Raw genomic sequence first — 51,967 nt, 5'->3', positions numbered from 1 at the left:
TTCATGGTGGAGGGAGCCTCTAAACAGCCCAGTTTGGGCAAATTCATGGTGGAGGGAGCCGCTAACCAGCCCAGTTTGGACCAATTCATGGTGGAGGGAGCCTCTAAAAAACCCAGTTTGGACCAATTCATGGTGGAGGGAGCCTCTAAAAACCCCAGTTTGGACCAATTCATGGTGGAGGGAGCCTCTAAAAAACCCAGTTTGGACCAATTTATGGTGGAGGGAGCCTCTAACCAGCCCAGTTTGGACCAATTCATGGTGGAGGGAGCCTCTAAAAACCCCAGTTTGGACCAATTCATGGTGGAGGGAGCCTCTAAAAACCCCAGTTTGGATCAATTCATGGTGGAGGGAGCCTCTAAACAGCCCAGTTTGGGCAAATTCATGGTGGAGGGAACCTCTAAAAACCCCAGTTTGGACCAATTCATGGTGGAGGGAGCCTCTAAAAACCCCAGTTTGGACCAATTCATGGTGGAGGGAGCCTCTAAAAACCCCAGTTTGGACCAATTCATGGTGGAGGGAGCCTCTAAAAAACCCAGTTTGGACCAATTCATGGTGGAGGGAGCCTCTAACCAGCCCAGTTTGGACCAATTCATGGTGGAGGGAGCCTCTAAAAACCCAGTTTGGACCAATTCATGGTGGAGGGAGCCTCTAACCAGCCCAGTTTGGACCAATTCATGGTGGATGGAGCCATTAAAAACCCCAGGTTGGACCAATTCATGGTGGAGGGAGCCTCTAACCAGCCCAGTTTGGACCAATTCATGGTGGAGGGAGCCTCTAAAAAACCCAGTTTGGACCAATTCATGGTGGAGGGAGCCTCTAAAAACCCCAGTTTGGACCAATTCATGGTGGAGGGAGCCTCTAAAAACCCCAGTTTGGACTAATTCATGGTGGAGGGAGCCTCTAACCAGCCCAGTTTGGACCAATTCATGGTGGAGGGAGCCTCTAAAAAACCCAGTTTGGACCAATTTATGGTGGAGGGAGCCTCTAACCAGCCCAGTTTGGACCAATTCATGGTGGAGGGAGCCTCTAAAAACCCCAGTTTGGACCAATTCATGGTGGAGGGAGCCTCTAAAAACCCCAGTTTGGACCAATTCATGGTGGAGGGAGCCTCTAAACAGCCCAGTTTGGGCAAATTCATGGTGGAGGGAGCCTCTAAAAACACCAGTTTGGGCAAATTCATGGTGGAGGGAGCCTCTAAAAAACCCATTTTGGACCAATTCATGGTGGAGGGAGCCTCTAAAAACCCCAGTTTGGACCAATTCATGGTGGAGGGAGCCTCTAACCAGCAGAGTTGGGGGAAATCAGGGTGGAGGGAGCCTCTAACCAGGAGAGTTGTGGGAAATCAGGGTGGAGGGAGCCTCTAACCAGCAGAGTTGTGGGAAAGCAGGGTGGACGGAGACTCTAACCAGCAGAGTTGGGGGAAATCAGGGTGGAGGGAGCCTCTAACCAGCAGAGTTGGTGGAAATCAGGGTGGAGGGAGCCTCTAACCAGCAGAGTTGGGGGAAATCAGGGTGGAGGGAGCCTCTAACCAGCAGAGTTGTGGGAAAGCAGGGTGGAGGGAGCCTCTAACCAGCAGAGTTGGGGGAAATCATGTTGGAGGGAGCCTAGTATTAGCAGAATTGTGCAACGCTTATGGTGGATGAGTATGAGGATGCGGAGGAATTGGAGAGGTTGAGTACAGACATGGAGTTTCATGTTGGGGTGCTTTACACAGGTGGGCACAAAAATGAAGGCTCTATCCAGTGGTGGTTCATTTTTATCAAAGTGAGCCGGTCGGCACTCTCAGCTGACAGACGGGTGCGCTTGTCAGTGATGATGCCACCGGCTGCACTGAACACCCTCTCAGATAGGACGCTGGCGGCAGGACAGGACAGCACCTCCAAGGCATATAGGGCAAGTTCAAGCCACAGGTCCAACTTCGACACCCAAAACGTGTAGGGCGCAGAGGGGTCGGAGAGGACAGGGCTGTGGTCGGAAAGGTATTCCCGCAACATGCGCCTATACTTCTCACGCCTGGTGACACTAGGACCCTCTGTGGCGGCACTTTGGCGAGGGGGTGCCATCAAGGTGTCCCAGACCTTAGACAGTGTGCCCCTCGTTTGTGTGGACCGGTGAGAACTTGGTCGCCTACTGGAGGAACTGTCCTCCCTGACGCCAACGTCACATGCTGGAAACATCTCCATCATATTCTGCACCAATTGCCTGTGGCAAGCATTGATGCGATTGGCCCTCCCCTCTACCGGAATAAAAGACGAGATGTTGTTTTTATATCGGGGGTCAAGGATAGCAAAGATCCAGTACTGGTTGTCCTCCATGATTTTGACAATACGCTTGTCGGTTGTAAAGCACCCCAACATGAACTCAGCCATGTCTGCCACAGTGTTAGTTGGCATGACTCCTCTGGCCCCACCGGAAAGTTCAATCTCCATTTCCTCCTCATCCTCCATGTCTACCCATCCGCGCTGCAACAATGGGACGATTCGAAGTTGCCCGGAAGCCTCCTGTATCACCATCACATCATCGGACAACTCTTCTTCCTCCTCCTCCTCCTCCTCCTCCATTAAACGCGATGAAGCGGACAGATGTGTGGACCTACTCTCCAGCTGTGACGGATCGGATGCTATCCCTGACTCCTCTGTGTGATCTGAGTTATCCCTGATGTCAATCAGGGATTCTCTCAGAACACACAAGAGCGGGATTGTAAGGCTCACCATCGCATCCTCAGAGCTCACCCTCCTTGTGGACTCCTCAAACACCCGTAGGATGTCACAAAGGTCTCTCATCCATGGCCACTCATGGATGAGAAACTGAGGCAGCTGACTTTGTGGCACCCTAGGGTTTTGTAGCTGGTATTCCATCAAAGGTCTCTGCTGCTCAACCACTCTATTCAACATCTGAAACGTTGAGTTCCAGCGTGTGGGGACGTCGCACAAAAGCCGGTGTTGTGGCACATGCAGGCGTTGCTGGAGAGATTTTAAGCTAGCAGCGGCTACTGTCGACTTGCGAAAGTGGGCGCACATGCGCCGCACTTTCACCAGTAGCTCTGGAACATTGGGGTAGCTCTTTAGGAAACGTTGCACCACTAGGTTGAAGACGTGGGCCAGGCATGGAACATGTTGGAGTCCGGCAAGCTCCAGAGCTGCTACCAGGTTCCGGCCGTTATCACAAACGACCATGCCTGGGCCCAGGTGCAGCGGCTCAAACCATATTGCCGTCTCATCGAGGAGGGCATCCCTCACCTCGGAGGCAGTGTACTGTCTGTCCCCCAAGCTGATCAGCTTCAGCACATCCTGCTGACGTCTACCAACGCCAGTGCTGCAACGTTTCCAACTCGTAGCTGGGGTCAATCTAACAGCGGAGGAGGAGGCGGTGGCGGAGGAGGAGGCGGTGGCGGAGGAGGAGGCGGTAGAGGAGGAGGAGGAGGGGGGTGTTCTTCTCGTGTCCCTGCCAGGAATGTTAGGCGGGGAGACGAGGTACACCGGGCCAGTTTGGGAAGCAGTCCCAGCCTCAACTACATTCACCCAGTGTGCCGTCAGTGAAATGTAGCGTCCCTGTCCGCATGCACTTGTCCACGCGTCGGTGGTCAAGTGGACCTTTGTGCAAAGCGCGGAACTAAGGGCCCGCCTGATGTTGAGTGACACGTGCTGGTGCAAGGCGGGGACGGCACACCGGGAGAAGTAGTGACGGCTAGGGACGGCATAGCGAGGTGCCGCAGTTGCCATCAGGTCCAGGAAGGCGGGAGTTTCAACAAGCCGGAACGCCAACATCTCCTGGGCCAGCAGTTTAGCGATGTTGGCGTTCAAGGCTTGCGCGTGTGGGTGGTTAGCAGTGTATTTCTGCCGCCGCTCCAATGTCTGAGAGATGGTGGGTTGTTGTAAAGAAGCGCCTGATGGTGCCTTTGATGGTGCAGGAGAAGGAGATAAGACAGGAACAGGGGAGGATGAGGGAGAAGTCAACAAAGTGGCGGAGGCAGATGAAGTGGTGTCCTGGCTCGTCCTCTGGAGTGCATCGCCAGCACAGTCAGCAGTGGCAGTGGCAGAGGCAGAGGCAGTGGCAGAGGCAGTGGCAGTGGCGTGAACGGCAGGCGGCCTTTGTCCTGCCGTTGCTGCCTGCCACTGATTCCAGTGCTTGGATTCCAAATGACGGCGCATTGAAGTGGTGGACAGGTTGCTCTTCTCAGAGCCCCTAATCAATTTCGAGAGGCAAATTGTGCAGACAACACTATATCTGTCCTCGGCGCATTCCTTGAAAAAACTCCACACCTTCGAGAAACGTGCCCTCGAGGTGGGAGTTTTTCGGGGCTGGGTACGAACTGGAACATCTTGGGAGATTCCGGGTGTGGCCTGGCTTCGCCTAAGCTGCTGACCTCTGCCTCTGCCTCTAGCTACCCTTTTTGGTGCTGCACTTGCCTCAACATCCACACTACTTTCCCCGCTTGACATCCCCCCTGTCCAGGTCGGGTCAGTGTCCTCATCATCCACCACTTCCTCTTCCAACTCCTGTCTCATCTCCTCCTCCCGCACAATGCGCCGGTCAACTGGATGCCCTGACGGCAACTGCGTCACATCATCGTCGATGAGGGTGGGTTGCTGGTCATCCACCACCAAATCGAACGGAGATGGAGGAGACTCTAGTGTTTGAGCATCTGGACACAGATGCTCCTCTGTTAGGTTCGTGGAATCGTGACGTGGAGAGGCAGGTTGAGGGACAATGAAAGGAGCGGAGAACAGCTCTGGGGAGCAGGGACAGTTGGGGTTATTGTTCTGTGAAGCTTGGGAATTTTGGGAGGAAGGAGGACAAGACTGTTGGGTAATAGGAGGAGAGGAGGCAGAGTCTGACTGGCTGCTGGACAATGTGCTGTAAGCGTTCTCTGACAGCCATTGCAAGACCTGTTCCTGGTTCTCGGGCCTACTAAGGTTTGTACCCTGCAGTTTAGTTAATGTGGCAAGCAACCCTGGCACTGTGGAGTGGCGCAATGCTTGCTGCCCCACAGGAGTAGGCACGGGACGCCCTGTGGCTTCACTGCTACCTTGCTCCCCAGAACCATTCCCCCGACCTCGCCCACGGCCTCGTCCACGTCCCTTTCCGGGAGCCTTGCGCATTTTGAATTCCCAGTTAGAAATTGGCACTATATACCAGTAGCAAAAATTGTGGGTGCACGTAACCCCAATATATTCTTTGAATTCCCAGTCAGACAATGGCACTATATACCAGTAGCAAGAAATGAGGGTATTTGTAACCCCAATATATTCTTTGAATTTCCAGTCAGAAACTGGCACTGTATACCAGTAGTAAAAATTGTGGGTGCACGTAACCCCAATATATTCTTTGAATTCCCAGTCAGACAATGGCACTATATACCAGTAGCAAGAAATGAGGGTATTTATAACCCCAATATATTCTTTGAATTCCCAGTCAGACAATGGCACTGTATACCAGTAGTAAAAATTGTGGGTGCACGTAACCCCAATATATTCTTTGAATTACCAGTCAGAAACTGGCACTATATGGCAGTAGCAAGAAATGAGGGTATTTGTAACCCCAATATATTCTTTGAATTCCCAGTCAGAAACTGGCACTGTATACCAGTAGTAAAAATTGTGGGTGCACGTAACCCCAATATATTCTTTGAATTCCCAGTCAGACAATGGCACTATATACCAGTAGCAAGAAATGAGGGTATTTATAACCCCAATATATTCTTTGAATTCCCAGTCAGACAATGGCACTATATACCAGTAGTAAAAATTGTGGGTGCACGTAACCCCAATATATTCTTTGAATTCCCAGTCAGACAATGGCACTATATACCAGTAGCAAGAAATGAGGGTATTTGTAACCCCAATATATTCTTTGAATTTCCAGTCAGAAACTGGCACTGTATACCAGTAGTAAAAATTGTGGGTGCACGTAACCCCAATATATTCTTTGAATTCCCAGTCAGACAATGGCACTATATACCAGTAGCAAGAAATGAGGGTATTTATAACCCCAATATATTCTTTGAATTCCCAGTCAGACAATGGCACTGTATACCAGTAGTAAAAATTGTGGGTGCACGTAACCCCAATATATTCTTTGAATTACCAGTCAGAAACTGGCACTATATGGCAGTAGCAAGAAATGAGGGTATTTGTAACCCCAATATATTCTTTGAATTCCCAGTCAGAAACTGGCACTGTATACCAGTAGTAAAAATTGTGGGTGCACGTAACCCCAATATATTCTTTGAATTACCAGTCAGAAACTGGCACTATATGACAGTAGCAAGAAATGAGGGTATTTGTAACCCCAATATATTCTTTGAATTCCCAGTCAGAAACTGGCACTGTATACCAGTAGTAAAAATTGTGGGTGCACGTAACCCCAATATATTCTTTGAATTCCCAGTCAGACAATGGCACTATATGGCAGTAGCAAAAATAGTGGGTGTATATAGCCCCAATTCTATTGCTAGGGGACTTGCAGGGTATTTCTGGGGTGAAGGTGGGGGGGCACACCGTTGGAACGGGTATCGGGGGTATATATCGGGTATACGGGAATACACTGACAGTGTATTCCATTCAGGATCCTGGGAAAGCTGGGTTGCGGCGATTGAGCCCGTCAGTGCCACGTTACACTGACAAGCTTCTCCCTGGAATTTAGCTCTTATAAGAACTGTTGGTTGTCTTCTCCTTCCTATCCTAGCCTGTCCCTGCCTACCCAGAATCTAAGCCCTAGCTAGCTGGACGGAAACCTCCGTCCTCGGTGAATTGCAAGCTCAGAATGACGCGAACCTGGGCGGCGCTGTTCTTTTAAATTAGAGGTCACATGTTTTCGGCAGCCAATGGGTTTTGCCTACTTTTCTCAACGTCACCGGTGTCGTAGTTCCTGTCCCACCTACCCTGCGCTGTTATTGGAGCAAAAAAGGCGCCAGGGAAGGTGGGAGGGGAATCGAGTAATGGCGCACTTTACCACGCGGTGTTCGATTCGATTCGAACATGCCGAACAGCCTAATATCCGATCGAACATGAGTTCGATAGAACACTGTTCGCTCATCTCTAAATGGCACTATATACCAGTAGCAAAAATTGTGGGTGCACGTAACCCCAATATATTCTTTGAATTCCCAGTCAGACAATGGCACTATATACCAGTAGCAAAAATTGTGGGTGTATATAGCCCCAATTCTATTGCTAGGGGACTTGCAGGGTATTTCTGAGGTGAAGGTGGGGGGGCACACCGTTGGAACGGGTATCGGGGGTATATATCGGGTATACGGGAATACACTGTCAGTGTATTCCATTCAGGATCCACGGAAAGCTGGGTTGCGGCGATTGAGCCCGTCAGTGCCACGTTACACTGACAAGCTTCTCCCTGGAATTTAGCTCTTATAAGAGCTGTTGGTTGTCTTCTCCTTCCTATCCTAGCCTGTCCCTGCCTACCCAGAATCTAAGCCCTAGCTAACTGGACGGAAATCTCCGTCCCCGGTGAATTGCAAGCTCAGAATGACGCGAACCTGGGCGGCGCTGTTCTTTTAAATTAGAGGTCACATGTTTTCGGCAGCCAATGGGTTTTTCTTACTTTTTTCAACGTCACCGGTGTCGTAGTTCCTGTCCCACCTACCCTGCGCTGTTATTGGAGCAAAAAAGGCGCCAGGGAAGGTGGCTGTTCGATTCGAACATGCCGAACAGCCTAATATCCGATCGAACATGAGTTCGATAGAACACTGTTCGCTCATCTCTATTCGTTATTCGTTACGAATAGCATCTCAATATTTGACTATTCGAACGAATATCGAACCCCATTATAGTCTATGGGAGAAAATGCTTCGTTTCAGGGGATCCCACCATTCGATGCCAACACGTCTGCAATGCAACTGGGACAGCAGGGGAAGCATGTCTGGGGACATCTAACACACCAATGTCCCTCTATTACCCCACTATCATAGCCTAACAACTACACACTTTGCACATTCAAAAAAACCTCTACCAAAGTGGGAAAATATCTGGAAACCTTCTTTACTCCCCAAATGGATGGACACAAACCCAAATTTAAGCTAAAAAAACATTAACAAGCACCCCTTTAAATCACATTGCCCATTACAATCACAGATGGAATAAGCAATGGGAAATCCAACAGTACCCACCCTCAACTGTCATTGTGGATGTGTGTGTGTGCAGTGTCGCACCTCCCATGAGGCGACCTGAAGCGAGCGCTTCAGGCGGCACTATGCCAGGGCCTCAGGGAGGGTGGCATTTTTGCTAACCCAAGCCAGTCCAGGACAAGCTGTCCTGGACTGGCTTAGCACAGAGCGGTGGTTTGGGGAGGCCACTGGAGCAGCGCTGCTTCAGCAGCCTCCCCTCATGCTCAGGCAGAGCGCAGGAAGTCTCCGGGCCTGCTCTCTGCCGGCGAACGGCGCTAAGCCCTGACCCCTTTCGAGACACCACGCCCCCTCCGCTAAGCCACGCCCCCGGTCTGCCCCTCCTCCCGGTGCGGGGGGGGGCGGCTTTCTGTACTTCGCCTCGGGCGGCGAAAGGAGCAGGTTCACCCGTGTGTGTGTGTGTGTGTGTGTGTGAGATGTGGTAAGACCTTTCAAAATTCACTTTTCTAGCCCTTAACATGAGCCCTTCCAAATTAGCTATCAGGTAGGGTTGAGCGATCATGTTCGGAAAGATCTGATTCCGATCGGCGATCGAGAAAATTTCACCATCGGAATTCCGAACACGATCTATTTATGTGGGATCGAGATCGGTGATCTTTTCCGACAATGCTTTGCTTAGCCTTCACACTGAGTATCCGCTGTATACTCAGTGTGAAGGCTCCGCTACAGTTCCATAGGAATGAATGGAAGCAGCCGGCACATAGCCTTAACCCCCTGCGCGCCGGCTGCCTCCATTCATTCGAATGGGAGGCTAAACTAAACATTTCTAGCAGCTTCTTACCTCTAGAGATGGCTGCTCCGGTGCCCTCCTTCTTCTTGCCTCGCTGCCCCGCCTCCCAGGTTAGTGTTTAAAGCGCTAGGTAGGCGGGTCTTGCGGCCTAGGAGAGTGTGGGCGGGTACAGGGCGGGGAGACGTGACGTCTCCCCTCCCAGTACCCGCCCACACTCTCCTAACCCGCCCACACTCTCCTAACCTGGCAGGGAGGGGCAGCGAAGGGAGAAGAGCAGCGTGGAGCGGCAGCGAGGCAAGGAACAAGGAAGGCACCGGACCAGCCATCTCTGGAGGTAAGTGGACACCAGGGGGGAGTAAGTTCACCATCATCATCCTGCTGAGATGGAGCCACTAAACGAACCCTTGCCTTCAAAGGCATGTCCTGGAGCTGCAACTGAGCCAAATCTAAACACAGAGTCCTTTGGAACTGAACAAAACTCAAAGTGTCCAAAGACTTTAGAGACTGTTGAAAGTAATGGGATCCAGAATGAGGAGTATATCACAAGGCTGACAGACACAACTCCACATGCTGCAGCAAAAGCAACCAGCAGTCAGACTAAGATGGTCTCTTCTTCAAGCAAAACACAAGATTCTTTGGCAGCCTGCTTTGTCTCCCCGCCCAATGTTCCTGGCAGGACTGCTGAAACACCACTCTCCTCCTCCTCCGCCGTTGAATCGACCTCAGCTACTGACGTGGGGAGACGTCAGCAGGCCGCGCTGAAGATCATCAGCTTGGGGGACAGACAGCACACTGCCTCCAAGGTCAGGGATGCCATCCTGGCTGAGATGGAAATGTCTTTTTCCCTGCTGCACCTGGGGCCAGGCATGTTTGTCATGTGTGATAACGGCAGGAACCTGGTAGCGGCTATGGAGCTTGCCAGCCTCCAACACGTTCCATGCCTGGCCCACGTCTAACTTAGTGGTGCAACGTTTTTTGAAAACATACCCAAATGTACACGAGCTACTGGTGAAAGTGCAGCGCTGGTGCGTCCACTTTCGCAAGTGTACAGGAGCTTCTGCTAGCCTCCAAAGCCTCCAGCAACGCCTCCATCTGCCAGAATAGAGTGTGTGAGCAGCAGAGACCTTTGATGGAGTACCATGTCCAAAACCCAAAGGTTCCTCAGAGTCAGCTCCCCCAGTTTCTGCACCATGAGTTTCCATGGGTGGCAGACTTATGTGAAATCCTTTCCCATCCTTTCCACTGGACACAAAACATTAGCATGCGCTCATCACAACTCTGGATATGGCAGCTGCGTTAAGCAGGGTGTAGGGTACAACGCAGACCAAGCCCGAGCTGTGGTTATGTGCGGTTTGCAGTAAGGGGACATTGAGCAATTGTAAGAGGAGTTGGTGGACAACGAGGCCACCGACTCGACATGGACAGGGGTGATGTCTAGCGGGTAAAGCAGTGTAGATGTCGAGGCAAGCTAATCAACAAAAAAGTGGCTAGAAGAAGAGGCATAGACTGGGGTGATGTATGTCTAGGGGCGAAAGCAGTGTAGATGTGGAGGCAAGCTAATCAACAAAAAAGGTGGCTAAAAGCAGAGGCATAGACTGGGGTGATGTTTAGGGGCAAAAGCAGTGTAGATGTGGAGGCTAGCTAATCAACAAAAAAAGTGGCTAGAAGAAGAGGCATAGACTGGGGTGATGTATGTCTAGGGGCGAAAGCAGTGTAGATGTGGAGGCAAGCTAATCAACAAAAAAAGGTGGCTAGAAGCAGAGGCATAGACTGGGGTGATGTTTAGGGGCGAAAGCAGTGTAGATGTGGAGGCTAGCTAATCAACAAAAAAGGTGACTAGAAGCAGAGGCATAGACTGGGGTGATGTTTAGGGGAGAAAGCAGTGTAGATGTGGAGGCTAGCTAATCAACAAAACAGGTGGTTAGAAGCAGAGGCATAGACTGGGGTGATATCTAGGGGTGAAAGCAGTGTAGATGTGGAGGCAAGCTAAGCAGCAAAAACGGTGGCTACAGGCAAAGGCATACCCCCTGTTGCAAGACTTATTACTAGGTCTGGGACGCGTTAATGGCCCCCCTGGCCAAATTACTGCTACTGAGGGGCCTAGTGTCACCAGGAGGGACAAGTATAGGCGCATGTTATGGGAATACCTGGCCGGCCCCAGCTCTGTTCTCTCCGATTCCTCTGTGCTCTACAGCCTACACTTACAGTCCTATGAAAACGTTTGGGCACTCAAATTAATCTTAATCATTTTTAGTTCTAAATATTTTAGTGTTTGCAGCAGCCATTTCAGTTTGATATATCTAATAACTGATGGACACAGTAATATTTCAGGAGTGAAATGAGGTTTATTGTACTAACAGAAAATGTGCAATATGCATTAAACCAAAATTTGACCGGTGCAAAAGTATGGGTACCTCAACAGAAAAGTGACATTAATATTTGGTAGCTCCTCCTTTTGCCTCTAGTCGCTTCCTGCAGCTTTTAATCAGTTCCTTGATCCTGGATGAAGGTATTTTAGACCATTTCTCTTTACAAAACAATTCAAGTTCAGTTAAGTTTGATGGTCGCCGAGCATGGACAGCCCGCTTCAAATCATCCCACAGATGTTCAATGATATTCAGGTCTGGGGACTGGGATGGCCATTCCAGAACATTGTAATTGTTCCTCTGCATGAATGCCTGAGTCGATTTGGAGCGGTGTTTTGGATCATTGTCTTGCTGAAATATCCATCCCCGGCGTAACTTCAACTTCGTCACTGATTCTTGAACATTATTCTCAAGAATCTGCTGATACTGAGTGGAATCCGTGCGACTCTCAACTTTAACAAGATTCCCGGTGCCGGCATTGGCCACACAGCCCCAAAGCATGATGGAACCTCTACCAAATTCTACAGTGGGTAGCAAGTGTTTTTCTTGGAATGCTGTTTTTTTGGACGCCATGCATAACGCCTTTTTGTATGACCAAACAACTCAATCTTTGTTTCATCAGTCCACAGGACCTTCTTCCAAAATGAAGCTGGCTTGTCCAAATGTGCTTTTGCATACCTCAGATGACTCTGTTTGTGGCGTGCTTGCAGAAACGGCTTCTCTCTCATTACTCTCCCATACAGCTTCTCCTTGTGCAAAGTGTGCTGTATTGTTGACTGATGCACAGTGACACCATCTGCAGCAAGATGATGCTGCAGCTCTTTGGAGGTGGTCTGTGGATTGTCCTTGACTCTTCTCACCATTCTTCTTCTCTGCCTTTCTGATATTTTTCTTGGCCTGCCACTCCTGGGCTTAACAAGAACTGTCCCTGTGGTCTTCCATTTCCTTACTATGTTCCTCATAGTGGAAACTGACAGGTTAAATCTCTGAGACAACTTTTTGTATCCTTCCCCTGAACAACTATGTTGACCAATCTTTGTTTTCAGATCATTTGAGAGTGGGCTGTCAATGCTCGGCGACCATCAAACTTAACTGAACTTGAATTGTTTTGTAAAGAGGAATGGTCCAAAATCCCTTCATCCAGGATCCAGGAACTGATTAAAAGCTACAGGAAGTGACTAGAGACTGTTATCTTTGCAAAAGGAGGATCTACTAAATATTAATGGCACTTTTCTGTTGAGGTGCCCATACTTTTGCACCAATCAAATTTTGGTTTAATGCATATTGCACATTTTCTGTTATTAAAATAAACCTCATTTCAATCCAGAAATATTACTGTGTCCATCAGTTATTAGATATATCAAACTGAAATGGCTGTTGCAAACACTAAAATATTTAGAACTAAAATGATTAAGATTAATAGGGGTGCCCAAACTTTTTCATAGGACTGTATTTTCTCATCTGTTTTTCTGTACTACACATCTCTTGTCAACTTCCTTTGGGATCTCAGAGGTGGTGGCCTCAGTGCCGAGAAACACATCTGAGTCCCCTTAGCAATATGCATTAAGAGAACCGGGAAGCAACCAAGTGTAGACAGCTAGCATAGCATCCAGCATGGCTAAATGCAGAGAAAGACGTTGTACCACTTCCAGTGATGGTAACTTCAGTGCTGCAGTTGGCAATGGACGGTGTAACGGGATTAGCTGAGGGATCGCTGTCTTGACCACTTTTTGGCACAAAATCAAAGTCCAATCAAGCAAAGTATGGTGCAAGGATATGATGCAAGGACACCTACACATCTGTCTCTGACACATTGGGGAGTTCACGCTGATCCGCCCTTTTGGCCTGCACAATCATGCGCTTCTTCCCAGCCACTCCCCATCTCCCAGGTGTTTCATTGCAGGCAGAAGTACAATGCAAGCCACCCACATGCCCAAGCCTTTAATGGCGTCATTGAAAAACTGCAGGCCCTGGAGATGTTGACGTTTATGCTTCTGGATACCCAGGCCTTCCGTCACCAGATGGCAGCTGGGGCACCTCCCTATGCTGGGCCTAGCCGTTACTACTTCTCTTGGTTTGCTGTCCCTGCCTTGCGCCTGCACGTGTCCCATAACATCAGTCGGGCCCAGAGCTCCGCGCTTTGCTGCAAGGTCCACTTGACCACCGACGCATGGACAAGCGCCTGTGGTAAGGGATGCTGCTTATCTTTAATGACACGCAGGGTGAATGTAGGGGAGTCTGGGCCGGGTGTGCAAACTGGGGTGGCCTATTTCCTCTCCCATCCCAAAATTCATGCCACAGGTTATCTGAAAGCCTACTGCGCTGCAACCTCCACCCCAGCTACAAGATGGAAACGCTGTAACACTGGCGTGGGGAGATGTCAGCAGGACGTGCTGAAGCTCATCAGCTTGGGGGACAGACGGCACACTGCCTCCGAGGTCAGGGATGCCATCCTGGCTGAGATGGCAATGTGTTTTTCCCTGCTGCACCTGGGGCCAGGCATTTTTGCATATGTGATAATGGCCGAAACCTTGTAGCAGATCTGGAGCTTTCAAGACTCAAACACGGTCAACACATGGACCACGTTTTCAATTTGTTGGTGTAAAGGTTCTTTGAAACCTACACTATTGTGCCTGATATACTGGTCAAAGTGTGGCCATTTTCATAAGTGAGAAGTAGCCTCTACTAGGCAGAAAACATTCATAGCGCACTCCTGTCATCTTCGCACCGTTGGCTGGTGGAGGAAGATGAGGGGGATGAAGTGGCATTTCATGTCACTGTCCCACAAGAGGCATGAGGGTGCACCTTAGTGCATCCCATTGCTTCAGCATGGATGGTGTGAAGGGGAGTGAAAAATGGAGGAAATGGAGAGTGACCCTTACAGTTGGGGGTAGCAAAGTCATGCCAAGTAACACACTGGCACACATGGCTGACTTCATGTTGGGTTGCTTTTCAAGAGACAAAGACATAGTTCACATCATGGAGAGCAAACAATACTGGATTGAAAAAAAAACTGGATTGAGCTGATATAGCCTGACTGAATTTCTGTGTATCACACTTAGCTTTTGGGGGTAGACCCTTAAAAATTGGATTGAGCTGATATAGCCTGACTAAATTGCTGTGTATCACACTTAGCTTTTGGGGGTAGACCCTTAAAAATTGGATTGAGCTGATATAGCGTTGTGAAGGTAAACCCATATATTCCTGTTTTTATATATCTCTTATACTGCTTAAGAAATTATATTTTTCTCTATGCAAGCTTATTATACCTTATACACATTAAGATGGCGCCTGTATCCAGTACCGCACCCAAATGCTGACGCACACGATTGTCATGTGGTTTACAAGAAAGACAGTATTATTTTCTGGGAATCGAAACCTAAGAAGATGTTGAAATTTAAGAGCCAATGACTGATCGCCAGTGTATTCGGATACAAGACATATACGCTTACAGACTGCTGTTTTCAGATCATTTGAGAGCGCGCTGTCCATGCTCGGCGACCATCAAACTTAACTGAACTTGAATTGTTTTGTAAAGAGGAATGGTCCAAAATCCCTTCATCCAGTATCCAGGAACTGATTAAAAGCTACAGGAAGCGACTAGAGACTGTTATCTTTGCAAAAGGAGGATCACTAAATATTAATGGCACTTTTCTGTTGAGGTGCCCATACTTTTGCACCAGTCAAATTTTGGTTTGGAACACACTGGCACACATGGCTGACTTCATGTTGGGTTGCTTTTCAAGAGACAAAGGCATAGTTCACATCATGGAGAGCAAACAATACTGGATTGAAAAAAAAATTGGATTGAGCTGATATAGCCTGAGTGAATTGTTGTGTATCACACTTAGCTTTTGGGGGTAGACCCTTAAAAATTGGATTGAGCTGATATAGCGTGACTGAATTTCTGGGTCTCCCACCTAGGTTTTGGGGGTAGACACCCTGAATATCTGGATTGAGCGTACATAGCCTGAACTAATTGCTCTGTATCCTTGTTTTGGGGTTACACAGCCTGAAAAGCTGTTTAGCACGTATGTAGCAAGAAGTAACTGCTGTGGATTGCTGCTGTTTCAGGCCCCCCCAAAATTCAAGGCTTTTTCCAGCTATATGAACTTGTAATTGCTGTGGATTGCTGCTATGTTTCAGGGCCCCCCCAAAAAAAAAAAATAAAATAAAATAAAATTCAGGGCTTTTTTCATCTCTATATGAATTAGTCACTGCTATGGATTCCGGCTATTCTGTGTGCGGACAGCTAAAAATGAAAGCTGTTTCTCCGCTATATATGAAGTTGTATCTGTTGTGTATCCCTGTTTTCCACCGTCCGGGGAAAGCTGGACTGATGTCCCTACAGTGTATAGCTCTGAGAAGAGCTGTTGGCTTTCTTCATTACTTCTTCCCTGCCTATATGAAGCTAATTTCTATCTAGCCCTCAGCAGATATGTTTCTCTCCATATGTCTGACGGCAAAAATGTCGAATAGGGCGGCGGCCGTTCTTATGAATGGGAGGGCACATGTTTTCGGCAGACAATGGGTGTAGTGTTGTAGTGAGGATGCAGGTCTTCTGGAATAAGTCCAATATGAGATGGTTACTCTTGTAGATCAGAACCCTTTATTCCATGCTCCATCATGGCTCCCTGTCTAGCAACTCCTCCCCCTAAGCTCAGCTCCTCCTCCATTACTACCTCACTGTTGCTAGGCAGACAAAGCAGAATAAGTAAGCAGAACAGAACATACAGAACATACTTATAACAACATCACATCTCTCCCCTTCTTATAAAAAAAAATAAAATGCAAACATTATAAATGAACAATAAATAAAAGGTCCGAACTGAAAAGAACATTTTACTGCAGAACATAGTCCCTGAGGTTCGTTGGTGGCCTTCGACTTATCCTTGTCGGGTAGCGTTGAGACATCTCGTTATCAGAAACAGTCTGTGAATTTTCCGTATCTCTTGTTGGTGTTGCTGAACCAGTTGTACCCGGTGAAATGTCCTCATCATCTGTCTCCTCTGCACTGGCTCCTGGGTTGTAGTCACGAAGCTTTTTAAAATGGGAGACATTTTGTGTCACTTGATGACCCTGGCGTTGAGCAGTAACCATGGTACCTTTGACGTGTGTGACTTGAAAGGGTTCTGGATGATAAGGGGATGATAACTTGTCACTGGGTCTCAGCCTTTTAACCAGGACCCAGTCTCCCACATACAGCTGTTTGAAGCAACAACTTCTCTTATCTGCATATCTTTTCATCCTGCCTTTGGCAAGGGAATCATTGAGGACCAATGGAGTCTGGACGTGAACTACTGGGATGTTTGGAAGCTTAATGCGCAAAGGCCTGCCGAAAAGCGCAGTCGCTGGCGGAGTTCCTGTAGTAGAGTGTGGGGTGGCTCTGTACTGTCTAAGGAACCTGTACAATTCTTGCTGCAAATCCTTGTGTTCCATGGTAGCAATCCAAAGAGTTTTGTTGATAGATTGCATGAAGCGCTCCACTTCACCATTGGCTTGAGGCCAGTAAGGAGTTATTTTCCTGTGGTTAAAACCAAGATAAGTTGCAAAAGACTGAAAATCTGCACTATTGAAAGGTGGCCCATTGTCAGTCTTCACTGTTTCAGGCATGCCATATGCAGAAAAGATTTTGTCCAGTTTTGGTATGACAGCTCTTGCAGAGGTGGTGGAAACGGGTTCAATGACTGGAAACCTAGAAAAATCATCTATGACAACCAGTAAATAGGAATGATCTGGCAAAGTGCAGAAATCAACACTCACAGCAGTCCATGGATTGTCTGGCAGAGGTGTCATTTGTACTGGTGCTCGGCTATGGTCCACCGTAGTTGCTTGGCAAGGTATACATGTGGCAATAAGTGCTTCCACTTGTTTATCTAGTCCAGGAAACCATACTTTCTCCCTAAGTAATTGCTTTGTTTTAACTATATCTTGATGGGCCTCATGGGCCAGATCGATCACTCTACTCTGAAGTTTCTGAGGAATGACCAGGCGGTTGTCCCGCAGTAGTATGTTTGAGTCAGATACAGAAAGAGAGTGTCTTGCATTAAAGAAGGCCTGCAAATATGCTGTTTGGCCCTGCGGTTGAAGACGAGTCTCAGCTAGAAAAGAGTTCCAGTTCTTAGACCGAACAGTGTCAATTACCAACTGAAGTTGGGGATCAGAATCCACCGCATGTTTAATTTCTTCGAGGGTCATTGCTCTTGGCACAGAGTGTGTAACAATGAAATTTACATGTTCCTCAGCTAAGACAGTGGCAGGCAAGTCATCTTTGGTAGACTGTGGTGAAGGGTGTCTTGAAAAATAGTCTGCAGGGTTCCCAGCTCCTGCCTCATATCTCAAGTGAAAGCGATAGTTCTGCAGGCGGAGTAGCCAGCGTTCAAGTCGTGGGGGTGGCTTTGATGAATGTTTATTGAAGATTGGAATGAGTGGTTTATGATCACTGATCACTGTGAATGGACGACCAAAGAGGTAAAGATGAAAATGAAGGCATCCCCATACAACTGCGAGAGCTTCCCTCTCAGTTTGAGAATAGCGCTGTTCCGTTTCTGTTAAAGCCTTGCTTGCATAGGAGACTGTGGAGATACTGCCAGTTTTGGACACCTGAGTTAAAATTGCACCAAGGCCTACAGGACTGGCATCCACAATAAGCTCAGTAGACTTTAGTGGGTCAAAATAGGCCATGACTGTGTCACTAGAAAGACTGGACTTAAGTGTATCAAAAGCTGATTGATGTTCAACTGTCCATGACTAAGGAGTATCCTTTTTAGTGAGTTGTCGTAAGGGTTCAGAAACAGTAGCCAGATCAGGTATGAATCGTCCACAGTATGTGACCAGACCAAGAAAACTTCGAACATCTGAGACATTTTGTGGCTGGCTAGCAGAGGTTATGGCAGCTACTTTCTCAGGGTCTGCAGAAACACCATTTTCAGAAAAAATGTAGCCAAAAAAATTCAATGACGTCTTGTTGAATTCGCATTTTGATGGATTAACAGTTAAATTGCAGGTTTGCAGTCTCTGAAAGACTTGTTCTAGGTGATTGTCATGTTCCTCTTGGGTTGTGCCAAAGATAAGGATGTCATCACTAACATTGAGGACTCCAAGTATTCCTGAAAGAACTTGCCTGATAACATTCTGAAAGATTTCTGCAGCCGATGAAATGCCAAAATTCAGCCTCTTGAACCTTCTTGAGTGCTAAAAGTTGTGATATATCTGGAGTCTTGATGCAATTCAAGCTGATGATAACCAGATTTTAGATCAATTTTTGAGAATACTTTTGCACCATTTAGATCTGTGAGAATATCATCAATGGTAGGCGTAATATGCCTTTCTCTTTGAATGGCTCGATTGGCATGTCGCATATCCACACATAACCTGATTTTACCAGGCTGCTTAGGTTTAGGCGCAACAACAATTGGTGAGACCCAGGGAGTTGGGCCCTCGACACGTTCAATAACATCATCTGTCTCAAGGTCTTGTAGCTCTTTCTCCACCAGCTTGCGGACATGGAATGGGATGCGCCTGTGAGGTTGAACTGACGGCTGGACTGACTGGTCAATGTGTAATTTCACTGGAAAGTCTTTCAGCTTTCCTAGGCCTTGAAAGAGTTGAGGATATTTCTGCATAATAGTTTGGACAGAAGAGTGTGTTACGCTGTTTGCCAGTTTCACTAGGCCCAGAGATACCGCACTATTGCAGTTCAGAAGAGTGTCTGCAGAACACTCCACTACATAGAAAGTGTCCGTGATGGATTTCCCATCAGCCGTTAGCAATGCCTGAAATTTGCCACATAGGGGTAATGCAGTAGCTGAACCATAAGGAAATATCTTCAGGTTAGTACATTGCAAAGCAGGTTTGTTCTTTAGCTGGCTATAAGTGGCATGACTAATAACATTGACAGACGCCCCTGTAACTACCAGTGTCTCCACCGGATTGCCATGTATTAAGATGACTTGTTTGGGATTAGACATTGCATGCACATTGTGAGACCCCTCAGTCACTGAGAATAAGTAGGTGCTGCTGGGCTGATCAGCAGGGGACACCGACTGCACTGCTTGAACTTTCTGTGGCAAGGCTTGTTTAGCAGAGAGAGAAGATTGTGATTTTGATCTGTAGACTTTTGCAAAGTGATTTAGTTTCCCACAGTTATGACAAGTTCCTCCCTGTGCTGGGCATGGTTTCTGATGAGGATAAGGACCTCCACAGTTGTAGCAGGCTGCAGCCTGTGTGTGAGGCACATGTGGCTTCTGAGTGAGCTTTGCTACAGAAGATGGCTGCTCTGGTATACAGTCTGTGTTCTCTATAAGTTTAGCTTGATTCTCTGCTGCATCATGAATACGTGCAATGTCCAGTAGCTTTGCTAAAGTCATGGTGGGATCTCTGAGTGCTTGTCTCCTTAACTTAGAGGACACACAACCTTGTATGATTTGCATCAGAATTTCCTTGTCTATATCAGCAAATTCACAGTAAGCTGCAAGTTGTCTTAAGCGGACATGATATTCATCAATGGTTTCTGTTGCTGACTGTTTTGACTGTCTAAACTTGAAAATTTCAAAAGCTGCATTTATGTATGGAGAGAAATGCTTAGTTAGCGCTGCTTTGCATAGATCATAGTCACTGTCCTCCCCTGTATTGGGCAGAGTTGTGAAGATATCATAGACTTGCTCCCCTGCATAGTGTAATAACATGGCTTTCTTTCTTGCATTGTCAGTAATGTTCATTGCTTGCAGGAATATCTCAAAGCGTTTCAGCCATTTATTCCAGCATGCTGCTAAGTTTGCTTGGGGCTGGTGCACATCAAATGCAGCAAAGGAGGGTAAGCAGGCCATGGCTGGTGCTAGGATTGCAGTCTTGTAAACAGTTTTCTGTAGCAGGGAAATACCTTTAGCTGATGATTCTTAATCCTCGTCGCCAATTGTAGTGTTGTAGTGAGGATGCAGGTCTTCTGGAATAAGTCCACTATGAGATGGTTACTCTTGTAGATCAGAACCCTTTATTCCATGCTCCATCATGGCTCCCTGTCTAACAACTCCTCCCCCTAAGCTCAGCTCCTCCCCCATTACTACCTCACTGTTGCTAGGCAGACAAAGCAGAATAAGTAAGCAGAACAGAACATACAGAACATACTTATAACAACATCACAATGGGTGTTTTCTATTTTTTTCACTGCCTCCATTGTCGTAGTTCCTGTCCCACCTCCCCTGCACAGTTATTTGTGCAAAAAACACGCCAGGGAAAGTGGGAGGGGATACGAATTTTTACTGCGTATGCGGCCTGGTATTCGATTGTGAAAGAATACATCGAACGCCATGATATTTGATCGAATACTTATTCGATCGAACGGCGTTTGCTCATCTCTAATCTTCAGGAAAAGTTTCGAAGCTTACCAACAGTGACTATTTGCATGAAAGAACTAATAACGTCATCATCAAAATCATACACACATTTTATAGATTTACATTTACAACCATTAGTCATTCAATTACCATCATATCTAAAAGACTCCGCACAATTGATTAGAGAATTTCACCAAGTTAACAGTCAGCATAACCAAGTCACACAGTGGTCATTACTCACTGCTGACGTGTCAGCATTATATACCAATATTCCCCACCAGGAGGGCCTCCGATCTATTGATCATTTTCTATCATCCAATCCATCCATGCCTACGCACCAAAAACAGTTTATACTGGCGGGTATAGATTTTATTTTGAATCATAATATTTTTTCATTTCAGGATAAGGTATATAGACAAACCAGGGGCTGCGCCATGGGGACGCGATTCGCTCCATCCTACACAAACCTCTATATGAGACTGTTTGAGGAGACCTATATTTACCATTCACATTACTTTCATACCCACATAGCCCTATTTAGGAGATATATTGATGATCTCATCTTCATTTGGAAGGGAGATGAATCATCAGCACATCAATTCATTTCTACACTTAATGACAATAATTTAGGCCTTTCTTTCACGCATCAGTTTTCCACCACCACTATTGAATTCCTTGATTTGCTTATTTCCATCACTCCAGATGGGACCCTATCTACGGCCACTCATTTTAAAAAAGTAGATGTTAATAGCTATTTAGAATTCAACAGTGCCCATTATGGCCCTTGGCTGCGCAATATTCCATATAGCCAATTCAAACGGGTGCGAAAAAACTGAGATATTGACACCACATACCATCAACAAGCAAACATTCTCAAACATAGATTCAGGGAGAAAAAATACCCTAAACCTCTAGTGGATAACGCTTACCGGAGGGCTTCACAGCTAAGTCAGTCTACCTGTCATACTGATAAAAATGAAGACAAAACTTCTCATTTGATAAATAACACACCCTCTGAAGTATGCAATAACTTCATTACAACCTTTAATTCTGACCACAAACAGATCAAAGCAATATTATCCAAACATTGGAACATGTTACGTAGTGACCCATTCCTCAATCGAGCCCTCCCCGCTCATCCCAGGGTCACCTTCAGAAGGTCGACCACCTTGCGGAACATTCTTGCCCCCAGCAGGCTCCGCAACCCTAAACCTCTGAGTATAACATCTCCCCTAACAGCACCAGGAGTGTACAAATGTGGACACACCCGATGCTTATGCTGCAAGAACATACACCATAAAGCAATATCATTCAAATCTAACATAACCCAAGAAACATTTCAGATACAGACTATACTTAACTGTACCACCAAATATGTCATCTATTTACTCGAATGCCCGTGCAATCTCCAATATATCGGACGCACCATCCAACCATTCCATTGTAGGGTAAACAGGCATAGGTCTAATATCAATAAAGGGTACCAGAAACATTCTGTATCTGCCCACTACAGAGTAATGAACAATTGCAATTTTAGCAACACAGTAATTCTGCCCATAGAACATATACCTGATTCCATCCTGGACCATTTTCGAAGACTTAGACAATGTGAATCCTATTGGATCTATAAATTGAACACCCTTTATCCACACGGTCTGAATGATGTGGTGGAATCCTCAGTCTAACATCAATTACGATTATTTTTATATATGTATGTATATAAGCCTGCATCATACATTTGTCAGTCCATTTATTCTGGAAACAAGACCTCCATATCCCCTTATCTGGGCTTTAGGCATTAGGTTAATCCTCGGTACTCAACCTTTTCTACCTTTATAATTAATACATTTTTGTCTCTTCTTCTTGTTTGTATTATTGTCATATGCCACTATTTATATGGGTGTGTTCATATAAGCGTACATTTGTATTTTTTAGCTTAGTTAAATTGCTTGATTCATAAATCCAATTTATCCAGTATTGTTTCACATAACCATAGCCATGTCTTTCCGATATGCTTTAATGTCAATTTTAATATATATGTACGAATATTATCAAAACATGACCACCATTATATGCAGCACTGTGTGTGTGTGTATGTATGTGTGTATATATATGTGCGTCTGTATGTGTATATGTATGTGTATGTGGCGCACCTCCTCACCTGTATACACCTTTACCCCTGTATACACCTCCTTATAATCATTCGCTAATTGTGAGATTTTGTGTAGGTGTGTGTGTGTGTGTATGTATATGTATGTGTTTATATGTGTGCGTCTGTTTGTGTATATGTATATGGCGCACCTCCTCACTTGTATACACCTCCACACCCGTATACACCTCCTCGTAATCATATCCACCTGTAAACGCCTGCTCCCTGTGATGCACGAGGCCTAGGCGTCGCCCAGGTAGTCTATTTAGTTCTGGCTGTCTGGAGCGCAGGTTAGCTGATTCCTATGCTCTGACAGTTCAGGACATCTGTGAGTAACATCCTCTGATATAACTTATTACAGATTTACTCTACATGTGAACCTTTGATTGACTGAATGTAAGATAAGACTACTGTCTCAGTTTTTAACTTTGTATATAACATGTTTGTGACATTACAACTTGTTTCCTGCTCTGAACATACCATAGACTGTTTCTATATTTGTAATATTTTTAAGTTTTGGCAATCTGCTGATCTGTGTATTTTTTACTACTATTGTTTTAGTGGCCTGAGGAAGACGCCCAAAACGCGTAGCCTACATTTTTGCATATTTTTCTACTGTCAATTGGAATCAATAAAGACTCAATAATTTGGTTTTATTTTTGCATGCAATTGGCTTCTGTTTTATTGTCACACAGTAGCGCTCTATAGATATCCCGGGTTTTATTTTTCTTGTTCATTAACCTCCACCACCTCATTGGTTGGTGTCCGGGTAAGAGCTGCAACTGCCTATTTTCAGCCCCCTTCCAGGGTTTTCTATATACGGGCGCCAGGTAACTTTTTTTCTTCTTGAGAACTCATAACGTTCATAGATAACTGATTACAGCATAAACAGATTCAACAGTCGCTTAAAACATTTAGAATAATTGATCCGCCATTGCAAACTCACCTTGATTCAGCATCGCAGGAAATGACAGAAGTTGGTGTACGGTTCTTTTGCAAAGTTCTAAAGAGTTTTCAAACGATGAAGCCAAATTTGCAAATTTTGTAGAATTCCATAATCGAAACATGCAATGGCGATCACTCAAAAGCTTACGACAGTTCTGTTAACTTGTGTAACTGCAGTTTCCGGCTACAATATTGTGTTCCATGCAGACACATGCTTTTAATGAGAGAAACCGAATCAATTCCTTTGTATGATAGGAACTGCTTCCACAAAAATACTGGGAAAATTTGCAAATTGAGCCTAGTTTTGAAGACACAGAATTTGATTTATATTGTGCTGTGGAAGAACAAGAGACTATTGATGAAGAACCACTCAGTAGTACTGCTAAGTACAATCCGCCGTTCCAATCCCTAACTCAGTTGGCGGATATTTTATCTAATCACGGAACTTCAACCTTTCTAAACTACTTGGAAGAAATCAAGGTTATCCAAAACAATGCCAGACGAGGTTCTTCGTTATTACAACCCAGCTTGTCATATAACCAGTCTGTACATCAAGATGTTGCAGGTGCTGAGACTTCAAATGTTCCGGATATAGTTGATGGAAATACACCACCTTCTACAAGCTGCAAATCTTCATCTGCACGTCCGCAGGTAGTTGTGCCTTTTCAGGCTGAAGGTATCCACAAAGAGGAGAAAAAGGGAAACAACCAAAACACAAAAAAATTGCAAGGAAATGGAGAAATGTCTGATTTGCCACTTTGATTTGGGGAAAAAGTCTAAAAAATTGACAACTTGTTTTTCTTGTTGTTCCACACTACATGAAGATTGTTATAGAGTGGATGGATGTCCGCAGTGCGAGGAAGATTAGCCATTGTAACATAAATGTCTTAATAAAGTGAAAATTTACTGGGATAAATATGATACATCTGCAGTTCATTTAAGTTTATAGGCACGGTACACGGATGGTACCTAAAAATAGCCAGGAGTTCATAGGTACGGTACCTAGAAATAGCCACATCCAGATTTTAATTCAAATTATTATTATTATTTTTTTTTTTTTGCACACACACACAGTCACATGACCTTACTTCTGTGATGTCATAAAACTAGGATCTGCTTACCTATTATGTGAGGTTCTGTTCACATTTGCATATGATGATGTCATAATGCACATATTTGCATATGATGATGTCATAATGCACATATTTGCATATGATGATGTCATAACGGAACCCTGAGGGGATATAAACCCTGAGCGCTGTGACATCACAGCCATTTCTTGAGTTGATGCTTTTGCTGACACTTCACTTTGGTTCTGGAAGAGCGAACTAGTTTGTACTACATATCTAGTGATTACTTCCATTCATTCTTACTGATCTTTGATCAGGGCCCAGTAATATCGGAGCCACCTGAGAACTTAGTTCTCTAATATTTCATCAGATCCGCCTTGGTAACTAAGCCATGAGCGCCCGAGAGCTGCGTCAGCTGATAGCTGACAATGATACATGGCTGCGCCGACCGGAGAATCAAGGTAAGTGAATTGTTCAGGAAGAGAGAGACAATATTCCCCCCACCCTAGAGGAGATTTCCTGGGAGGAGTTATCCCTGGGCTCTGCTGAGCAATGTTTCAGGGTAAACAGCACATTTTCCATTCCTAGTCGTTTGGGGTGGGTTTTACTTTCCTCCGAATTCCACCCCTGCCCATGATAGAAAACAGAAGTTCTTTATTCAGGCAATTTGACAAACTGGGCCCCATAATCACAAAACAATAACCCGTCTAAAACATAACTGTTATTCCCAATAAATCAATAAAAGAAATCCCAACAACATTAAACCCCCCACTCAAAGGGTATGTTCACACGGAGGAAAAGGTCACGGAACATTCCGCAACAGGAAAAGACAAAAGGATATATCCAGCACTCGGAATCCGGCCTAATAAAAATAAACTTAACTTTTATTAAGAATTGGTCATTCTTCCATTAAAAATTGTTTGATCATACGAGAGGTAAGCTAATGTCCCTTGTATGATCATAATTTTTTAATGGAAGAATGACCATTTCTTAATAAAAGTTCAGTTTTATTTTTATTAGGCCGGATTCCGAGTGCTGGATATATCCTTTTGTCTTTTCCTGTTGCTGCATTTTGGCTTAGCCGAGAGAGCCATTATCCGTGCACCGATCTTTTGGAATCCTGCTACAACGCTGACGGCTCTGACACGTGAGTAGTGCACTTCTAAATTATTATCATTTTTTCTATATTAAGAGCTGTGACCTTCATATCTTTTTCACGGAACATTCCATTTGAACATTCCGCGACGAAATGCAGATGCAGCATCAGCTTCCTATCGCGGCAACCCACTCCTGTGTAGGCCCGAATAAATGGTCAAGCCATGGAATTCACGTCTGATTCTGCGCAGATAGGGCATGTTGCTTCTTTTTTTCGCTACTAGCTAGCGTTCTGTCCAGTTTCTTCATATCTCCCATCACTACCTTGTTCAGAAAAGAAACTGCCACCCCCCAGACCCTTAAAGAGGACCTTTCACCGATTTGGGCGTAGGCAATTCTATATACTGCTGGAACGCTGACAATGATCTGAATTCAGCGCACTGTCGGCTTTCCCAATCTGTGCCCCGGGTAAAGAACTATCGGCCCTGGTACCGTAGCTCTTTACAGTCAGAAGGGCGTTCCTGACAGTCACTCAGGTACATCCTTCTCCACAGCAGTGCCTATTGCGCTGTACTGGGTGAGCTGGGAGGAACGCCCCCTCCCTCCAGATAATATTTGTCTATGGACAAGCACTGTCAGCTTTCCAGCAGTACAGAGTAACTGCTCAAGCATACATCAATATGATCAGCAAAGTGAGTTTTTGCTGAGGTTACCCTCTTTGAACGGGCACCGGAACAAACAAGGCTAACCCCGAGAGAAACTGCCGCTATTATTATACCCTGGGGTCTTTTCAGACCCCGGAGTATAATAATCAGAGACTCAGGGGAGGTGAAGAAGCATAATAAACAGTGTAACTCACCTCTCCGGGATCCATTGTTACTCCTAGCACAGGCTTCAGGACTATATGGCAATGTTCCAGACGTGACGTCCCCACGTGACATCTGGGACATTACTGTTCAGATCTGTTTTCAGGGCATCCTGTCTTGGGCTGGTTAAGAGAAAAAATAAGGAAAAAAATAAACTGGTAAAATTGCTGCCCCTTTGAAAGTGCTGCCTGAGGCGGCTGCGTGACCTCGCCTCAGAGGCGCGGCCCTGGTTGGGGGAAAGCTAGCGCTCACCTGTGTGGAGAGGGAACTTATGGGCTTTAATCCTTGGTGGCCAGCGCACATACAAGTCTATGACAGGGAGAGGCTGTTGCTTGTGTTTCCAGTTAATTTAGGGAACTAACAGCCCATTGGGGTTAGTGTTTACTGGGGAGAGTGCCTTCTATGCCTCCCTGTTGTTCTTAATGGCATATGCTATGGACATGCATTAATCCCCGCAATTATCAGGTTGGGCAATTATATCTCCCAAAGATCTTTGTTTGGCATTAGATTAGGCTTCTAATAATCTCTATAAATCCCCATTAGATTATTATTGTTTTGGTCCCTGTATGATTACTATACACTATGAGCAGCGGGACCGTTAGGGCTAGTTCACACGGGGGGCAATGAGGCAGATTTTGACAGCAGATTTCACCTCAAAACCTGCCTCCATACAATGGTGGTCTATGGAGACTGCTAGCTTTCATTTTTCCGCTAGCAGTTTTCCCTCCCTTCTATTCGCTTTAGGGGAGAGGAAACTGCTCCAGAAAACGCTCCAAAGAACGCCTCAAGGTAAAAAACAACGCTTCCTAATTAGGAAGCGGTTTTTTTCGGGACCAAAATAAGCCAGGCGGTTTTTACGTGTGAACTAGCCCTTAGCATTGGGGATTTAACATTGCTGGGAGTTCTTTTATTTATTTATTGGGAATAAAAAAAAAATTCAGACGACTTATTGTTTTGTGATTATGGGGCCCAGTTTGTCCAATATTAGTTGATGGCGTCCCTTCATCCAGTAAATGATATATATCTTTATTCAGGTTACTGTTGAACTTAACTATACTGGGGTCTCTTCTCCTCAAAACCCTTAGCAATAACAGGATCCATTCCTATGGGCTAAATGTGTTACCTTTATATATTTACAGGTCAGGCAGCAATTGTCCATAGACTGAGGTCATCCCTAGGACATTGTGGAGAACCTTCTACTGGACATCAAAGAAGCAGGAATCCTATCACTGCGAGGACAGGGAGACGCGACAGAGCTCCTCCACAGCACAGAGGACTAGAAGAGAGCAGGGAAAGAAGCCGCTCTCCATTAAGACCCGCCCCTGCAGAGCCCTCCAGAATAATAGGAGAGAGTAGCAGTGATAACAACCGTTCAGCAAGTGGATCCACAGCTGACACCACTGAATTTCAACGGCCAAATCCGGTTCCTCCCAGCCGCAGACCCCCTGAGGTTCCAATTCCAAGCAGATCTCCTGTATACCACCACCCTATAACTCGTGTATTCAGTAGCTTCCTTCGGCTGCTGGGCATAGGTGGGATGACGGAAATGCAACCACTTTCACCAAATGCACAATATCTTCTTTTGCTGGAAAGAGAGTATCCTCGATTCAGCAAGAGAGCTCTGCAAATTCAGAACTTACCCACTAGAGAGGTAATATCTCAGGAGGAGGCCCAGTCATGTGTAATCTGCATGACTGAATATGAGATTGGAGAGCGAGTCACAGAGCTTCCCTGTACTCATAACTTTCATCAGGGTTGCATCTCGATCTGGCTGCACTCCAACTCTCTGTGCCCCGTGTGCCGTGAGCACTTCGTCCAATGAAGCACCAACAATAACCTCAGGGGAGGATCCTGCCTTGTATTCAGCCCTGGTTGTGAACTCACCATGAAGGGCTATGAACAGAGACATCCCAAAATTATGGACGGTAAGCCATCTATATTTCATCTTTTCCCTCCGCCCTATCAGATGTATGTGACATGTAACTTAGAAATAATAACATTTTATCTTTTTCTATCCAGAAAGAATATCCAAGCCTGGAAAAAGAACAGCCTGAACTACAATCCGTTACAGGACACGGCAGCTCCAGACCCGGATGGTGCCATATACTTTATTCCATGGCAAATTCTTCCTAAAAAAAAAAAAAAAAATGTAAATAAAAAAAAAAAAAAAAAAAGATTGTGTAAATTGTTTTTACTTTTTTTACTGTATATAATAATATTTTGTGATCTAGGAGCCTATAATGATAAGTAAGACAGAGGTAGCAGTTACACCAAATACACGACCGCACCAACAAATGCTCCAATATATGGCAGATATATGTAAATGTGTATATTGTGTAATGAGGAGATCATAGCTCCAGGGGCTGCGGGGAGGGCAGATATACATGGGCCTAAGTGCACAAGGAGGCTCAAGGCCCCTCTGTTATTCTCCAACTCTCTCAAAACATCTGGGAGGGGCCCCTGGATATGATAAGGTGGTATAGGTGAACTGTCTGGCGGTATTATATGAGCAGGGAATACAGGGCCGCATTAAATATAGGGAAGATGGTGCACTCCTATCTCTTTTTAGTGATTATTATGTAAGACAAAACATGGAGATGCCGGGGATTGAACCCGGGGCCTCATACATGCAAAGCATGCGCTCTACCACTGAGTTACATCCCCTCATACACAGTGTGAAAATGCTCATGTTTCTGAGACTACATACCACCTATATGGCAGTATTACATTGGTATTATTATTATTATGGGCAGGTATATGGCATTTATACACTCACCGGCCACTTTATTAGGTACACCTGTCCAACTGCTCGTTAACACTTAATTTTTAATCAGCCAATCACATGGCGGCAACTCAGTGCATTTAGGCATGTAGACATGGTCAAGACAATCTCCTGCAGTTCAAACCGAGCATCAGTATGGGGAAGAAAGGTGATTTGAGTGCCTTTGAACGTGGCATGGTTGTTGGTGCCAGAAGGGCTGGTCTGAGTATTTCAGAAACTGCTGATCTACTGGGATTTTCACGCACAACCATCTCTAGGGTTTACAGAGAATGGTCCGAAAAAGAAAAAACATCCAGTGAGCGGCAGTTCTGTGGGCGGAAATGCGTTGTTGATGCCAGAGGTCAGAGGAGAATGGCCAGACTGGTTCGAGCTGATAGAAAGGCAACAGTGACTCAAATAGCCACCCGTTACAACCAAGGTAGCCAGAAGAGCATCTCTGAACGTACAGTACGTCGAACTTTGAAGCAGATGGGCTACAGCAGCAGAAGACCACACCGGGTGCCACTCCTTTCAGCTAAGAACAGGAAACTGAGGCTACAATTTGCACAAGCTCATCGAAATTGGACAATTGAAGATTGGAAAAACGTTGCCTGGTCTGATGAGTCTCGATTTCTGCTGCGACATTCGGATGGTAGGGTCAGAATTTGACGTCAACAACATGAAAGCATGGATCCATCCTGCCTTGTATCGGTAACGGTTCAGGCTGGTGGTGGTGGTGTCATGGTGTGGGGAATATTTTCTTGGCACTCTTTGGGCCCCTTGGTACCAACTGAGCATCGTTGCAACGCCAAAGCCTACCTGAGTATTGTTGCTGACCATGTCCATCCCTTTATGACCACAATGTACCCAACATCTGATGGCTACTTTCAGCAGGATAATGCAATGCCATGTCATAAAGCTGGAATCATCTCAGACTGGTTTCTTGAACATGACAATGAGTTCACTGTACTCCAATGGCCTCCACAGTCACCAGATCTCAATCCAATAGAGGAGCATCTTTGGGATGTGGTGGAACGGGAGATTCGCATCATGGATGTGCAGCCGACAAATCTGCGGCAACTGTGTGATGCCATCATGTCAATATGGACCAAAATCTCTGAGGAATGCTTCCAGCACCTTGTTGTATCTATGCCACGAAGAATTGAGGCAGTTCTGAAGGCAAAAGGGGGTCCAACCCGTTACTAGCATGGTGTACCTAATAAAGTGGCCGGTGAGTGTATATTTCCACTTTACTAATCACATAATGATATCCAGTAGTATCAGCACAATAGGGCTACACGTAGTATATTGTCTCTGGAATTGGAGTATTTGTAGAGGTTTCCTATAGGGGATGTAGCTCAGTGGTAGAGCGCATGCTTCGCATGTATGAGGCCCCGGGTTCAATCCCCGGCATCTCCATGTTTTGTGATAAACACCTACAAAAACATCAAAGATCCAGAAAACTGATAAATGTGCAGGAATTCAGGAAACATCTGCCCGTATCCTATTAATATTATAAAGGTGTGAGTTTGGATGTTTGTGTGTTTGAATGTTCAGATGTTTGTTCCTCAATCACAGCCAAACGGCTGAATGGATTTTGGGGAAATTTCACACACACATACATATTGCCCAGGAAAAGGTAATAGGCTACTTTAAATGTGGGCCACTCACCCCAAATCGCCACCGTGACCCTCCAAAAAACCCTCTGGCACGGCTGTAGCAGCTGGCATTCTGCCAGCACTGGTCTGTGCACGCACCTCCTATTGGTGCATGGCAGGCTGTGGGCGGGTTCTGGAGCCAGGGCTGCGGCACCATAGGTTGGGGACTGAAGGTGGGCGTGCCGATTCAGCAGGGACACAGTGAGCAAGATGGCGGCAGCCCACATGGTCCCAGCGCCGTAGCTATCCCAGGCCACCTACACACTTCGCGGATGGCTAAGGAGGAGGCTGCTGCACCCGACACACCACATAACAGGTCAGTGCAGCAGAGACAGGGGGTTGGGGAGGGGGTTGGGGAGGGGGTGTCCCGGGGAGGACAGCTTCATGTCCCCCCCCCCCCCTACATCACCCCAGTGTAGTTGGACTCACCTTGCCACACTCCCCCGCGGCTCATAGGTGTTGGGCGGCTGGCTGCGTATGGCAGGTAGGCTGCAATAGAGGCGCCGGTATTCTGCAATGCACTGTATAATACCGGCGCCTCTATTGCAGTCTACCTGCCTAGGATGTAATCAACTCAAACACAAAAACATTCATGTATCCACTTCAGCTTGTAAGCACATATTGGATACGGATCCTTGTAGACCAGGGCTCGGCTCCGCAGTGCAGCGAAAGACTGACAAGCCAGGAAAGCAGCGCAAGGCCCCTGCTCTGCCTCATATATGCCACAGGCAACCAGCCGCCCGACAACTATGTGCAGTGAGCGAGCGGAGAGAGCGGCGGGGGAGCGTGGCAAGGTGAGTCCAACTACACTGGGGCCGATGTAGGGGGGGGGGACATGAAGCTGTGAGCAGAGATGGGAGGCAAGAAACTGGGGGAAGAGATGGGGGGACAAAAAACTGGGGGGACAAGAAACTGGGGGCAGAGATGGGGGGACAAGAAATATAAGCGGTTCAGCGCCACCGCCAACCCGCAGACGAAGTCGCGGGTAACTGCTAGTAGGGCATATGGTGCACTCCTACTGGGCCCTATGGTAGCGGGGGCCTCTTGGGACACCAGGACAGTCCCAGTTTACATCTGCTGTGAGGCCTTAGGAGGCAGATTGCTGAATCCAGGAGGGGGCAGCACTGAGAGCATTTGTTGGGGGAACCTGGCGAGATTTGTCTCATGAGATCTCCTGGTGGTTTCGTCCAGACCGGAAATGTGCAAAACGGAACTGCGGTACATGTCACTGAGCTGTTAGTGTCCTTGTGAACCCAATATAGACTAATGCACCTTCTATAGGGGATGTAGCTCAGGTAGCACTACTAATGTGTATAGTATGGGAGTATTATCCGTGTGCACTATATGGTGGTATTATTGTTTTGCACAGTGTGACAGTATCATTTATATTCACTCTATGTATTTAGTATTTGTTTGTAGGACAGTGTTATTTCGGTGTGCTGTATGTGGGCGCTGTATGGCTACATTATATCTGTATGGCGGTATTATTATTATATATTTCCACTTTACTAATCACATAATGATATCCAGTAGTATCAACACAATAGGGCTACACGTAGTATATTGTCTCAGGAATTGGAGTATTTGTAGAGGTTTCCCATAGGGGATGTAGCTCAGTGGTAGAGCGCATGCTTCGCATGTATGAGGCCCCGGGTTCAATCCCCGGCATCTCCATGTTTTGTACAGGTTTATCTAAATACAATAAAGATGACAAATTTCATAGCTCAGGTGTCTGGATGTTCCTCAAATAACTGGATTTTGTCAAAAAATAAGCTTAAAAGTAAAAAGATTGTATCGTTCACCATCATATAATGTGGAAACATAAGCGCATGGTGGACAGTAGGGGGCAGTCAACTCATACACAAAAACATCCATGTACGCACTTCAACTTGTAGGGACATATTGGATACGGATCCTTGTAGACCAGGGCTCGGCTCCACAATGACAGGAGGTGCAAGATGTCAGGCACATGATGGAGCCCGAGCCTGGTCTACAGGATCCGTATCCAATATGTCCCTACAAGTTGAAGTGCCGTACATGGATGTATTTGTGCTACTGAGTGACTGCCCCCTACTGTCCACCATGCGCTTACTGTTTCCACAATTATATGATAGATGAACGATACAATCTTTTTACTTTTAAGCCTTACTTCTATTGACCAAAACAGTTATTCTGAGGACATCCAGCACTGAGCTATGCAATTTGTCATCTTTATTGTATTTAGCTAACCTGTCACAAAACATGGAGATGCCGGGGATTGAACCCGGGGCCTCATACATGCGAAGCATGCGCTCTACCACTGAGCTACATCCCCTACACAATGCTCCTACTTATGCTCCCAATGCATCCGAGAAAAATAGTCATGCTTACACTTCAGCCCTCCAGGGTGCCCTGTGCGTTGCATATCACATTGCTATTAACAACATCCTGACACTGTTCAGCCTCAGCTACATGATATGAGACGCATGGAGCCCCCTAGAGGACTGAATTGTAAGCAAAGGTGGCTGTGGGCAGCGGCAGGGATCGGTAACTAAATAGGACCTAATACCTGCTGGGATTATTTCCCCTCAGTGCAGGGGCTCAATGGAACGTGTTGTTTCATCTCAGAATTGGGAACGTTAGTGGAATAGTTATACAGGGGATGTAGCTCAGTGGTAGAGCGCGTGCTTTGCATGTATGAGGCCCCGGGTTCAATCCCTGGCATCCCCATGCCTTGTACAGGTTTATCTAAATACAATACAGATGCTACATTTCAGCGCTTAGGTGTCGGGATGATCCTCAAACAACTGAATTGTGTCAAAAAATAAGCTTAAAAATAAAAGATTGTATCGTTCACCATCATATAATGTGGAAACATAAGCGCATGGTGGACAGTAGGGGGCAGTCAACTCAAACACAAAAACATCCATGTACGCACTTCAACTTGTTGAAACACAAAAGTGTTTCTTTTACGTGTACTGCGTGGTAGCACTGCTAATGTGTATAGTATGGGAGTATTATCCATGTGCACTATATGGTGGTATTATTGTTTTGCACAGTGTGACAGTATCATTTATATGCACTCTATGTTTTTAATATTTATTTGCAAGACAGTGTTATTTCGGTGTACTGTATGTGGGCGCTGTATGGCCACATTTTATCTATATGGCGGTATTATTATTATATATTTCCACTTTACTAATCACATAAGGATTTCCAGTAATAACAACACAATAGGGCTACATGTAGTATATTGTCTCTGGAATTGGAGTATTTTTAGAGGTTTTCGTATAGGGGATGTAGCTCAGTGGTAGAGCGCATGCTTCGCATGTATGAGGCCCCCGGGTTCAATCCCCGGCATCTCCATGTTTTGTGATAAACAACTACAAAAATATCAAAGATCCAGAAAACTGATGAATGTGCAGGAATTCAGGAAACCTCTGCCCGTCTGTATTATAAAGGCTGAATATTATCTGTTCACCATTTTAGACTCCTATGTCGATAGTGACCACTAGGGGGCGGTGTAGCTGACACAATACATGTATAGAAATACATGGCCAGTGATGTAATAAATAGTGCTCCTTAGTGACTGCAAACTTGGACACAAAGGACCTGCGCTTGCCAAATGGATGAGTAAATATACGATTATTATTGAACAACACACTACGCATTTCGGGCATAACTCTGCCCTTCTTCAGGTGTAAAAGTTCTTTACCGTCAGGCCAGGAGGCTTGTTAACCCGGCGGAAGGCAAGGTTCCATACACCCATACATACACCCGTGAGGTGTGAGGTACCCTGCAGCTGCATCCAATCCTGAGAGGGATCCTTGGCCAAGTGATCCCATCATCAACAAAACAGTTGTGTATGCACACTACCTAAAAGGTGAGCCTGTTTTTTGTCATCTGAAATTATCACTATCAGTACGATCTCCACTACGGGTTGCTCGGTGTTTCTTTTGTTTTTGAGATCTGAGAAAAATAGTCCTGCTATCTATCATTCGCTTACACTTCAGCCCTCCAGGGGGCCCTGTGTGTTGCATATCACATCGCTGTCAACAACATCCTGACACTGTTCAGCCTCAGCTACATGATATTTGATGCATGGGGCCCCCTAAAGGACTGAAATGTAAGCAAAGGTGGCTGTGGGCAGCGGCAGAGATGTGTAACTAAATAGGGCCTAATACCTGCTGGGATTATTTCCCCTCAGTACAGGGGCTCAATGCAATGTGTTGTTTCATCTCAGAATTGGGAACATTAAAGGAATTGTTATGTAGGGGATGTAGCTCAGTGGTAGAGCGTGTGCTTTGCATGTATGAGGCCATGGGTTCAATCCCCGACACCTCCATGTTTTGTACAAGTTTATCTAAATACAATAAAGATGACAAATTTCAGAGCTCGGGTGTCTGGATGATCCTCAAACAACTGGATTTTGTCAAAAAATAAAAAGATTGTATCGTTCACCATCATATAATGTGGAAACATAAGCTCATGGTGGACAGTAGGGGGCAGTCAACTCATACACAAAAACATCCATGTACGCACTTCGACTTGTTGAAACACAAAAGTGTTTTTTTACGTGTACTGCGTAGTAGCACTACTAATGTGTATAGTATGGGAGTATTATCCGTGTGCACTATATAGTGGTATTATTGTTTTGCACAGTGTGACAGTATCATTTATATGCACTCTATGTTTTTAGTATTTATTTGTAGGACAGTGTTATTTCGGTGTACTGTATGTGGGCGCTGTATGGCTACATTATATCTGTATGGCGGTATTATTATTATGTATTTCCACTTTACTAATCACATAATGATTAGAGATGAGCGAACAGTGTTCTATCGAATTCATGTTCGATCAGATATTAGGCTGTTCGGCATGTTCGAATCGAATCGAACACCGCGTGGTAAAGTGCGCCATTACTCGATTCCCCTCCCACCTTCCCATGCGCCTTTTTTGCTCCAATAACAGCGCAGGGTAGGTGGGACAGGAACTACGACACCGGTGACGTTGAGAAAAGTAGGCAAAACCCATTGGCTGCCGAAAACATGTGACCTCTAATTTAAAAGAACAGCGACGCCCAGGTTCGCGTCCAGCTAGCTAGGGCTTAGATTCTGGGTAGGCAGGGACAGGCTAGATAGGAAGGAGAAGACAACCACAACAGCTCTTGTAAGAGCTAAATTCCAGGGAGAAGCTTGTCAGTGTAACATGGCACTGACGGGCTCAATCGCCGCAACCCAGCTTTCCCAGGATCCTGAATGGAATACACTGTCAGTGTATTCCCGTATACCCGATATATACCCCCGATACCCGTTCCAACGGTGTGCCCCCCCACCTTCACCCCAGAAATACCCTGCAAGTCCCCTAGCAATAGAATTGGGGCTATATACACCCACTATTTTTGCTACTGCCATATAGTGCCATTGTCTGACTGGGAATTCAAAGAATATATTGGGCTTACATATAACTTCAATTCCAGGGAGAAGCTTGTCAGTGTAACGTGGCACTGACGGGCTCAATCGCCGCAACCCAGCTTTCCCAGGATCCTGAATGGAACACACTGACAGTGTATTCCCGTATACCCCATATATACACCCCAAATCACCGTTCCAACGGTTTGCCCCCCACCTTCACCTCAGAAATACCCTGCAAGTCCCCTAGCAATAGAATTGGGGCTATATACACCCACAATTTTTGCTACTGGTATATAGTGCCATTGTCTGACTGGGAATTCAAAGAATATATTGGGGTTACGTGCACCCACAATTTTTACTACTGGTATACAGTGCCAGTTTCTGACTGGGAATTCAAAGAATATATTGGGGTTACAAATACCCTCATTTCTTGCTACTGCCATATAGTGCCAGTTTCTGACTGGTAATTCAAAGAATATATTGGGGTTACGTGCACCCACAATTTTTACTACTGGTATACAGTGCCATTGTCTGACTGGGAATTCAAAGAATATATTGGGGTTATAAATACCCTCATTTCTTGCTACTGGTATATAGTGCCATTGTCTGACTGGGAATTCAAAGAATATATTGGGGTTACGTGCACCCACAATTTTTACTACTGGTATACAGTGCCATTGTCTGACTGGGAATTCAAAGAATATATTGGGGTTACGTGCACCCACAATTTTTACTACTGGTATATAGTGCCATTGTCTGACTGGGAATTCAAAGAATATATTGGGGTTACGTGCACCCACAATTTTTACTACTGGTATACAGTGCCAGTTTCTGACTGGGAATTCAAAGAATATATTGGGGTTACGTGCACCCACAATTTTTACTACTGGTATACAGTGCCATTGTCTGACTGGGAATTCAAAGAATATATTGGGGTTACGTGCACCCACAATTTTTACTACTGGTATATAGTGCCAATTTCTAACTGGGAATTCAAAATGCGCAAGGCTCCCGGAAAGGGACGTGGACGAGGCCGTGGGCGAGGTCGGGGGAATGGTTCTGGGGAGCAAGGTAGCAGTGAAGCCACAGGGCGTCCCGTGCCTACTCCTGTGTCCAGATGCTCAAACACTAGAGTCTCCTCCATCTCCGTTCGATTTGGTGGTGGATGACCAGCAACCCACCCTCATCGACGATGATGTGACGCAGTTGCCGTCAGGGCATCCAGTTGACCGGCGCATTGTGCGGGAGGAGGAGATGAGACAGGAGTTGGAAGAGGAAGTGGTGGATGATGAGGACACTGACCCGACCTGGACAGGGGGGATGTCAAGCGGGGAAAGTAGTGTGGATGTTGAGGCAAGTGCAGCACCAAAAAGGGTAGCTAGAGGCAGAGGCAGAGGTCAGCAGCTTAGGCGAAGCCAGGCCACACCCGGAATCTCCCAAGATGTTCCAGTTCGTACCCAGCCCCGAAAAACTCCCACCTCGAGGGCACGTTTCTCGAAGGTGTGGAGTTTTTTCAAGGAATGCACCGAGGACAGATATAGTGTTGTCTGCACAATTTGCCTCTCGAAATTGATTAGGGGCTCTGAGAAGAGCAACCTGTCCACCACTTCAATGCGCCGTCATTTGGAATCCAAGCACTGGAATCAGTGGCAGGCAGCAACGGCAGGACAAAGGCCGCCTGCCGTTCACGCCACTGCCACTGCCTCTGCCACTGCCTCTGCCTCTGCCACTGCCACTGCTGACTGTGCTGGCGATGCACTCCAGAGGACGAGCCAGGACACCACTTCATCTGCCTCCGCCACTTTGTTGACTTCTCCCTCATCCTCCCCTGTTCCTGTCTTATCTCCTTCTCCTGCACCATCAAAGGCACCATCAGGCGCTTCTTTACAACAACCCACCATCTCTCAGACATTGGAGCAGCGGCAGAAATACACTGCTAACCACCCACACGCGCAAGCCTTGAACGCCAACATCGCTAAACTGCTGGCCCAGGAGATGTTGGCGTTCCGGCTTGTTGAAACTCCCGCCTTCCTGGACCTGATGGCAACTGCGGCACCTCGCTATGCCGTCCCTAGCCGTCACTACTTCTCCCGGTGTGCCGTCCCCGCCTTGCACCAGCACGTGTCACTCAACATCAGGCGGGCCCTTAGTTCCGCGCTTTGCACAAAGGTCCACTTGACCACCGACGCGTGGACAAGTGCATGCGGACAGGGACGCTACATTTCACTGACGGCACACTGGGTGAATGTAGTTGAGGCTGGGACTGCTTCCCAAACTGGCCCGGTGTACCTCGTCTCCCCGCCTAACATTCCTGGCAGGGACACGAGAAGAACACCCCCCTCCTCCTCCTCCTCTACCGCCTCCTCCTCCGCCACCGCCTCCTCCTCCGCTGTTAGATTGACCCCAGCTACGAGTTGGAAACGTTGCAGCACTGGCGTTGGTAGACGTCAGCAGGCTGTGCTGAAGCTGATCAGCTTGGGGGACAGACAGCACACTGCCTCCGAGGTGAGGGATGCCCTCCTCGATGAGACGGCAATATGGTTTGAGCCGCTGCACCTGGGCCCAGGCATGGTCGTTTGTGATAACGGCCGGAACCTGGTAGCAGCTCTGGAGCTTGCCGGACTCCAACATGTTCCATGCCTGGCCCACGTCTTCAACCTAGTGGTGCAACGTTTCCTAAAGAGCTACCCCAATGTTCCAGAGCTACTGGTGAAAGTGCGGCGCATGTGCGCCCACTTTCGCAAGTCGACAGTAGCCGCTGCTAGCTTAAAATCTCTCCAGCAACGCCTGCATGTGCCACAACACCGGCTTTTGTGCGACGTCCCCACACGCTGGAACTCAACGTTTCAGATGTTGAATAGAGTAGTTGAGCAGCAGAGACCTTTGATGGAATACCAGCTACAAAACCCTAGGGTGCCACAAAGTCAGCTGCCTCAGTTTCTCATCCATGAGTGGCCATGGATGAGAGACCTTTGTGACATCCTACGGGTGTTTGAGGAGTCCACAAGGAGGGTGAGCTCTGAGGATGCGATGGTGAGCCTTACAATCCCGCTCTTGTGTGTTCTGAGAGAATCCCTGATTGACATCAGGGATAACTCAGATCACACAGAGGAGTTAGGGATAGCATCCGATCCATCACAGCTGGAGAGTAGGTCCACACATCTGTCCGCTTCACTGCGTTTAATGGAGGTGGAGGAGGAGGAGGAGGAGGAAGAAGAGTTGTCCGATGATGTGATGGTGATACAGGAGGCTTCCGGGCAACTTCGAATCGTCCCATTGTTGCAGCGCGGATGGGTAGACATGGAGGATGAGGAGGAAATGGAGATTGAACTTTCCGGTGGGGCCAGAGGAGTCATGCCAACTAACACTGTGGCAGACATGGCTGAGTTCATGTTGGGGTGCTTTACAACCGACAAGCGTATTGTCAAAATCATGGAGGACAACCAGTACTGGATCTTTGCTATCCTTGACCCCCGGTATAAAAACAACATCTCGTCTTTTATTCCGGTAGAGGGGAGGGCCAATCGCATCAATGCTTGCCACAGGCAATTGGTGCAGAATATGATGGAGATGTTTCCAGCATGTGACGTTGGCGGCAGGGAGGGCAGTTCCTCCAGTAGGCAACCAAGTTCTCACCGGTCCACACAAACGAGGGGCACACTGTCTAAGGTCTGGGACACCTTGATGGCACCCCCTCGCCAAAGTGCCGCCACGGAGGGTCCTAGTGTCACCAGGCGTGAGAAGTATAGGCGCATGTTGCGGGAATACCTTTCCGACCACAGCCCTGTCCTCTCCGACCCCTCTGCGCCCTACACGTATTGGGTGTCGAAGTTGGACCTGTGGCTTGAACTTGCCCTATATGCCTTGGAGGTGCTGTCCTGTCCTGCCGCCAGCGTCCTATCTGAGAGGGTGTTCAGTGCAGCCGGTGGCATCATCACTGACAAGCGCACCCGTCTGTCAGCTGAGAGTGCCGACCGGCTCACTTTGATAAAAATGAACCACCACTGGATAGAGCCTTCATTTTTGGGCCCACCTGTGTAAAGCACCCCAACATGAAACTCCATGTCTGTACTCAACCTCTCCAATTCCTCCGCATCCTCATACTCATCCACCATAAGCGTTGCACAATTCTGCTAATACTAGGCTCCCTCCACCCTGATTTCCCCCAACTCTGCTGGTTAGAGGCTCCATCCACCCTGCTTTCCCACAACTCTGCTGGTTAGAGGCTCCCTCCACCCTGATTTCCACCAACTCTGCTGGTTAGAGGCTCCCTCCACCATGAATTGGTCCAAACTGGGCTGTTTAGCGGCTCCCTCCACCATGAATTGGTCCAAACTGGGGTTTTTAGAGGCTCCCTCCACCATGAATTGGTCCAAACTGGGGTTTTTAGAGGCTCCCTCCACCATGAATTGGTCCAAACTGGGCTGGTTAGAAGCTCCCTCCACCATGAATTTGCCCAAACTGGCCTGTTTAGAGGCTCCCTCCACCATGAATTTGCCCAAACTGGCCTGTTTAGAGGCTCCCTCCACCATGAATTGGTCCAAACTGGGGTTTTTAGAGGCTCTCTCCACCATGAATTGGTCCAAACTGGGCTGTTTAGGGGCTCCCTCCATCATGAATTGGTCCAAACTGGGGTTTTTAGAGGCTCCCTCCACCATGAATTGGTCCAAACTGGGGTTTTTAGAGGCTCCCTCCACCATGAATTGGTCCAAACTGGGGTTTTTAGAGGCTCCCTCCACCATGAATTTGCCCAAACTGGGCTGTTTAGAGGCTCCCTCCACCATGAATTTGCCCAAACTGGGCTGTTTAGAGGCTCCCTCCACCATGAATTGGTCCAAACTGGGGTTTTTAGAGGCTCCCTCCACCATGAATTGGTCCAAACTGGGGGTTTTTAGAGGCTCCCTCCACCATGAATTTGCCCAAACTGGGCTGTTTAGAGGCTCCCTCCACCATGAATTGGTCCAAACTGGGGTTTTTAGAGGCTCCCTCCACCATGAATTGGTCCAAACTGGGGTTTTTAGAGGCTCCCTCCACCATGAATTGGTCCAAACTGGGGTTTTTAGAGGCTCCCTCCACCATGAATTTGCCCAAACTGAGCTGTTTAGAGGCTCTCTCCACCATGAATTGGTCCAAACTGGGGTTTTTAGAGGCTCCCTCCACCATGAATTGGTCCAAACTGCGGGTTTTTAGAGGCTCCCTCCACCATGAATTTGCCCAAACTGGGCTGTTTAGAGGCTCCCTCCACCATGAATTTGCCCAAACTGGGCTGTTTAGAGGCTCCCTCCACCATGAATTGGTCCAAACTGGGGTTTTTAGAGGCTCCCTCCACCATGAATTGGTCCAAACTGGTGTTTTTAGAGGCTCCCTCCACCATGAATTGGTCCAAACTGGGGTTTTTAGAGGCTCCCTCCACCATGAATTTGCCCAAACTGAGCTGTTTAGAGGCTCCCTCCACCATGAATTGGTCCAAACTGGGCTGTTTAGAGGCTCCCTCCACCATGAATTGGTCCAAACTGGGGTTTTTAGAGGCTCCCTCCACCATGAATTGGTCCAAACTGGGCTGTTTAGAGGCTCCCTCCACCATGAATTGGTCCAAACTGGGGTTTTAAGAGGCTCCCTCCACCATGAATTGGTCCAAACTGGGGTTTTTAGAGGCTCCCTCCACCATGAATTTGCCCAAACTGGGCTGTTTAGAGGCTCCCTCCACCATGAATTTGCCCAAACTGGGCTGTTTAGAGGCTCCCTCCACCATGAATTGGTCCAAACTGGGGTTTTTAGAGGCTCCCTCCACCATGAATTGATCCAAACTGGGGGTTTTTAGAGGCTCCCTCCACCATGAATTGGTCCAAACTGGGGGTTTTTAGAGGCTCCCTCCACCATGAATTTGCCCAAACTGGGCTGTTTAGAGGCTCCCTCCACCATGAATTGGTCCAAACTGGGGTTTTTAGAGGCTCCCTCCACCATGAATTGGTCCAAACTGGGGTTTTTAGAGGCTCCCTCCACCATGAATTGGTCCAAACTGGGGTTTTTAGAGGCTCCCTCCACCATGAATTTACCCAAACTGAGCTGTTTAGAGGCTCCCTCCACCATGAATTGGTCCAAACTGGGGTTTTTAGAGGCTCCCTCCATCATGAATTTACCCAAACTGAGCTGTTTAGAGACTCCCTCCACCATGAATTGGTCCAAACTGGGGTTTTTAGAGGCTCCCTCCACCATGAATTGGTCCAAACTGGGGGTTTTTAGAGGCTCCCTCCACCATGAATTTGCCCAAACTGGGCTGTTTAGAGGCTCCCTCCACCATGAATTGGTCCAAACTGGGGTTTTTAGAGGCTCCCTCCACCATGAATTGGTCCAAACTGGGCTGGTTAGAGGCTCCCTCCACCATGAATTTGCCCAAACTGGGCTGTTTAGAGGCTCCCTCCACCATGAATTGGTCCAAACTGGGGTTTTTAGAGGCTCCCTCCACCATGAATTGGTCCAAACTGGGGTTTTTAGAGGCTCCCTCCACCATGAATTGGTCCAAACTGGGCTGTTTAGAGGCTCCCTCCACCATGAATTGGTCCAAACTGGGGTTTTTAGAGTCTCCCTCCACCATGAATTGGTCCAAACTGGGCTGTTTAGAGGCTCCCTCCACCATGAATTGGTCCAAACTGGGGTTTTTAGAGGCTCCCTCCACCATGAATTGGTCCAAACTGGGGTTTTTAGAGGCTCCCTCCACCATGAATTTGCCCAAACTGGGCTGTTTAGAGGCTCCCTCCACCATGAATTGGTCCAAACTGGGGGTTTTTAGAGGCTCCCTCCACCATGAATTTGCCCAAACTGGGCTGTTTACAGGCTCCCTCCACCATGAATTTGCCCAAACTGGGCTGTTTAGAGGCTCCCTCCACCATGAATTGGTCCAAACTGGGGTTTTTAGAGGCTCCCTCCACCATGAATTGGTCCAAACTGGGGGTTTTTAGAGGCTCCCTCCACCATGAATTTGCCCAAACTGGGCTGTTTAGAGGCTCCCTCCACCATGAATTGGTCCAAACTGGGGTTTTTAGAGGCTCCCTCCACCATGAATTGGTCCAAACTGGGGGTTTTTAGAGGCTCCCTCCACCATGAATTTGCCCAAACTGGGCTGTTTAGAGGCTCCCTCCACCATGAATTGGTCCAAACTGGGGTTTTTAGAGGCTCCCTCCACCATGAATTGGTCCAAACTGGGGTTTTTAGAGGCTCCCTCCACCATGAATTGGTCCAAACTGGGGTTTTTAGAGGCTCCCTCCACCATGAATTTGCCCAAACTGAGCTGTTTAGAGGCTCCCTCCACCATGAATTGGTCCAAACTGGGTTTTTTAGAGGCTCCCTCCACCATGAATTGGTCCAAACTGGGGTTTTTAGAGGCTCCCTCCACCATGAATTGGTCCAAACTGGGGTTTTTAGAGGCTCCCTCCACCATGAATTGGTCCAAACTGGGCTGGTTAGAGGCTCCCTCCACCATGAATTTGCCCAAACTGGGTTGTTTAGAGGCTCCCTCCACCATGAATTTGCCCAAACTGGGCTGTTTAGAGGCTCCTTCCACCATGAATTGGTCCAAACTGGGGTTTTTAGAGGCTCCCTCCACCATGAATTGATCCAAACTGGGGGTTTTTAGAGGCTCCCTCCACCATGAATTGGTCCAAACTGGGGGTTTTTAGAGGCTCCCTCCACCATGAATTTGCCCAAACTGGGCTGTTTAGAGGCTCCCTCCACCATGAATTGGTCCAAACTGGGGTTTTTAGAGGCTCCCTCCACCATGAATTGGTCCAAACTGGGGTTTTTAGAGGCTCCCTCCATCATGAATTTGCCCAAACTGAGCTGTTTAGAGACTCCCTCCACCATGAATTGGTCCAAACTGGGGTTTTTAGAGGCTCCCTCCACCATGAATTGGTCCAAACTGGGGGTTTTAGAGGCTCCCTCCATCATGAATTTGCCCAAACTGAGCTGTTTAGAGACTCCCTCCACCATGAATTGGTCCAAACTGGGGTTTTTAGAGGCTCCCTCCACCATGAATTGGTCCAAACTGGGGTTTTTTAGAGGCTCCCTCCACCATGAATTTGCCCAAACTGGGCTGTTTAGAGGCTCCCTCCACCATGAATTGGTCCAAACTGGGGTTTTTAGAGGCTCCCTCCACCATGAATTGGTCCAAACTGGGCTGGTTAGAGGCTCCCTCCACCATGAATTTGCCCAAACTGGGCTGTTTAGAGGCTCCCTCCACCATGAATTGGTCCAAACTGGGGTTTTTAGAGGCTCCCTCCACCATGAATTGGTCCAAACTGGGGTTTTTAGAGGCTCCCTCCACCATGAATTGGTCCAAACTGGGCTGTTTAGAGGCTCCCTCCACCATGAATTGGTCCAAACTGGGGTTTTTAGAGTCTCCCTCCACCATGAATTGGTCCAAACTGGGCTGTTTAGAGGCTCCCTCCACCATGAATTGGTCCAAACTGGGGTTTTTAGAGGCTCCCTCCACCATGAATTGGTCCAAACTGGGTTTTTTAGAGGCTCCCTCCACCATGAATTGGTCCAAACTGGGGGTTTTTAGAGGCTCCCTCCACCATGAATTGGTCCAAACTGGGGTTTTTAGAGGCTCCCTCCACCATGAATTGGTCCAAACTGGGGGTTTTTAGAGGCTCCCTCCACCATGAATTTGCCCAAACTGGGCTGTTTAGAGGCTCCCTCCACCATGAATTGGTCCAAACTGGGGTTTTTAGAGGCTCCCTCCACCATGAATTGGTCCAAACTGGGGTTTTTAGAGGCTCCCTCCACCATGAATTGGTCCAAACTGGGGTTTTTAGAGGCTCCCTCCACCATGAATTTGCCCAAACTGAGCTGTTTAGAGGCTCCCTCCACCATGAATTGGTCCAAACTGGGTTTTTTAGAGGCTCCCTCCACCATGAATTGGTCCAAACTGGGTTTTTTAGAGGCTCCCTCCACCATGAATTGGTCCAAACTGGGGTTTTTAGAGGCTCCCTCCACCATGAATTTGCCCAAACTGGGCTGTTTAGAGGCTCCCTCCACCATGAATTTGCCCAAACTGGGCTGTTTAGAGGCTCCCTCCACCATGAATTGGTCCAAACTGGGGTTTTTAGAGGCTCCCTCCACCATGAATTGATCCAAACTGGGGGTTTTTAGAGGCTCCCTCCACCATGAATTGGTCCAAACTGGGGGTTTTTAGAGGCTCCCTCCACCATGAATTTGCCCAAACTGGGCTGTTTAGAGGCTCCCTCCACCATGAATTGGTCCAAACTGGGGTTTTTAGAGGCTCCCTCCACCATGAATTGGTCCAAACTGGGGTTTTTAGAGGCTCCCTCCACCATGAATTGGTCCAAACTGGGGTTTTTAGAGGCTCCCTCCACCATGAATTTGCCCAAACTGAGCTGTTTAGAGGCTCCCTCCACCATGAATTGATCCAAACTGGGGTTTTTAGAGGCTCCCTCCACCATGAATTGGTCCAAACTGGGGTTTTTAGAGGCTCCCTCCACCATGAATTGGTCCAAACTGGGGTTTTTAGAGGCTCCCTCCACCATGAATTTGCCCAAACTGGGCTGTTTAGAGGCTCCCTCCACCATGAATTTGCCCAAACTGGGCTGGTTAGAGGCTCCCTCCACCATGAATTGGTCCAAACTGGGGTTTTTAGAGGCTCCCTCCACCATGAATTGGTCCAAACTGGGGGTTTTTAGAGGCTCCCTCCACCATGAATTTGCCCAAACTGGGCTGTTTAGAGGCTCCCTCCACCATGAATTGGTCCAAACTGGGGTTTTTAGAGGCTCCCTCCACCATGAATTGGTCCAAACTGGGGTTTTTAGAGGCTCCCTCCACCATGAATTGGTCCAAACTGGGGTTTTTAGAGGCTCCCTCCACCATGAATTTGCCCAAACTGAGCTGTTTAGAGGCTCCCTCCACCATGAATTGGTCCAAACTGGGGTTTTTAGAGGCTCCCTCCACCATGAATTGGTCCAAACTGCGGGTTTTTAGAGGCTCCCTCCACCATGAATTTGCCCAAACTGGGCTGTTTAGAGTCTCCCTCCACCATGAATTTGCCCAAACTGGGCTGTTTAGAGGCTCCCTCCACCATGAATTGGTCCAAACTGGGGTTTTTAGAGGCTCCCTCCACCATGAATTGGTCCAAACTGGTGTTTTTAGAGGCTCCCTCCACCATGAATTGGTCCAAACTGGGGTTTTTAGAGGCTCCCTCCACCATGAATTTGCCCAAACTGAGCTGTTTAGAGGCTCCCTCCACCATGAATTGGTCCAAACTGGGCTGTTTAGAGGCTCCCTCCACCATGAATTGGTCCAAACTGGGGTTTTTAGAGGCTCTCTCCACCATGAATTGGTCCAAACTGGGCTGTTTAGAGGCTCCCTCCACCATGAATTGGTCCAAACTGGGGTTTTAAGAGGCTCCCTCCACCATGAATTGGTCCAAACTGGGGTTTTTAGAGGCTCCCTCCACCATGAATTTGCCCAAACTGGGCTGTTTAGAGGCTCCCTCCACCATGAATTTGCCCAAACTGGGCTGTTTAGAGGCTCCCTCCACCATGAATTGGTCCAAACTGGGGTTTTTAGAGGCTCCCTCCACCATGAATTGATCCAAACTGGGGGTTTTTAGAGGCTCCCTCCACCATGAATTGGTCCAAACTGGGGGTTTTTAGAGGCTCCCTCCACCATGAATTTGCCCAAACTGGGCTGTTTAAAGGCTCCCTCCACCATGAATTGGTCCAAACTGGGGTTTTTAGAGGCTCCCTCCACCATGAATTGGTCCAAACTGGGGTTTTTAGAGGCTCCCTCCACCATGAATTGGTCCAAACTGGGGTTTTTAGAGGCTCCCTCCACCATGAATTTACCCAAACTGAGCTGTTTAGAGGCTCCCTCCACCATGAATTGGTCCAAACTGGGGTTTTTAGAGGCTCCCTCCATCATGAATTTACCCAAACTGAGCTGTGTAGAGACTCCCTCCACCATGAATTGGTCCAAACTGGGGTTTTTAGAGGCTCCCTCCACCATGAATTGGTCCAAACTGGGGGTTTTTAGAGGCTCCCTCCACCATGAATTTGCCCAAACTGGGCTGTTTAGAGGCTCCCTCCACCATGAATTGGTCCAAACTGGGGTTTTTAGAGGCTCCCTCCACCATGAATTGGTCCAAACTGGGCTGGTTAGAGGCTCCCTCCACCATGAATTTGCCCAAACTGGGCTGTTTAGAGGCTCCCTCCACCATGAATTGGTCCAAACTGGGGTTTTTAGAGGCTCCCTCCACCATGAATTGGTCCAAACTGGGGTTTTTAGAGGCTGCCTCCACCATGAATTGGTCCAAACTGGCTGTTTAGAGGCTCCCTCCACCATGAATTGGTCCAAACTGGGGTTTTTAGAGTCTCCCTCCACCATGAATTGGTCCAAACTGGGCTGTTTAGAGGCTCCCTCCACCATGAATTGGTCCAAACTGGGGTTTTTAGAGGCTCCCTCCACCATGAATTGGTCCAAACTGGGGTTTTTAGAGGCTCCCTCCACCATGAATTTGCCCAAACTGGGCTGTTTAGAGGCTCCCTCCACCATGAATTGGTCCAAACTGGGGTTTTTAGAGGCTCCGTCCACCATGAATTGGTCCAAACTGGGGGTTTTTAGAGGCTCCCTCCACCATGAATTTGCCCAAACTGGGCTGTTTAGAGGCTCCCTCCACCATGAATTTGCCCAAACTGGGCTGTTTAGAGGCTCCCTCCACCATGAATTGGTCCAAACTGGGGTTTTTAGAGGCTCCCTCCACCATGAATTGGTCCAAACTGGGGGTTTTTAGAGGCTCCCTCCACCATGAATTTGCCCAAACTGGGCTGTTTAGAGGCTCCCTCCACCATGAATTGGTCCAAACTGGGGTTTTTAGAGGCTCCCTCCACCATGAATTGGTCCAAACTGGGGGTTTTTAGAGGCTCCCTCCACCATGAATTTGCCCAAACTGGGCTGTTTAGAGGCTCCTCCACCATGAATTTGCCCAAACTGGGCTGTTTAGAGGCTCCCTCCACCATGAATTGTCCAAACTGGGGGTTTTTAGAGGCTCCCTCCACCATGAATTGGTCCAAACTGGGCTGGTTAGAGGCTCCCCTCCACCATGAATTTGCCCAAACTGGCTGTTTAGAGGCTCCCTCCACCATGAATTGGTCCAAACTGGGGTTTTTAGAGGCTCCCTCCACCATGAATTGGTCCAAACTGGGGTTTTTAGAGGCTGCCTCCACCATGAATTGGTCCAAACTGGGCTGTTTAGAGGCTCCCTCCACCATGAATTGGTCCAAACTGGGCTGGTTAGAGGCTCCCTCCACCATGAATTTGCCCAAACTGGGCTGTTTAGAGGCTCCCTCCACCATGAATTGGTCCAAACTGGGGTTTTTAGAGGCTCCCTCCACCATGAATTGGTCCAAACTGGGGTTTTTAGAGGCTGCCTCCACCATGAATTGGTCCAAACTGGGCTGTTTAGAGGCTCCCTCCACCATGAATTTGCCCAAACTGGGCTGTTTAGAGGCTCCCTCCACCATGAATTGGTCCAAACTGGGGTTTTTAGAGGCTCCCTCCACCATGAATTGGTCCAAACTGGGCTGGTTAGAGGCTCCCTCCACCATGAATTTGCCCAAACTGGGCTGTTTAGAGGCTCCCTCCACCATGAATTGGTCCAAACTGGGGTTTTTAGAGGCTCCCTCCACCATGAATTGGTCCAAACTGGGTTTTTAGAGGCTGCCTCCACATGAATTGGTCCAAACTGGGCTGTTTAGAGGCTCCCTCCACCATGAATTGGTCCAAACTGGGTTTTTAGAGTCTCCCTCCACCATGAATTGGTCCAAACTGGGCTGTTTAGAGGCTCCCTCCACCATGAATTGGTCCAAACTGGGGTTTTAGAGGCTCCCTCCACCATGAATTGGTCCAAACTGGGGGTTTTTAGAGGCTCCCTCCACCATGAATTTGCCCAAACTGGGCTGTTTAGAGGCTCCCTCCACCATGAATTGGTCCAAACTGGGGTTTTTAGAGGCTCCGTCCACCATGAATTGGTCCAAACTGGGGGTTTTTAGAGGCTCCCTCCACCATGAATTTGCCCAAACTGGGCTGTTTAGAGGCTCCCTCCACCATGAATTTGCCCAAACTGGGCTGTTTAGAGGCTCCCTCCACCATGAATTGGTCCAAACTGGGGTTTTTAGAGGCTCCCTCCACCATGAATTGGTCCAAACTGGGGGTTTTTTAGAGGCTCCCTCCACCATGAATTTGCCCAAACTGGGCTGTTTAGAGGCTCCCTCCACCATGAATTGGTCCAAACTGGGGTTTTTAGAGGCTCCCTCCACCATGAATTGGTCCAAACTGGGGTTTTTAGAGGCTCCCTCCACCATGAATTTGCCCAAACTGGGCTGGTTTAGAGGCTCCCTCCACCATGAATTTGCCCAAACTGGGCTGTTTAGAGGCTCCCTCCACCATGAATTGGTCCAAACTGGGGTTTTTAGAGGCTCCCTCCACCATGAATTGGTCCAAACTGGGCTGGTTAGAGGCTCCCTCCACCATGAATTTGCCCAAACTGGGCTGTTTAGAGGCTCCCTCCACCATGAATTGGTCCAAACTGGGGTTTTTAGAGGCTCCCTCCACCATGAATTGGTCCAAACTGGGGTTTTTAGAGGCTGCCTCCACCATGAATTGGTCCAAACTGGGCTGTTTAGAGGCTCCCCTCCACCATGAATTGGTCCAAACTGGGGTTTTTAGAGTCTCCCTCCACCATGAATTGGTCCAAACTGGGCTGTTTAGAGGCTCCCTCCACCATGAATTGGTCCAAACTGGGGTTTTTAGAGGCTCCCTCCACCATGAATTGGTCCAAACTGGGTTTTTAGAGCTCCCTCCACCATGAATTTGCCCAAACTGGGCTGTTTAGAGGCTCCCTCCACCATGAATTGGTCCAAACTGGGGTTTTTAGAGGCTCCGTCCACCATGAATTGGTCCAAACTGGGGGTTTTTAGAGGCTCCCTCCACCATGAATTTGCCCAAACTGGGCTGTTTAGAGGCTCCCTCCACCATGAATTTGCCCAAACTGGGCTGTTTAGAGGCTCCCTCCACCATGAATTGGTCCAAACTGGGGTTTTAGAGGCTCCCTCCACCATGAATTGGTCCAAACTGGGGTTTTTAGAGGCTCCCTCCACCATGAATTTGCCCAAACTGGGCTGTTTAGAGGCTCCCTCCACCATGAATTGGTCCAAACTGGGGTTTTTAGAGGCTCCCTCCACCATGAATTGGTCCAAACTGGGGGTTTTTAGAGGCTCCCTCCACCATGAATTTGCCCAAACTGGGCTGTTTAGAGGCTCCCTCCACCATGAATTGGTCCAAACTGGGGTTTTTAGAGGCTCCCTCCACCATGAATTGGTCCAAACTGGGTTTTTAGAGGCTCCCTCCACCATGAATTGGTCCAAACTGGGGTTTTTAGAGGCTCCCTCCACCATGAATTGGCCCAAACTGAGCTGTTTAGAGGCTCCCTCCACCATGAATTGGTCCAAACTGGGTTTTTTAGAGGCTCCCTCCACCATGAATTGGTCCAAACTGGGGTTTTTAGAGGCTCCTCCACCATGAATTGGTCCAAACTGGGGTTTTTAGAGGCTCCCTCCACCATGAATTGGTCCAAACTGGGCTGGTTAGAGGCTCCCTCCACCATGAATTTGCCCAAACTGGGTTGTTTAGAGGCTCCCTCCACCATGAATTGGTCCAAACTGGGGTTTTAGAGGCTCCCTCCACCATGAATTGATCCAAACTGGGGTTTTTAGAGACTCCCTCCACCATGAATTGGTCCAAACTGGGGGTTTTTAGAGGCTCCCTCCACCATGAATTTGCCCAAACTGGGCTGTTTAGAGGCTCCCTCCACCATGAATTGGTCCAAACTGGGGTTTTTAGAGGCTCCCTCCACCATGAATTGGTCCAAACTGGGGTTTTTAGAGGCTCCCTCCATCATGAATTTGCCCAAACTGAGCTGTTTAGAGACTCCCTCCACCATGAATTGGTCCAAACTGGGGTTTTTTAGAGGCTCCCTCCACCATGAATTGGTCCAAACTGGGGGTTTTAGAGGCTCCCTCCATCATGAATTTGCCCAAACTGAGCTGTTAGAGGACTCCCTCCACCATGAATTGGTCCAAACTGGGGTTTTTAGAGGCTCCCTCCACCATGAATTGGTCCAAACTGGGGGTTTTTAGAGGCTCCCTCCACCATGAATTTGCCAAACTGGGCTGTTTAGAGGCTCCCTCCACCATGAATTGGTCCAAACTGGGGTTTTTAGAGGCTCCCTCCACCATGAATTGATCCAAACTGGGGTTTTTAGAGGCTCCCTCCACCATGAATTGGTCCAAACTGGGGGTTTTTTAGAGGCTCCCTCCACCATGAATTTGCCCAAACTGGGCTGTTTAGAGGCTCCCTCCACCATGAATTGGTCCAAACTGGGGTTTA

General features: G+C 47.5%; 7 non-coding genes across 7 annotated transcripts; 5 read left to right on the top strand and 2 right to left on the bottom strand.

The window, feature by feature from the left end:
• Positions 1-29,291: 29,291 nt before the first annotated feature.
• On the bottom strand, positions 29,292-29,363 carry TRNAA-UGC (transfer RNA alanine (anticodon UGC)). The gene has a single exon. It is a non-coding gene; the product is annotated as a tRNA-Ala (tRNA).
• Positions 29,364-30,807: 1,444 nt separating this feature from the next.
• Positions 30,808-30,879, top strand: TRNAA-CGC (transfer RNA alanine (anticodon CGC)). The gene has a single exon. It is a non-coding gene; the product is annotated as a tRNA-Ala (tRNA).
• A 1,841-nt stretch (positions 30,880-32,720) lies between these two features.
• TRNAA-CGC (transfer RNA alanine (anticodon CGC)) lies at positions 32,721-32,792 on the top strand. The gene has a single exon. It is a non-coding gene; the product is annotated as a tRNA-Ala (tRNA).
• A 568-nt stretch (positions 32,793-33,360) lies between these two features.
• Positions 33,361-33,432, bottom strand: TRNAA-CGC (transfer RNA alanine (anticodon CGC)). Its single transcript has one exon. It is a non-coding gene; the product is annotated as a tRNA-Ala (tRNA).
• Positions 33,433-33,755: 323 nt separating this feature from the next.
• Positions 33,756-33,827, top strand: TRNAA-UGC (transfer RNA alanine (anticodon UGC)). The gene has a single exon. It is a non-coding gene; the product is annotated as a tRNA-Ala (tRNA).
• A 563-nt stretch (positions 33,828-34,390) lies between these two features.
• Positions 34,391-34,463, top strand: TRNAA-CGC (transfer RNA alanine (anticodon CGC)). Its single transcript has one exon. It is a non-coding gene; the product is annotated as a tRNA-Ala (tRNA).
• Positions 34,464-35,370: 907 nt separating this feature from the next.
• TRNAA-UGC (transfer RNA alanine (anticodon UGC)) lies at positions 35,371-35,442 on the top strand. Its single transcript has one exon. It is a non-coding gene; the product is annotated as a tRNA-Ala (tRNA).
• Positions 35,443-51,967: the final 16,525 nt, after the last annotated feature.

Source organism: Leptodactylus fuscus, unplaced genomic scaffold (genome assembly GCF_031893055.1).
Source record: "Leptodactylus fuscus isolate aLepFus1 unplaced genomic scaffold, aLepFus1.hap2 HAP2_SCAFFOLD_324, whole genome shotgun sequence".
Taxonomy (NCBI): domain Eukaryota; kingdom Metazoa; phylum Chordata; class Amphibia; order Anura; family Leptodactylidae; genus Leptodactylus; species Leptodactylus fuscus.
Note: the sequence above shows the minus strand (reverse complement) of the source record. Positions and strands in the feature narration are given on the sequence as shown.